The following is a 62,802-nucleotide window of genomic DNA, read 5'->3' on the forward strand; positions in this document are numbered from 1 at the left end:
TTGTTTCTTGAGGTAGCCCTGGAAAAGAAAACAGACAGAGAAACATACAGGGAGCAGGAGCACGCAAATGCACAGGCTAATTCAACTACCATGCAAAGCGAGAGGGAAAATGAAAAAGTTAAGAGAAAAGACAGAGGAAGGAGGGCGAATAATATGGAGTATAAAATACATAAAAGGGTCAAAAAGGGGAAAAGAAAAGGAATAAAGGAGAAAACCGATGGACAAAGAACGGTTTAAAGCATATACCTGGATTTCCCAGCTACAGTTAAATAGCCGTGTGTATGCAGTGCTGGTTGAAAAGCATAGAGAAAGAGAGAGAAGGCAAGCCCTTCTTTGTCTGAAAGATGCAGGTGGGAGATAGCAAGCTCCCTACTTCTCCTCTCTCTTGCCACCATCCCCCCAAATAATATATATCTTATGTATCTATTTCTCAAAAGTTAAAATAATAAGCTTTATCCCCATTGTATTTTAATTGGGAAAGTAATCTCAAAAAAAGGAAATGTAAACTATCTTACAGCAAGTGAGTTCAGACTCACAAACCATGAGATCATGACTGGAGCCTAAACCAAGAGTCTGTCACTTAACTGACTGAGCCACCCAGGTTCCCCTTAGTAGCCTTTCTGAAGGAAGTCTTGAGATTTGTTGTTCAGCGAGCTATCATATCATCAAATTATGAGATAGACCATTTTGATGAATTATTTCTCTTTTCAGAAAGACTTAACTTGGGATTTTTGTCCTTTCTACTATTTCTTCAGATGGTTCCAAGTCACCTTTAGTTTTTAGTTCACAGTTTTCTTCTTCAGCATCTGCCAAGGAATAGGTGCTTATAAATCTGTGTAATGAGGGATGGTGTTCACTTTGTTGTGATCCCCAAAATGCCAGCCACTTGAGCATCCCAACCACCATTCCTGAATTTTCAATATTTCTGGCTAAAGAGACACTAGTCATTCTTTGAAGAGAAAATGGCTTGATGTTTAAAAGAATTGAACTTTTTAAAAACTTGCCAGTCATCTTCATTGACAAGAAAGTTAAAAGACCTTTCATTTTGGAAAAGAACCCGTTTCGGTTCTAGTTTAGCATGCTCGTTGGCAGGCATTCTTTTCATATTTTCTCCTGCTGAGTCATCATTTCAACTGCTTTACTAACCTGGCTTGCCTGATTAATAGCTCCCAGTATCTAAGGCCTCCTGGCTGCTCATGCTGTACACTAGTTAAGGAACGTTATATCTTCTCCAGCTTCTTAATGATTTCCTAGGCATGGCTGTCGTCTTCACAGACCAATGTTAAGGACTCTAATAGCTTTACACATTTAGATACGTCTTTCTTCACATTTTCTTCTGTCTAGTCAAACTCCTTCCTTCAAACTCCACTATTTTCTCCAAGGTAAACCAGTTGCATTATTGCTGGAAAACCATAATCTCAGAAATTTGGCCTTCCCCTCCTCATTAGCAGAAGGGTTGTCACTAAGCTTTTTCCTGTTTTTAAAACATGTTTAAAAATAGTCACATAACTTCATGTTAAAGTGAATTATTAGGGCTTAATTTATAATTTAAAATGTATCTCCATAGTATAAGATAACAACATAAAGTTGAATAGTCAATTAAAAGGAAATAACAGAAATTTGGCATTATAATTAAGGAATAGTTAACATGTTTAAGAGGTCAGGGTTTTGTTCTGTATATATCAAATAGTTTAAAATATATGAAGTATGACTTGTAGGACCCCAGGTCTTGGAGGGTTTTTAACCCTCTAATCCATCTGCCTATTTTTTAGATATAGATCTTTTGAAATATCCTTTTAGCAGAGGAGACAGTGTGGGATGAAATAATGCACTAATGGAAATCTCATTATTTCTTGAGAAGCCCACACAATCTTGATACAATGCTAATATAAAAACACTTATTCTTTTCAGATGGAATCTGACTCCTACACATTGTTCTCTGTTCAGCTCCCTAAGACACTATTAACCAGACCATCTCCCTTTGTAGCATTCCAACTATCAGAGGCCTGGTGGCTGAAATGTTCATTCCTCTTTAGACTATGTTCATTCCTTTAGTTGCTCTTCATACATAGCATTATTTCAAATCACCTCAGCATCCAAGATGTGCTTTCTTGCAACAATTCTAGTTTCTCTATATTCCTCTCAAATGTGTGTATCCACAGGCATTTTGATATTCAACAACATATATACTTCTCATTATATGGTGTCATAGTGATGTAGTCTAATGTAATAGAAGGACTCCTCATTAGTCTAGGTAGGATAATTAAAATTTTTTTTAATGTTTATTTATTTTTGAGAGAGAGATAGAGAGACAGAGTGTGAGCTAGTGGAGGGGCAGAGAGAGAAGAAGACAGAATCCAAAGCAGGTTCCAGGCTCTGAGCTGTCAGCACAGAGCCCAAAGCAGGACTTGAAACCATGAACCATGAGATCATGACCTGAGCTGAAGTCAGATGCTTAACCAACTGAGCCACCCAGGTGCCTCTAAATAGGACAATTTATTATTATTTTTGCTTTGATGTCTCTTCCCCTGTTGGACTTTTAGCTCTTTGAGGTAAGGGAACAGATCCATCTTGGCTCTCATTCTGTTTTTCATGCTTAGCATAATGCCTGTCGAATACACAATGTTCTATAAGTGTCCATTAATTGAATGAATGGATGGATGAATGGATGTTAAGGTCTGTGGCATCATTTTTATTTTAATTCAGTAATAAATTATTTACCTATTGTTTCAGTAGGGCTCTGATATAAACTAGTTTATGATAGTATCTCATAAGTATTTCCTTCAAGAGCTAAGAAATCTTTCTAGCGTGACTTTTTCCAAAGGAGAAACATTATACATCAAGCGGCTATATCATAGAGGATAAGGTGATTCTGAGAGTCTGACCTGTGGAGTATCCAAGTTATTGATGGCTATTTTTCCTTGTGAATTCTTTTATTGAAGTAGGTGAAGGGTTAGGCAATTATCGATCTGAAATAGGCTTGATAATAACATGTCCTCATCATTTTAATCAAGATTATAGATTAAGAGATTTATGAGAGGCTGATCAATATGCAAATAGAATGGATTTGGAATATACTGTGAACACTGGAACCTTGATCCAATTTGATCTCAGAAGATGGAATCGTGAGGTAGTTTCTTCCTTTTTCATCAAAGGCATGGAGAAGATATAAGAATAAGCCATAAATTACATAGCCTGACTTGGAAACAAGGGCTTGTGGCAGACCAGAAGCTATGAGGCGTGTAAAATAAGGCGGGTAGCTAGGATGCTGCATTAGGCAGCTTGGTTCTTTAGCAATATATTTTAAGGGTTATTGAGGAAAGTATTGCAGGATGTCTATTAAAGAACCACATCTCATACAGCAGTGCGGGATCAAACAAGTGAGAGAAATATGTAAAAGCCTAGAAGTTTTTGCTAATGCCGAGAGGAGAAGAAATGCTGTCTTAGGCTGCAGTAATAGAATAGGGAGGTGGTAGTTCAGTTTGGGGTTTTATATTCTTTACTAGGTATCATTATTTTAAAAGCAAGATTGAGAGCCAGTATATCCCAAAGAGTGGCTCAGATGGAGAGGATATTTTGGATTTTACCAGTTGAGGAAAGAACAGTGGTTCTTAACTTGGCATGTGGTTCAGAGTCATTTGAATTTTTTATTTTTAATACATATAAAGATACCCCTCTTCCTAAGGAGTCTTATTCATTAGATCTGGAATACGGAGAGGATATGCATTTTCCCCCCAAAGTTTTGCAGTTCAGATGCGTACCTCTGGCTGAGAATGATCAAATTAGAAATAGCTTAGAGAAGAAAGTTAAGAGGCATAGGAGTGTCTACAGTTGTTTTACTCCCTGAATCCCCTAGGAAACCAGTTGGTGAATTCCCACCTGGGGTCTTTTGCTAGTTCCAGAACTGACAGCTAAGCAGTTGTGGCTGAGGGAAATGCTCTTTAGGTAACTGTGTCCGTGGAGTGAGCTGGCTGTGATGGATATTGGTGGCATAGGATCGCTGTGCTGTTTTCTCCTATGTTCCACAACCACATGCTGAGGATGGATTTCCTTCTTTCCTTTCTCTCCCTCCTTCAACATTCATCTTGCTTGAGGGGAGCCCCGGCCTTGGGGTGTAGGGGTGGGATGAATCTGAACTAGCATTGCGGCTTGGATAGGGCCTGACCTTAGATTGTATGTGGTTCCTACTTCAGCAAAGATATATGAAATTCAGTGATTCTTATTAAAAGTCTTTAGTGACTGTTTTTTCTGTCTCTTTCTCCCCCTGTGCCCCCCTCCTCTTTTCTCATTATTGCCTCAGTGTCAGTTTTCCAAACAGGCTTTACTCATTCCAAAAATTTGCCACTCCTCTGTCCTGCCATCTTGGCCTTGTGCTTGAAAAGTAAGATAATAATCTGCTCCTAAAACTCTGCAAGACTCCCGATTTATTATTATAAAGTATGTAAAGTTACTCACCCGTGCCCATGACTTCACTCTTCTCCCTCACTATGCTCACTATGCTCTACTCTCCTAATTTGGTAATTCCTGCCTGAATAGATTTTTCTAGTTGTGTTTGTGGTTATCTGACTTTGAAAAAGAAGAAAGATAAAGCACGCTCAACTGTATTGATAATTTCCTCTTAAATTTCCTCTCCTTAGAAAAAGAATAACAGAGGTTATATCAAGTTTAGTTTAGAACATGAGTATGTTTTGGCTCATAAAACATAGCATAGTCCAAACCTAATTATACTCATATTTGAGACCTCTCTAGAAAATATTTTGTTTGCTTGAATATTGCCAAGGGTTGTCTTCCTGGGTAAGCGACAGATCTGCTTACTCCAGGGGTCAGAGGAAGTTTGGAGGTGGAATGGACTCCTCACATTTTGTGTCTTTGGAGGAGGCTCTGAAACCCTACTATAACCTGTCACTTCCCCTAAAAGGACAAAACACACCTGAAAATAAAGGCTCAGTGAAGTCAAGTAGTTGGTCAGAGACTATTTCATGTTCCCTGTGTCATCTAGACCATCCATCCTGAGGAAGAAGGAATGCCCAGCCACCCACTCTGGGACCAGTGAGATGACAATAGGGAAGCAGGTATCTGTTCCATGTTTTTCTGTGGCAGAGAAATAAATAGGCCCTTCCTCACCCCTCCCCTCCTTATTTTAGGATACAAAGGATTTTTTTTTAATAACCCAGTACTTAATCCCTCAAGCTGTAAACTAGCCTCCTGTACTTTCCTTTAAGAAAACTGCTAATAGCAGTGTTTCCCATTTCAGGATGAATTTAAGACCCACCCGACCCTTTACTCAGGCATGTTTACATCTCACTTAAGAAAATACAAGCTCAGTCTTTTATTAAAGAATTTCAGACATGGTAGACTCAGGTGTGGCTAGTGCGGGTGTGGGGTTTGCTTTGGACACGGTGGTTGTCTCAGGGCTTCTACATTCATATCAGGAGATAGAAGCAATACCAAGCCCTAAGGACGACATGCACAGCAGATTTCTACATCAAATATCTCTGTCACTCCTGAGTTTTTCCCAGCTGAGATCTTTGACACACATAGCAGTTTCCCTTAAAAGCAGGTTAATGAGTTTGATCATTCACCACTCGCTTCATTTCTCTATTGGAAATGTCACCCTGACAAATCTATCTCATCATTTCCAAATGATTGATCAAGACCTTTCATATCAGTGAGGTCAGAGTGCATAGTGATTTGGGTTTGGGTCTCAAAGTCCGAGGAACCTAGGCTTGACTCCTAACCTCTATGCTGATTAGAATGACCTAGGACAAGATACTTACTCTCCCTGATTCCCAGATTCCTTACCTATAAAAGGGAGATAATGATGCTCAACCCACAAAGGAAAAGACACTACCTGTCTTAGAGTAAGCAGCAGATAAATGATGGCTAATATTTTGATGGTTGCCTTACTTACTAATCTGAAGGTCTGTGTGCTCCAGACTCTTTTCTCATTAGTTAAGTCAAAGCATTAAAAGCCATAGTAATTATGATTATAACAGTTACTGATAATAATTATAATTTCATTCACATTTACTAAGTGATAAATTTATGGGCATCATCAGGCATATAATAAATATTCTTACCCCTATGTTTCATAGCAAAGCTGAAAATGAAGTTTAAGTATTCTAAATATAATTCACACTCACCCCCGCCGCACCCTACCCAAAAGAAATTTCTACTAGTTTTGAATTTCAATCCTTTCTTTCTCTTTTCTTGTTTAAACTTCTCTCCCGCCCCCCATGAATGCCATTAAAAAAAAAAACCCAAAACTAACTCTGTGACATAGAAGTGGAAAAGGTAATTTTAGGGGATGATTTAAGCTGGAAACACATTTGTTTATAGCACTCACATTATCCCAGGGCATCCTGGACAGAATGAGTGCGGCCTCAGGCCACTAGCTTCTCAGGTATTCATTAATCCTGAAGAAAGCTTCAGGTTGAGGCCATTACCGCTTAATTACAGTTTGTGATTACTGGCACATTCTTTCGTGACCTTATTCTACATGCTGGCCTGTTCATTCACTAGAGAATCCATGCAGCTGGAAATTTTGGCTGACTAGAAAGTATAAATGGGGATTTTCTGGGGGCTTGAATTGAAACCATTCTCGCTGAAATGTCAACACATTTTTCTCCCATCTGGATATGGTTAATCACGGTGCTTGCTTTGATATACTTTTTCCATAAGCTGCGCTTTTGAGCTGTGCCTGAACTTATCAAAATGCTATTTTAAATTCGAGCTTTGAGCTGAAGCGCTTGTCTATCATTATTTACCCTTTGTGGCCATAACAAGGGACGTTGCTGACCAACACTTCAGCATTTCAGAGCTTGCGGTCTAGGGACCATTCAAGACTATGTAGAAACAGGTTGGAATTTTAATTCTCTGATTACTCGAAGAATAATGTTTTTCTAAAATCATAGGGAAGGAGGCCTAATCTGGGAGCAAAGAGTGCTTGGCTAGGAACTGAAAAATCTGACTGGAATCTATGCTTAACTGCAACTGATTTTGGGGCAAAATAGTTTCACTTATAAATAATTAGTGTTTTTTATGGGCCACACACTGAGGAAGGTATTAGGGATATTGAAGTCTGTGGGGCATGGGATAGTATTTTCCCTTTGTTCCTATAACACCTTCCCCAGTGTATGATAATTATGTAAGCAAATGAGCGTGGCTGGACTCCAATAAAATTTTATTTATGAACCATAAAATTTGATTTTCTATAATTTTTATATGTCATGAAATATCACTTTTTTAAAGTTTATTTATTTATTTTTTTTGAGAGCACAAGCAAGGGAGGAGCATAGAGAGGGAGAGACTGAATCCGGAACTATGAGATCATGACCTGAGCCAAAATCAAGAGACAGATGCTTAACCAACTGAGCCACCCAGGCACCCTGAAATATCACTTTTCTTTTTGACTTAAGACAATTTAAAAATGTAAAAACTGGGGCGCCTGGGTGGCTCAGTCGGTTAAGCATCCGACTTTGGCTCAGGTCGTGATCTCATGGTTCGTGGGTTCGAACACCGTGTCAGGCACTGTGCTGACAGCCAGCTCAGAGCCTGCAGCCTGTTTCGGATTCTGTATCTCTCTCTCTCTCTCTCTCTCTCTCTCTCTCTCAGAAATAAATAAAACATTAAAAAATTTCTTTTAAAAATGTAAAAAATATTTTTAGGTCATAGACCATTCAAACGGCAGTATCAATTTGGCTTATGGGTTATAGTTTACCAACCATTGATATGTACCACAAACAAAATAAGCATTAGCATGATCATTGTTGGCAGTAAATTTTCTGGGTATTATGGGAGCACGCGAGGCTAAAAGGATGAGAAAGGATGAGTCAGTTGGGACCAAAAAGAAGAGTATGTGTGAAGGCTCAGAATAAATACAGTAAATGAATGACTGTAATACAGAATATAAGAAATAAATACAAAATCTAAAACAAATAGTGATAAATGTACAGTCTGTTTAATTGAGCAGGGGCCATATTTTGAATCGCTTTATATGCCATATAAAGATTTTGGAGCAACAGAAAGCTTCTGGAAGGATTTTAAATAAGCAAGGACAAGATTAAATTTGAGGTTTAAAATATCTCTGTGGATACACGTGGAGGATAGAATAGACATGGCTGTGCCTCAATATGACTTTATTTACAAAAATAGCAGCAGATCAGATTTAGCCTGTGGCTATCTTTTGCTAAACCCTGCTGTAGAGTCAGACAGCTTGACTGAAATCTTGTCCCATAACTATTTTTTGGCAAATCACTATTTTTTTAAATTCTTGTTTCTGTTCAACACTTCTTTTCCTTCAAAAAATCCATCAGAAATCCATAAATATGTTCAATGAAGAGTGGACAAATGTTCATTTGTCATGTTGGAAAGAAAGCACTAACTCTGGGAAGACGTTGAGACAACAGCTACTTTATTTTGTTGCAGAGAATGTTAACCCGCAGGGATTTGTCCTTTTATAGAGGAATTCGTCCCACCATTATTTCTAATGCCCCCTTTCCCGCACATCTGTACCCTGATTTCCAGCTTATGCTATTGAGCTTCCTCTGTGACACTGGTTATATTTACTTGGGTTATAAGATACCCAGCTAACTAGCTTAAAAACCAACTTTGTCTTCTAACTTCAGTGACTTCCAATTCAAGTAGAGAGTAGCAAAGACTATCTTCCAGACTATTTAAAGCAATAATCATTACTCATTTTGATACAAGAAAGAACGATTTTTCTAGTGGTGGGATCTCAAAGACAATCTAGAATACAAACATGTATAAGAAAAAAATGACAAAGAATAATAGATCCAGTGAAAATGCTGATAAAGGTGAATATGAATAAATTCTATAGAAGTTAAGACCTCCTTTTCAGCAAAGGATTCAACACAAATATCCAAGTTTGAAAGCTCAGCTATAGGAAGAGAAATTATAAATTTGAAAAATCATGAATTCATTGACATGCTTTACATTCTGAAAAAAAATTACATGATTATATTTCTTTAAAAATAAAAAGTGAGGGGTACCGGGGTGACTTAGTTGATGAGGCATCTGACTTTGGCTCAGGTCATGATTTTCTGGTCTGTGGTCTGTGAGTTTGAGCCCCTCATTGAGCTTTGTGCTGACTGCTAACAGCCTGGAGTGTACTTCAGATTCTCTCTCTCTCTCTCTCTCTCTCTCTCTCTCTCTTCCTCTCCCTCTCCCTCTCCCCTCCCCTTACTCGTGCTCTGTCTCTCTCAAAAATAAACAAAATTTAAATAAACATTAAAAAGTTTTAAAATAAGAGTTGGGTTAGACATCCAACTTTTGATTTTGGCTCAGGTCATGACCTTAAAGTTCATGAGTTCAAGCCCCCTGCTGGGCTCTGTGCCGGACAGGATGGAGCCTGCTTGGAATTCTCTCTCTCTCTCTCTCTCCCTCCCTCCCTCCCTTACTCGTGCTCTGTCTTTCTCAAAAATAAACAAAATTAAAATAAATAAACATTAAAAAGTTTTAAAATAAGAGTTGGGTTAACCATCCAACTTTTGATTTTGGCTCAGGTCATGACCTTAAGGTTCATGAGTTCAAGCCCCATGCTGGGCTCTGACAGGATGGAGGGATGGAGCCTGCTTGGGATTCTTTCTCTTTCTCTCTCTCTCTCTGTCTCTGTCCCTCCCCTGCTCATGTGTACTCCCTCTTTTTCTCTCAAATAAATAAACTGTTAAAAAATAAGAGAGAGGGGTACCTGAGTGGCTCAGTCAGTTAAATGTGTAACTGATTGATTTCAGCGTAGGTCATGATCTCATGGTTTGTGAGATCTGCATGGGGCTCTGTGTTGACAGCATGGAGCCTGCTTGGAGCACTCCTACTAGTGCTTTTCCTCTCTCTCAAAATAAATTAATAAACATTAAGAAAAGAAAACCCAAGGGATCTTTTCAAATTAAATCAATATATGTAATGTGTAGTAGAAAGACCCCAATGGTGAGAGGGAGGGGTTTGGTCAGCACAACCTTTGTTATAGTCCAATGTCTGAAGTTAACCAGCAGCTATTTGACTTTGAACAGGTGTTATCATATCATATGAAATGAGAAAAAAGAGGGTGTCATTGTTTTCTTCCCCCACATTTGCTCCCTACTTCTGCCACCTTATCGCTGCAAAGGAAATCTAGACTTAATTAAGGCACTTTTATCCAACATTAGTCAATCTGTATACTTACAATATTATAACAACTATAAAAACAGTAATCATTCTTAAACTTATCACTCCAAAAATTGATAATAAATTACACATGGATTTAAAGACTCACATAGATGAAAAATCTTCCAAAACTGATCTTTATATTTTAATTCCAATCAAAATTCTAGCAGGTAAGTTCTGTTTCTGAAAGCTGTAAAAGGATGTTACTCCCATTCTAGCAATAATAGAAAGCCAATGGTTTACAAATTTATCATTTATCTCAAAGCCATCCTTAGTGTGCTGAGGTCACAAGACAACCAAGAAAACTGATCTCTGACAAGTGACAGATGCCTTGTCATGAGGAGGACAGACACAGACCTTTCAACCTTGACCAAAGCACAGGAAGATATGTGGCTGCTATAGAAGTACATAAGAAAATAAGTCCATTAATACAGTAAACGCTTCTTTTTTAAGTTTATTTGTTTTGAGAGAGAGAGAGCAAGTGAGCAGGGGAAGGACATAGAAAGGAGCAAGGGAGGGAATCCCAAGCAGGCTGCTCACTGCCAGTACAGAACCCAACTGGGGGCTTGAACTCACAAACCGGGAGATCATGACCTGAGCTGATATCAAGAGTCGGATGCTTAACCAATGAGCCACCCAGGTACTCCACATCGTAAATACAAAAAGGCCAAGAGTGGGCAAAGATTTCAGATTAGAAAAACTGAAAGCCCCAGGCACAGGGGAGTTTGGCGTCACTCACAAACTCTTCTCCATGAGTGTCATCAAGTGCTCACACGGAGAGTGGGTGCCGGGCAAGAGAGCCCCTCCCTACCTCCTGACCTGTGCTGGGGCAGATGTGCAGGAGCTGATTGGATGCCACTGGCTGACAGGCAAAACACAGTATTCACTTCACAAGATCCTTCATTTGAAACAAAAGAACTCTGAAGCCGTGAGGAGGGTCAGTTCATCAAGAAGATATAGCCATCTTAAGTGTTTATGTACTCAATTACAGAGCTTCAAATATATCTTTAAAACTTGATAGAACTCTCAGAATAAAACAGACAAATCTGTAAAGATAGTCAAAGATGTCAACAGTCCTCTGTCAATAATTAACAGAAAAATAGAAAATCAGAAAAAATATAGTAAGTATCGAAATCTGTAAGAAAGACTGTAGAGATCTGAGAAGTACCAATAGCTGCCCAATTTAATGGATTCTTAGCAACCCATTTAATAACATCACAGTACACATTCCTTTCAAGTGTTCGCAAAACATTACTGAGATCGAACATTTTCTTGGCTTCCAAAGTATGATACATTTCAATAATAGGCTTAAACTAGAGATAAATGGCAACAAATAAATAAAAATGCTCACATATTTGAAAAGTAAACCATATATTTTGAAAAAACAGCTGTATCAAAGAGGGAATCCTCAGAGTCATCTGAAAATAGTTTTAATTTAATGAAAAAGCACAACATACTAAACTTTAGGGTATACAGCTAATGCAGTACCTGTAGAGAAATCTCTAGTAGCAAATACTTAGAAAATAAATATTAGAAAAGCAAAAAGATTTGAACTGAAAAATCTAATGTTTCACCTTAAGATAATAGCAAAACCAAAGCAAACTAAATCCAAAGCAAGCAAAAGAAAACATGTAATAAACTTAAGAGTTGAAGTCAAAGCAATTGAAAACAAGAAAATAGAGTAAATCAATGAAACCAAATGCTGGCTCTTTGAAAAGATCAAATTGATAAACTTCTACATATAGATGACAAATGCTAGAGAAAAAAAGACATCAGTATAGATCACAGACCTTGAGGTTATTAAAAACCAAATATTAGTAACACATTTGTGTCAATAAATATGATGGCATAGATTAAAAGGATACATTTCTAAAATGTCACAATCTACCAAAGTTAATTCAAGAATTAGATAACTTAAGGTGTGCCTGGGTGGCTCAGTCAGCTGAGTGTCTGACTCTTGGTTTAGGCTCAGGTCATGATCCCATGGTTGTGGGATGGAGCCTGGCATCTGGCTTTGCACTGGGTGTGAAGCCTGCTTGAGATTCTCACTCTCTTCCTCTCTTCCTCTCTCCTGCTCATACTTTCTCTCTCTCTAAAAGAAATGAAATGAAAAAAAAATTAAAACAAGAATTAGATAACTTAAATGGTCTTCTATTTAAGATAACCTGTGCACAAAGAAAATTCTAAGTGAGATGGCTTCACTGATAGATTCTACCAAATGTTTATATGCTACAAAAAATTCTCTAGATAACTTAAGGAGGAATACTTCCAAATTTATGAGGCCAGTGGTACCTAAAGACATTACAAGAAAAGAAAACTAAAATATTCAATATTCCTCATGAGCATAGGTGCAAAAAAGCCTTGAAAATAAATAGCGTATTTTGTGGGCAGAAAATATTCTCAAAGGAGATCGTGGTCACTGGAGCAATTTTCCAACCTCAATCAGCTCGAAACTCCTAGAAGTCAAGAGAGGAGTTCAGACTTCAACTTCAAATTCTATTTGCTAATTTTGTCTCTAATTTTATTTCCCCAAACAGATTGTAAATACCATGAAATTGGAGATCATATCTTCTACTTAAGATTTTCCCACTAGCATAACAATTAGGTATTTAATTTCAGTAGTTTGAGAGACACAAATGTGTAGCTGTCCAATAGATAAATGGACTGCACACTGAGATTTTGATACTGATCTTAGTCTGACAGTTATCTTGGGCTCGCTAATGGCAGCCTCTCTCTCTCAATACGTAAACCTTTCAAAGCAAACTTTTAATACATCTTCAGAAGGCATAGAAATAAAATGTAGCAGAATAAATTTTCGATGTACAAGCTGAATACCACCCAGATCCCCAAAATTCTCCTCTGTCCCCTTACAATTTAGCGCTAGGCCTTTAAGAGTAACCAGTTTCCTGACTTTTAACACCTTAGGCTAATTTTGTCTGCTTTTGGAACTTCTATCAATAAAATCATAACATATGCACTCTTTTGGGTCTAGCTTCTTTTTCTCTCCATCAGATTTATCCACATTGTTATATATAATTATAGTTTGTTCACTCTTACTGCTGAATAGTCTTTATTTATTACATAAATACTATTTAGTCTACTATTGTTAGATAGTTGGGTAGCTTCCAATTTGGGGATATTATGAACAGTGTCATTAAAACACTCTTGTACGTGTCTTATGGGGTATATATTAATATACTTCTGTACAGTTTAATTTTTTAAAATTTTTGTTTAATATAATTTACTGTCAAGTTAGTTAACATACAGTGTATACGGTGTGCTCTTAGTTTTGGGGTTAGATTCCTGTGATTCCTTGCTTACATACAACACCAAGTACTGCTCCCAGCAGGTGCCCTCCTCAATGCCCGTCACGCATTTTCAAAAGTTTATCTATTTTGAGGCAGGGGGAGCAGAGAGAGAGAAAAATCCCATACAGGCTCGTCACTGTCAGCACAGAACCTGATGCAGGGCTTTCTCACAATACTGAGATCATGACCCAAGCTGAGATCAAGAGTGAGACACCTAACTGACTGAGTCACCCAAGTGCCCCAGAGTTTTTACTGAGGAATAAAATAGCTGGATCGATACATGCATATACTTAGCTTTAGTAGATGTAGCCAGGAATTTTGCCAGTTTATCATTCTATGAGCAGTGTATTAGAGTCCGGGTTGCTCTACATTGTCCTCAGTGCTTAAAATTGTTACATTTTTAAATTTTAGCCTTTTTTAGTATGTGTAGTGGTAATTGCCTTGTGATTCAAATTCTTTCCTGGTGATTAATGAAGTTGAGCACCTTTCTTTATGATTATTAGCCAAATGATATGTTCTTTTGTGAAGCACTTGTTCATGTCTTTTACTAATTCATTTTCAATTGAATTATGTCATGTATTCTTGATTTGTAGACATTCTTTGTATATTCTAGTTATAAATCTTTGTTGGATACATTGCAAATGTGGTCTCTCACTTTGTGTTGCCTTTTCTTAATGGTATCTATAAGACAAAGCTTTCCTCAATCTTTTAAATGTTCTGTTTAGGTTTCAGTTTTCTGCCTGTTGATTTCTGTTCCAGAAATTAGTAACTGTTTTGAGATAAAACCGGCAGTATGCCTGAGGCTCCCCATATACCTATCAGAAGCTTAGTTTTTTTCTTTCTCTGTCCTCCAGTAGCATCCCTTTCTGGGATCAAAATTTAGATTTTCATCCTTATGCCCATTCACAAAATTAACAATTAACCTTGGGTAAAAGTGACTGCCGAAGTCTGTTTACATCTGTTACATTCTTTCTCTCTGGAGTATGGCCCTTCCAATCCTCTTTGTCACTGCCACAGTCTGTTGACTTCAAACAGATGATTAACATATTGTATCTTGGTTTTCCTTTTTGTTCTCAGTGGCAGTACTGGTCTGCCAAAATCCATTCCTTCTCATTTATTTTTAAGCAGAAATTACCACAGTGTAATTTGGATTGATACATACTGATAATTTATCAGCTACCAATCAATCAAGAAATGCAGCTCAGTGGCTCAGTCAGTTAAGCATCTGACTCTTGATTTGGGCTTAGGTCATGGTCTCATGGTTTGTGAGTTTGAGCTCCGCATCAGGCTCTGTGCTGTCAGTCTGCTTGGGATTCTCTCTCTCTCTCTCTCTCTCTCTCTCTCTCTCTGTCCCTCCCCTGCTTATTTTCTCTCTCTTTATCTCTAAATAGATGGATGGATGGATAGGTAGATAGATAGATAAAACTTAAAATTAAAAACAGAAATGTCATCTAAGAAATGTTTTATGTAAAACGGACTTTCAAGTATTACTCTTCTTGATGCTGACACATTTGGGGGTAAGTGGGCATCAGGAGACATAAAGAGGAAGATCTCTTGATAATTAAAGACCTCATTTTTATTTCCTTTTGGGAACTGAACTCTTCTTAGAAGCACTGGGAAACTAGAGTGGAACTGATTGCCCTAATCACATGGGAGAAGTGAAATAGAAACAGATTTAAGGGTGTTTAAACACATTAGTAATGATTTTTCTTGTGCATGATTAGATTTGTTGCCAATTCAAGTAATGTAACTAAATCACGGCTTTGGGATTTTCTCAGAAAATCATGAAAAGAAACTGAAAAATTACTTGGCAAATTGCACATAGAAAATTGTGATTTTTTTTTTTCTGAAATGAATTTCTGACATATATTGCCAGCCTGATTCTTGTGTTTTTGCCAAGGGTGGAGCCTGAACTATGATGTCATAGCTGCCTATGGCTGAGGCAGACTCATACTGACAAACCCCATGGCTGATGACTGTAGATAACAACATGAGCAGTCTCAGTTCTTTTCACTACATTGTCACTCTTACTGGTATTTTAACTTCTTATTTAGGCTTCAGCAGTATTTAAAGTTGCTCTTTGTCTAAATCCACACAAAGCTGAAGGATTAATAGCATTTTAATAATAGGTAAGCCCTCCAAGAGCGTAGTTTTGGATTTTTTTCTAGAGCCAAGGGATTTCCTGAAGATGATCTGAAATAATGTTTTGAAAACATACACATTTTTAAAGAAAATTCATATCCAAGTATCACTCACTAAGATCTGGTACAAATAATGTGGCTCAAATAATAATAGTTAAATATCGAAGTGTGAGATGTTTTCCCTGATTCTAATTTTAAAAATAATATTTATTCACCTTTTCTGATTATAAAGATAATACTTTTCTGTGTGAAACTTTAAAGAAATCATTATCATCTCACCCAGAAAAGTGTTAGTTTGTGTAAAACCTTATATTTTTATATCCTATAAATATATATGCACACATACATGTTTTTATATGTGTGTGTGTATATATATATATATTTAAACTGGATTTATATTATATATTTTATAAACTCACTTTTTTCATTTATATATTTTGAGAAATCTCCCTTTCCATTACATTTTGTGTAAAATGTGATTTTAACAGGTCTATAGTGTAGCAAATGTATAGGCTAATACACTATTGATGAACATATAAGTTGTTTGAAACTTTTGACTATGGTCTAAGAACATTTTTGTATGTGAATCTTTTTGTGCATATCGAATCATTTTATTAGAGTGATTTCTTACAAAAAGAAATACAAGGCAACAAATTCACAACTTTAAGGCTCTTGAATCATGGCATGAAATTACTTTTCAGAATGGAAGTAAGTATATGAAAGTATCTATTTCACTGGGCATTTGCTAGTACTGAAAATTGTACATTTAATTATCTTTCTCAGCTTCACAGTTGGAAAATAAAGTTATTTCTTTGTTCTTTTAGCATTACTTACCATTAGGCAATAGTGACAATTTAGAGATCTGTTAATGTTCACTGGCCATTTGTGTAAGCTATTTCTTTACTGAATTGTCATCTTACATACTTTGCTTACAGTTATATTTAGTGGTTTTATTTTTCTTAGGATTAATGAGACCTCTTTTAATGTAAAGACTGTTAGCCATTTATCTGCCATGTATGTTCCAAAATATTTCTGTTTGTGATTTGCCTATTAGTTTTTCTGATGTAGTAACATTTTTTACTATTCACATCATCAAACCTATCATTGAATCAGAAACCATAGAAAGCTTTTATATTTCCTTATGGTATCTTAATTTTGATTCTGCTATAGTTTCTTTGCTCTAGTTGATTTTGCTATGGCTTCCTCTTTTGTTTAAAATGGTCTTATTAACTGCAAGATCAAATAGATGTTTATCTACACTTTCTTTTACTTCTTTTACTATATTTACTTTTTTAAATATTTAGTCCTTTAGTCCACTTAAAATGTGTATGGGGTGTAACAGTGATCTAATTTAACTTTTTCTAAATATACAGTTTATTGCACAGTTTTTATTACCAAACTGTTATGTATAGTAGGTTATTAAAAGATTTCTGCACTGTTGTACTGTTTCACTTACTGTTTTAGAATGTATTTAGACAGATAGCTGGGTATGCCAATTCTGTCCTCACTGGTTTTTCTCTTTTCAAAATGTCTTGAATGTTTTCACAAAGAATGCTTGTTCTCCATATTAATTTAAAGGTAATGTTTTAGGGGCACCTGGGTGGCTCAATTGGTTGGGTGTCTAACTTCAGCTCAGGTCATGATCTCACTGCATGTGAGTTTGAGCCCTGTGTCAGGCTCCATGCTGACAGATCGAAGCTTGGAGCCTACTTCAAATTCTTTCTCCATCTCTCTGCCCCTCTCCTGTTCGCTCTCTCTCCCACTCCCTCTCCCTCAAATATAAAAAATGAATTTAAAAAATAAAAATAAAGATAATGTTTTAAAGTATAGAAATAATCCCATACAGCTTTTCGAAAGGATGAGTAAGCGTCTGCTGAGCTCTTCTATGTGGAAAAGAAAAAGTAATAGGTAAAAAAACAAAAACAAACAAAACCCCCAAGATAAATAACCGTATATAGTAAACGATATTTGGTGTTAAAAATGAATAAAAATTGCATTTGCTTGAATACACAAATGCTTTCTCTGGAAGGATACATAAAGAGTTCTTAGTTTCAGTATTGGAAGACAGGGATGTGTGGGAGATTTACTGTTCACTAAACATTCTGTATTTTCAAATTTCATAGAATGTTGAATAAAACAAATTTAAAAACTTCAGAGATCAAATAACAGCCTTGTAGATGGTTTTAAAGTTAGTTTGAGGTTTACACATTGAAAGAATTAAAGCTGCAAGGATAAAGCACTTGCCCCAAAGCATGTGAATAGCGAATGGTGTAGCTAGGACTCCCTCAATGGATGCCAGAGTGTTCCATCCATAGTTCACTCAAGGATAGAGGCAAACAGAGCACCCACAGCAAACCGAGTCCAGGAAACACACTTTTTTTTTTAATGCTTCCTAGTTTTTGCTTGAGTCATCTTAAACAGAGAATTTTTGTTTGAATATCATTCAGCTTCTGAATGCAGCCTGTATCTTTAAAAAGTGACTGAGAATAGGAAGCTAGTTTGAAGAGGAGCAGGAGAGTCGTAGAAACCTAATGTAAAGAAGGTAAATGGCTGAGAACAGGGAAGGATGTAATCCGTGAAAAGTTCTGTAGTTCCCTGGGCTATTGCTGCAAAGTGGTATGTAATGGTGATATATAGGAAGTGTCGCCTTACACATATAAGCAACTATTTTTCTGTTGGGTACGAAGTAAGAAGAGTGTCCTAACAAAGGGCTTTAATTCTTCCTCTCTTAATAGCACAGGAAAAAATGGAGTCCCCTATATAGAACACCAAGAAATCAAGCATCCCACTCAGATAAGAAGGACAGGGCTGACAATTCAGATTGCATTTGGAAAAAAAGCAATGCTTTTCATAGTGGTAGACTTGATTACTCTGTATTTAAGGGCTTCTTATTGTTTGCCTCCCTCTCTGTTTTTATCTTATTTTTCCTTCCCTTCTCCCATGTTCATCTGTTTTATTTCTTTTTAAAAGTATTTATTTGTTTGCTTGTTTATTTATTTATTTATAGCATGTGTGAGGGGCAGAGAGAGAGGGAGACAGAGAATCCCAAGCAGCCCCACACTGTCAGTGCAGAGCCCAATATGGGGATCCATCTCAGGAACCATGAGATCATGACCTGAACTGAAATCAAGAGTTGGACATTTAACAGACTCAGCCACCCAGGCACCCCTCATCTACTGTGTTTCTTAAATTCCACATATGAGTGAAATAATATGGTATTTGTCTTTCTATGACTTCCTTCACTTAGCATAATACATTCTAGTTCCATCCACATTGTTGCAAATGGCAAGTTTTCATTCTTTTTGATCACCAAGTAACATTCCTGTGTGTGTGTGTGTGTGTGTGCATGTGCATGTGTGTGTGTGTGTGTGTGTGTGTGTGTGTATCACATCTTCCTTATCCATTCATCAGAGAACACACTAAGGGTTGCTGGCAAAAAGGTGGGTGGGGGAATGCACTAAGTGGGTGATAGGTACTAAGGAGGGCACTTGTTGGAAGGAGCACTGGATGTTATATGTAAATGATGAATCACTAGATTATACTCCTTAAGCCGTTTAAAAAATAAAGAACAAATGAAATTGAGGCTGAAAGTGAAACTAGGCTTGGCCAAAGTCATATAGCTAGAATGTAGTAAAAAACACAGCCATCTGCATCCTGACTACACACTCTGTGCTCTTTCCATGAGACACAACTTAGGTATCAAATACAGCTGCACATGGCAATGTGTTCAGTTTGTGGCTCATCCTCTGGGAGGGAAGTAAACTAGGGTCCATGATAGTTGGCATAATTCAAGATAGACCCAAGTGATTTTCAATATGAGTTCTCTAAAAATGGAAGCATTTAGTGCTCATAACGTATATTCACATACATTATCTGAATAACAGCCATCTTGTGACATACATAGGGCAGTACTGAAGCCACTAGCCACAGGTGGCTACTGAGTACTTGACATGTGGTAAGCCCAAATTGAGTTGTGCTGTGAATATAAAATATGGAGCTTCAAGGACATAAAATAAAAAGAAAATGTAAAATATTACCTTAATAAATTTTTATATTAACTGCAAAAAAATTACTCTGAAATATATCATTTGACTTTGGAAATCAGATAAAACTGGCTTTTACTTCAGCCCCAAATCTCAACTGTTTGACCTTGGATAAAGGACCTTTTCTTTAATAACTTTGGGGGCAAGGCAAGATCACCAAGCCTTCATTTTTTCGCATGTCAAGTATTTATTATAATACTTCCAACATTCACCCATCCATTCAATAAATTACATATCAGGCACTGTGTAGTCACTGGGGATACTGCAGTAAATAAGAAAAAAATAAAAATAGCCCTGCCTCTGTGGATTTTATGTTTCAGTGAGGGAAAATGAAAGAAAATAAAAATGATGCCACATTTGCTAGGACGCTTTGCACAGTAAACCCAGAATGAATGATATTGTTTATATACATTTATTATAAAATTATATATGTATCCTGTAGCATTAGAGATGACTTTGATTATTTTAGCAAGTACCTAAGCAAGATTCAAGTCTCAACTTTAAAGTACTTGGCACAAGCCCTAATGGAGCAGAGGCCACGAGGCACCCACAGCGTTCAAGTAAGACAGAAGCAGAACTCAGTCCCTCAGTCTCATGGGTCATGAAACTTCCTTGGTCCTTAGCAAAGAGCCCTACAATCTCAGAACCAACCTAATATTATTTATTGGTCAAGTTTTATGTGTTATAATCTATGTCTAGTTCTCATATTGCAAGATTTAGTTCTTGGCAATGGATTCTACCATTTTTACAAAGTACTAAGTCAAAGAATCCCTTTAATATGGTTCTGTAGAGATGTCTATATTGGGAGAACACCATTCTGTACTCAGAGTAGAAAAATAAAAGCAGTATTCCTTCCTCAGAGTGCTACATGTTTCCCTGGTAGATAGACAATTCTAGTTTGACAAGCTTAAGAAAATGTACCTCTTTCAAAAGGAATTATGACCTTTCTCTCACTTTTATTTAACATTTATTGAGTAAGTCTTTCACATAGCTCAGAAGTGAATAAGGAAAAGGTGAGGCAGCATATGGAATTTGTTCTGATTTTGTGAAAGGTTTCGATTTGATCCCTTAAGGGTTTTTGAGGTGAAATTCATTACCAGGGGTGAAGTATGAAGCACAGACCTTCATCACTGAATATCACAAGTCACTTAAAACTATTCTGGGAATCCACTGAGTTCTCTTCTTAAATGAGAAAATTGTGTTTTTGAAGACAGGGTAGAGAAAGGTAAATTTTCCTAGATTAATTATAGACTTAGAACGTCAGCATCAAATAGTCCAAGTATACTTAAGATAATTGTAGAGATAATGGAAATGCGATGATGATATTTTAGAACCACAGACTACTAGGATACAAACACAAATAATTGTTTTCTTTTGTAGCAAAAAGCTTTTGGCTGCTCATTTCCATTTAAGAGGCTCAGACATATGGCATTACGCATTGCTCGGCAGGCATTTTCTTAATTGGAAAACATGTATGCCTCTTTGAGAGTCACCAGGATACTCTGGAGAAAACATTTGAGCATCCATAGATGTTCATGTCTGTTCCTTTTTACCTGCATCAGAAGCTGTATGTTAACAAACTCCGTTGCATTTGGGTGACAGCAATCACTATTTCTAGCTTGCTTAAGTGTGTGGGCTGAGGTTAAGGAAAGGAAAAATCTCTAGAAGAGGAGATAATGCTTTTAAAGTCTTCACTGCATCCATTTAGAGGGAAAGATGCATGGCAAGGTCAAAGAACTAGAATGCCCGTATTTATAGAGGATGCATTGGAAATCAGCAGACGTTTTCAAAGGTCTCCACTCTTTTTCCAACTAGAAATGGATTCCAAAAGATATTGCTGTCTCACAGCCATGGCTTTAGGTTTTGGGGAAAGGGTCCTCTGAGAAAGGCTTACTGTTGTCCAACAGCCTCTTCCCCCTCATCTCCCAGCAAACTCTGGGAGGGATATAGGGAGAGGGGTCCAGTGCTGGACTCAGGGACATCTTTGGGAGGTGGTGGTGTTACCAACACTTCATGCGTCACGTTTCCTAACCCTATACCATTGTTCTCTAAGAAAAATTGCATGCCAGGGAACAGATGTTATAGCTTTTCTCTCCTAGTATAACCATAGGAGAGTTAATCCAAGCAGCTTGCATTGGTTCATGAAGTATGAGGTATGCAGATAAAAGATTAAAGGTCTTTTAGAACGAAGAAGATCTGTCACATCTCTTGCCCCACAGAACTGACATTTGCTCAAGTTCATTGCTAATGTACTAGTCTTTTGTACTCCCAAAGGCTATAAGCCCAATACTATAGGACATGAAGGTCCTGGGAATTCAGACTTGTATTAAAGCTCCCATTCAAAGGCTCCAAAGCATGTTGCCTTAGTTTTACACCTGTCTCCTTTCCCAATTAGGTAGTGCCCATTTATCTGTTGTGATACAATTCTGGATAACTGAGGCATAGACGACAACTAGTCTGAAGAGATTGCTTAGGGTGATTGGCCACGCTGAGAGCAATGTGTAAGGGTTCTATCTGCCAATCAAGCCATCTGTGCAGTATTTCTTCTGAGAGGCACCAGGCAGTTATAACAGAGTGTGGACTTTCTGTTCAGCCTACCTGAGTTTTGATCTCAAGTCCACCTGCTAGTGCCTTTGGGCAAATATTTTCATCTCTCTGTGTTTCAGCTTCATTTTCTGTGAAATGGGTTAATAATAATGTCTACATAGAAAAGTTAGGATACTTAAATGAGTTGCTACCTGAACAGTATTTGAACAGCATCTGGCACATAGTAAGTGCTGTAAGTTTTCTGTCATTATCAATAGGCAGAAGTTCTTTATCATCTCAAGCTTCACTGGTTCTGTGAACTCCCTTGAAATTGTATACAGAATCTAATGTGGCTGCTCATATATAAAATTTTTTGGCAGAGTGCTCCCTAACACTGTTCATCAAAGTCGTCCCTGAAATAAAAATGCTTAAGAACCACTGTACCAGACTATGTAAGTCTCCCAACATGAAGACTTAGTTTCTATCATTACTAAATGATCTGGGATCCTATAAATAACAAATCTTCAAGTAACATAATCATTAAGAATCTATAGGGTATGTGAAAGCTATTGGTTAGGTATGCTAAGTTTGTTTTCTACAACTTCCTTTTCCATATGAGAGATGATTCTTTCTTATCCACAATTACAAGGAGAGGTTAGTTAGAAAGATCAATGAGCTACATTAATCAAAGAGAACATTACCGTATTGAATAGCCCCCAAATTTGAGCATTTTATCCAGCCTTTGAGCTGCCCTGCATTAATGTAGTGACCCACTAGATGTCAATGTTTCCATGAGAATGAGGAAAAGCATTGTGTTGTCATCCTTAAAGCAAAGGATTAATTGATAGCTATGAAAAGTTAGATGAAATAAAATGTTCTCCTTGCTCTTCACACGAAGATAAGCTAATAACTTTGAACACAATTTCACTCCTCTGCATTCACCAAATGTCCAATTACATATCCTCTCTGCCTGGACCTTCAAAACAATATAAAATTGAATGAAGGGAATGCAAGAAGTCACAGGAGGATTTCGGCAGAGCACCATCCAGTTCAGAAACAAAGCAATTCAATACATGTCTCCAAGACTTCTAAATGCAATGACTTAGTAAGTAATGTTCTTCCTGTATCTCTTCCTATGTCCTTTTTCTTTTAGCTTTGGGACATTAAAAAAAAAAGTCTCTTGATGAAAACAGTATTTCAGCCATGTTTCTTCAAGTAGGCTTGCTTAATTGGACAAAGATGACCCTATTTGAATCGTAAGTCTGTGTGGAATAGTTCTGTGTTTTCAGATGCTCTGTTTTCCCCATTTATCTGAGCACATTTTAGATGCTGTGCCTCCACCATCAGACCCAGCTAATTAGCAGAGCCACAAAGAGCTATCTAAAGAGGCAAGGAAACATAATAGATGGGATATAGGAAAATTATATAAGCAGAAGTATCTAAATGACTAAGGAGGATGCTGAAAGCATTAATTCAAGGAAAACACCAGCACAAGGGCTTCCTGGTATCCTGTGCTTGTGGTTTTATTCAGTACGTGTTCTTTTCTCCAGGAGCAGGGAGCAAAGCCAATGTGACTTTACAGTGTTCTGTTGCTTGTGCATGGAAACTTCCCCAATGTCAAATATCACCTGGGAATTTAAGATCTACCATGTTTACTAAAACATCAAACCCAGGAAGTTTCTCAAATACCTGCTTGAGTTAAACAGAAAGACTGATTAGGGTGGAAATGCTTTTCTAATCAAAACAGTAGGAAAAATGTGTTCCAGGGATCCAGCCTCCTAGGTTATTTTCAGAGCTGACAACCACAGAAAGCAGATGGCCTCAGAGGCTGTGCTGGACACTGGTTCGGAAACATAACACAAGGTTAACAGTGACATATGCTGTCATCTGTGAGGTACCAGAGTTCCAAGAAATATGCTAATTTCAGGGTCTTCTCTGAAATAGTGTTTCCTCTGTGCATTTTCTAAAAGTTAATGTAATCAAGGCTTAAAATGGCTCAGGGAAGGGAGCCATTTTATTTTCCTTTGAAGGTCCCCGGGGAGCTTCCTCAGAATCCAATCCCTTTACTCCATCTTTTGCAGTTTCCTCTTCCAACATGTTGAAAGTAAAAGTGATTGTGAAAAACGGTTTATTATTTTTCAGTAAGACAATACTTCAGTATAATGGTCTAAACATCCTAGAAATGTAATTCTTTACTTTTAAAGCAGTGTAGATGGATTATTTATGTAAACCAAGGGTTTTAGACTTGAAAATATCCAGATTAATATACATGGTGAGGTTTAGGGCTAGCAGGTGCTAGCAAGACTGTTCTCAAAGAAGTCCTCCTTTTCCTCTCGCAAGTTGTCACTAATGTCTGAAATGGCCCCATTAGAGATTCACAAGAGAAATGCCTTCATCAGATTACCATCATTAATGTCTACTGTGAACTCATTTCTTTGCCTCTTTCTAATGTCATGGGAAAGATGGCAGAAAACAAGTGTGTAGGGTTCTTCCCAGAGAGAGTAGGTCAGGTGGATTCCCCCGGGTAGTGGGAGCATAAGGGAGCCCCGGAAGTGTGGGGGTATGAGGTAGACAGAAGTATCCAAAAATTAAGTAGGATACCTCAAGTGCTAATAATAAAATCTCAGGAGAACATTATTTTTTTAAGTTGACTCTATTATTTTGGGGGGAGGGAGAGAGAGAGGGAGAATGAATGAATGATGTGCATGAATGTGCACAAGTGGGGGGGGGAATAGAGACAAGGAAAGAGAGAACCTCAAGCAGGGACCTCTAAAATCAAGATGCTTAATGGACTGAGCCAGCCAGGTGCCCCAGGAGAACATGTTTTATCTCCTCTTTAATTTTTTATCAGAAGACACTGAGAACAGGACGTTGGTTCTTGAAAATTATGTAACCATTTTTACCTGAGAAGTGCCATTATCTAATGAGAAAAAGTAGAATTACACGGAAGAGGTAATGAATGGGGTTCTTGGTATGATGGTATGCTGAGTTTAGTAAATCATTTGCTCTCCACTCCAGGGCTGTTAGGAAAGACACCTACCCTTCTCCCTTTTTCCCAGCTGTGGATCCCTTATGTAAGTACAGGGCTATCATGGTTTCAGAGGCAGCCACATGGTTTTCAAGAATTGCTTTACTACTTATGTGCTGTTCACCTTGAGAATTTCCCTTACCCTTTCTAAACTTCAATTTTCTCCTCCTTAAAACAGAAAAAAACCCAACAACAACCTACCATATTCTGTCTAAACAAGTCATAGGGGAGTTTTAAGTTTAAAATGACAACTAAGTGTAAATGGGTTTTGTGAACAGTGAGATGCTTTACATGATCTCTTGAGTGTAATTATTTGTATACATAGTGTAATCATGTCCTTTTAAAGTCTTTCTGGTCACAAAAACTAAAGTAATTGTAGGTAAAAATACATCTAGTATGTTCTTTGTTAGGAAGCATGGAAATGTGTATAAGAAGATTAGAAGAAAGTTATACCTCTGAGAAAGGAAAACAAGAAAGAAATACTGTGGGATTTTATTGGACCTCTGACAGCGGCACAAACTTTACAATGTGATGTTAGTAGATGAGGGGGTTGGAGTGAGATTGTTGGGCTTGTCACAATATCCTTCTGATGTTTTCTTTGGAGATGAAAAAGATAAGGTAATTTTTAAAAAGCATATCCTAAATGCTGACTTGGCTTGTGACCCTTTCCAAACATTTGTGATCACTCATTTTGATGGCCTTTCTGATGTGACTAAACCTTATGAGTTATTTTTATGAAGATCTTGCAAGGTTGCCAGATAACTAATTGCGGTGGAAAACAGCCAAGGAGTGGGGCCCAGAGTAGTGCACAGTATGGCTTGTCTCCCTAGCCTGTTAGTTATCAGCTTCCCTAATCATTCTAACAACCTCCTTTCAAAACTGAACACACCTATTTTTATATAATCTATTTTTATTTTGTCTGTGTCGTGTATGTGTTTGTAAATTGCTTGTGTCTTATCATCTCCTCCTCAACACAGCCTGCACTTTTTATTATCTTTTAGACTATCTTCAGGGACCAAGGTATTTAGACACATGGGTCTTGCTCTGATGTATGTCCTTTCACCTTTATGGAAAGGAAGATGGGATCTAGATTCAACTGTGCTCCTTACTTGTACAAATTTTATAATTATCTTTACAAAATTGGACCTTTATCTTCTCATGAAGACTCAAAAGAGGAAGCTTAGCTTATTCCTTCACATTATTTCACTCATGAAATGCTGTTGAGTGCATGTTGCATGCCAAGGCTTTGTAGGGACTGGACTTGTCTGACAGAGGTGACAAGAATTCTGTCTTTGAAGAGTAGAATAAAGATTTCAGAGAAAGAAAAACTCAGAGAAGGAGAATATCAACTGGGTGAGGTCACAGAAAGGTAGGCCCTAGGTGCTGAGCTTTCAGATTCAGATATATTTGTACTTCACTCGTTTCCTTTATCCCAACCCTCTTTGAAAGAGGATATCTCCAAGGCATTCCATTTTGTCCTCACACTTTGTCTTCCCATTGTGGAACTCCTTATCAGTGATAGGACAGTTCAGATTATTATGTATCTTAGGTGTCTCCTTGACCTTAAACTGGGCTTTACCAAAGTTTCTTCATAATGGTAGGATATAGAAGAAGTGTTCTTGGGACAGCTAGTAAGACCGCACTAAGAAACAGGACTCCATCATCAAAGAATACACAGAATGATTAAGGGTTCTGGGGATTTGACAGAGGTGATAAGAGAGAAGATTAATGAGGAGGGGAGAAGGCACTGAATGTATAAAAGTGCTCAATACCAGTGTACAAGTAAACTCAGGTGAAGTAAAGCAGAGGTTACAAGTGAAGGAAGGGGGTCAGTCATTAACCCAAATCCTACGCATCGAGATCTTTTGTGGATACTGTGGGAAGGTGAATAAACTTGTCACCGTTCTCCACTAGACCTTCCTTCAATCCTCCAAGTTCCCCCTCTAGCGATAGCTGAAAACAATTCTTGGCTAAGAATTGTATCTGAATGTAAAGCATCAAGGGACTGATTATAAAATCTTAAGAAATGATGCCTTAAAATAAGGAACTGTAAAAGTCATCTGGATGGCTCTACTTGCTGATTATTTAGATGGGGGAGTGGATCTGTGTTCTTAACATGCCCTTTAAATGGTCCAGAGTGATGGCAGACATAACGGTAGAGGCAGTCCTCCTCTATCTACAAATGTGGTTGAACTAGTTTGTTGGTCCAGATGCTAATACCATTCTGCTGGCTCTTCATCTGATGGTTGTGGCTCAGGGTGGACACTGATTAGCATACTAATTATACCATTAATTCCAAATTAAGATAGATAGATAGGTATATAGATAGAAGGAAAGGAAGGAAGGAAGAAAGGAAGAAAAGAAAAAGAAAAGTTCTCAGTGACAGATCAAGGGAAGAATATCTGGATTTGAGGCCAAGGAGATATCTATATGAAGAGAAGGTAAGGGCAAAAAAGGACTTATCTTACCTAAGGATGAAACTCCATCTTTGTGCATAAATATACCAGTATATATAGAAGCAGAAATATACCAATTTACATAGAAGCAGATTTATTACAGTATCTTTTAAAACAGGAAATTGTTGGAAAGTACATAAATATCTTCCATGAAAATAATGTACACCTACATTATAATCCTTGATGGATCCTATTTCATTTTATCCTTTTATGCATGTCTATTTTGTTTTCCTTAGGATAAACTTCTTGAAAGAGAATTACTGTGTCAAAGGATATACATGTATTAATTGATTCAATATATTTTGTAATCTGCATTATTTTGAAAGATTTTGAAACATTTAAACTGATGGTTTGAGTGATGATTGAGTAATTTATACCCCCAACAGCAAAGTATGAAAGTTCATATTTCTTCATCTTTTAGACATTAGGTATTTTTCCCCTCCAACCTAATAAATAACTGTTGAATTTTCTTGGCTTTATAGTTTTTATTTCTTTGATTATTAATGGCTTTGATCATTAATAATGGCTCATTGGCCATTTTTATTTCTCTTTACTGGTTACTTCTTCATGTCCCCAGACCATTTTAGGGGATGCTTTTTTGTCTTTTTCATATTCTTTTAAAGAACTGTTTATGTATTCACATCATATGTGTTGCAAATACCTTTTTAACATTTTTTTTGTCTTCAAATTAGTGTTTTTATTTCCTGTGGGCATCTTTTCACTTTCTTTTTTTTAAAAATAGTTTATTGTCAAGTTGGTTTCCATATAACACCCAGTGCTCATCCCCACAAGTGCCCTCCTCCATGCCCATCACCCCCTTCCCCTTTCCCTCACCCCCATCAGCCCTCAGTTTGTTCTCACCATTTAAGAGTCTCTCATGGTATGCCTCCCTTCCTCTCCCCCGCTATTTTTCCCCTTCTTCTCCCCCATGGTCCTCTGTTAAGTTCCTCCTAATCCACCTATACGTGCAAACATATGGTATCTGTCCTTCTCTGCCTGACTTATTTCGCTCAGCATAACACCCTCAAGTTCCATCCATGTTGCTACACGTGGCCAGATTTCATTCTTAAATGCTTTTTATTCATTTTTTTAGAGAGAGAGAGAGAGATACAGTGACAGATACAGTGACAGAGACAGAGACAACGCAAGCAGGGGAGGGGCAGAGAGAGGAGACACAGAATCTGAAGCAGGCTTCAGGTTCTCAGCAGCACAGAGCCTGATGTGGGGCTTGAACTCAAGAGCTGCTAGATCATGACCTGAGCTGAAGTTAGACACTTAACTGACTGAGCCACCCAGGCGCCCCTGCATTTATTAGTCTTTTATTTTCATTTCTGCTATTGGTGTCATGCCTAGAAAGATTTTTCCACCATGATTTAATTTAAAGTAAACACATATTTTCTCCTACTATCAGTATGGCTTACTCACTTTATAGAAGTTTCTTTCAACCTGATGAAATTTATAATGGTAGAAAGTAGGAATCTAACTTCTTCTCTCCAAATGTTAGCCAGTTTTCCCAATACCACTCACTGGGGTATCTTCTATATTACATTTTAAATTTTCCTGTGTTCTTCTGTTTCAGACTTGTCTATTCTTATGCTTATTACCACATTGTTCAGATATTATAATTCTAAACTACACTAATATATGATAGATTTTATCCCCACCATATCACTCACTTTTATGTGCTTTACAGTAATTTTTATCCAATTACAGGAAGAAGCTAAATGTCAGAAAATAAAAATCTAAAGGTCCTAGTGTTAAAGAACTATCTCTTGTCAGTAGGAGAAGACGAAGTATCAGGGATTGTTTTTGATGATTTCAAAAAGGATAAAGCTTATCTAGCAGAGGAATCCAATTCTGATTCAACTTCAGATTCTCTAGACTCTGTTGATCCAGTTAATCCTGTAACAACTGCCACTTCAACAGATTTGGAAGGCAATTTGATGGCCTCCATAAAGCTGCCTTGTAATACCCAGGACCAGAATAACTCCTGGCTGGCAAGACATTCAATTAAAAGAGGTAGCATTCATATGAGTGATGCAGAGTCAGACATGAGGCACTCAAACCTTACATTTCATAATCAACCAGTGGTAATGAACTATTTCTGTCTTAAAAAGCAACGTACCTCTAGTGACCATATGGTACTTGATATCGAAGGAGGCTCAGGCTTCTACTTGAGCGTCCGCCATCGTTGTCCTTGCTATTGGTTCAGAGTAAAATCTTTGGCACAGGTAGGAGAAATGGACTTTCCAAAAAATGTCTGAGATGAAGACTCTACCAGGAGCTTAAGGAACTAAAGGGACTATCACTGTAATCCCAAAGGTGGGCATATTTTATTGCTTACTATGGATTCACCTTTTCATAACCTTATTATTAAAAACAGTTCCCAGTATAGGTAACGTAGCCTAATTTTAAGGTTATAAAATGCTAACTTTATGAGTTTTCAATATAAAAGCAATCAATAAGATTGATTCTTCTGAAAGCACTGTCTTCACCACCTCAGATTAAGAGATTTAATCTAACTTTGTACAAGAGCTGAAGACCTCATTAGGAGAACTCTAACCAACTCTCATCGGTTATTCAGTCTCTATTTGAATATTTCCAGTCAGGAAGCTCATACTTTTTTAAGGCAGCCCATTCTCTGTTCGTTATTTTTATTAGGTCAAAATAGTTCTTCTTATAACTTCTGCGATTCTATTTTCTGGAGACCCCATAGCACACACGTACCCTCTCTTTGACAAGTCAGCTCTTTAAATATTTGAAAAGAGTAAATGTCTGCAGGATCTTCAGGTTGCCCCTGCTCATCTGTAGTGCGAGTCTCAGAACTTGCATGTTTCCTCTCTGGTTTATCAGAATCTGGAGCTCCAAACCAAATGCAAATTCTGAGTCAGATTCAATCAACAGAGAGTATAGTAAAATGAATCATTTTAAAAATCAGATCTATTTCTCTTTGTATCCCCAGCGTGTAGCACAGAGCTCAACAAGTATGTAGTATGTGCTTATTAAATATGTGAAGTCCTAAATGTATCATTGAGACACTTTAGATCCTCTTCATGATCATTTTAACAAAAATAGGTTGTGTTTTCTGAACAGAATGCAATTCTTGCACACATATGCCCAAATTCCTTGAAATGTGTGGGAGAACTCATACTAGCACAGATTGAATAAATTTAACCTGCTTCAATTTGGCTTAGGTAGCTTCAAGTGTTATACAGATTTGATCTGATTTCTGTTCTGTTTATAGTTCTAGGACCCAGAGGAGAGGTTTGGTTCCTGGCAGATCCACGTATCTCACAAAGGAACATTTCATGTGGAAAGTTCCTGTCATTTCCCAGTGCACAGACATTGGTCTTTTTAAATGTGCTGGTGTTAAGAGGATGCTCACCTCTTTGTTTCATGACCTGGCAGTTTGTTTCTCAGCTGCAGTGTTTCTGCCATTGCCAGAGGCGTTTCTGTTGAACCTGGCAACTGTTCGTGCACTTTCTCCAAAACGGAAAGCTAATTTAGGCTTTGTAGTGTATGAAGGCCTGCTAGCTCTTACCATTTCTGATTTTATGTGGGCCCCAAATTGTCACTGTAATGAGGCCATTTTTAACTTTTTTCCTCAAATGATTTATTTTTCTTCATGGGTTTTTTCCTCCTGGCATCTGACCTTGTACATTTGTGCTTGAGTTTTATTAGGAGTGCTTTCTATTAATACTCCATGACTTCTTCCATTCTCCTCTGCCTTTCTCGCACCTCAACTTCTTGCTCTAGTTTTTGTATAAGTTTTCCTTTGTCCACAACTGAGACTTGGATCTCTACCTTTCACTGTCTCATAACTACCCAAGTAGTGTATTGTGGACGGTTCCAGGGTAGGATGAGACTCTTCCTCAGGAAGTGAAGAAGAATTAACTGCAATAGAAAGGAACAGTTACAGTCTCAAAATGTCTATAGGGAGAAGTTTGGGGGTGACAATCTGGTTGAAAGAATTGGAGGAAGCGTATGTCTTGGAGGTTGTGTTGAAGCTGTGTTTGCATTAAAGCAACTGATTTATAGAACTGATTTTTATCTTTGCTGAGGAGAGAACATGATCACGATTATTGTGACAACTATTTGCTACCTCTCTGCACCACCCCTGTGCCTTCACTCCAGATATTAAATGGTCTGAGAGAGAACCTCCTGAATGCTTGCCTCCTCTCTTCCAGTTATTCCTTCTCTAAGACCTGCTTTCCTCCAGTTTTATGATAAAGCTGGGAGGGACAAGGCCAGCTATGGAGAATTCAGGAATGTAGTTTCCACTTCAGCTCCATATCTTCAAGATCTAAGCCTGCCTTCCCCAATTTCTTTAGCTTGGCTTCCTACTCTCATGCTTCTTTGGGCAGGTGCTCCCGGGCATATGGTGCGGTAAGAGATAAGTCATGTTGGCCCAGTCGATGCCCGTGTTGGGATTCTGGCTGTGGCATCTATGAATGTGAGGAAACAGGGCAAGTTATTTAGCATCCTTGAGCTTCTGGTACCTTCATTTGAGAAATGGGGGATAAAAAAAAAACCCTACCTTTTAATTTTATTGGTGAATGGGATGATTGAACCAGGTATTGTGTACGTTTTGTATTGGAAAGTGGTGAACAAACACTGTCTCTCCTCTTTCCCCAAAGAAACAATGGAAATTATGTAGCAATCTGGGAAATATAAGGATTCTTTCTTATATATATATATAAGAATATATATAATATATATATATTCTCCCCTTTCTGGTTTCATTTAATTCAGTTCCATTCAATACACTCTTTAACTGGGTTGATATAGCTAATGGGAAAGTGGTGTGTGGAGAGGGATCCAGACTTACAGATGGTGGTTCCTTAGCATTAATTTGACTTAAAGGATTTTACTTGTTCAAAATTCAATAAAAACATATCATAATAATACAATTAACAATTTGCATGTAAACTGCTTGCTAGGAAGCAAATTTTGTGATGGAGTTCTGTGGGTGTATATGCAAGTGTGCATTGTATCCATTAAGGGGCCATCATTTCTTTTCTTCTGCCCAAATGGTACGTGTGTGTGTGTGTGTGTGTGTGTGTGTGTGTGTGTTTCTGTGTTTTTCCCTATATAAAGACCTGATGACTTACTACCTCACAGGTAGCAATACATGAGAACACTCAGTGATACTATAGGCTGTATTCGGGCATATGCTACTGCAAAGAAGGGCCAGGACCTTAGCAAGATCAGCTTTCCTCTAGTTGAATGTCTGGTTTTGAATTCCATCTCCACCACTGATGTTCTGTCTGGCCTGATAAATCATCTTCCTGAGTTCACTTTCTTGACTATGAAGTAAGAGATTTTTAATTTTTCAAGTATCCACCTTGTAGAGTTTGACACAGATTGGAAATAACATTTGTATAAGAGTGCTATACATGTGCTAGTTTTATTAATTAAGGTTGGGGTAGGGGCTTCTTGTGTGATAAGCCAGCACTGTGTTCCCAAAGGCAGAGACCATGATGACCCTATTGGGGAATCAAAAGTTGATGCCCTGTGGGTACTTGTCCTAGAAGCCAGAGGGAGAACAGCTTCTCCCTGCTGAGGATTTCCCCTTCCATTCACTTCCATACTTACTTAGTGAATGCAATAGTGATAGCAGAAAACCTATCAGAAACAGGAAGCTTCCTTAAAAAGCCCTCAAGGTTACTCATTAGACTCTTATCACATGGAATACGATTTTTGAAATGTGTTAATTTTAACACGTCTTAATTGAAGCATGCTACACTTCTTTTGTGTGTGAGTCATCTGAAATCTTGCACTGACCTCTAGAAGGAGACAGTCACATACAAGGATATGAAAAGTGATGCTTCAAGTAGAAGGAAAAATGTCATTCTGATGTGTTCTTTTTCTTTATGTAAATATGGTTATTCTGTAAAAGAAGTACTTCCCACCTTGTCAGAATGGGGTTCTGTGGGATTTCATGTAAAAGAGTAGATTAATAAACTGGAACTCAAAATGACATTGATAATATTAATACAGATGACATTTATTAGAATATGTGTGGGGGAAAAGTAGCTTTACATATGCATTAAGTTGATTTATTTTTTTTATTTTTAATGTTTATTTATTTTTGAGAGACAGACAAAGACAGAACAGGAGCAGGGTGAGGGGCGGAGAGAGAGGGAGACACTATATCCAAAGCATGCTCCAGGCTCTGAGCTGTTAGCCTAGAGCCTGACATGGGTCTCAAACCCACAAACCATAAGATCATGACCTGAGCCGAAGCAGATGCTCATCTAACTGAGCCACCCAGGTACCCCGTGCATTAAATGATTTTAAAATAAACTTCCATTTGGATGAATTTTATTTCTCTCAAATATAGGCATGTTATATTGAAAAATAATTGCATTTATTAGAGTTGAAGATTTGCTATTTTTACTATGTACAAGTTGAGTGTTTTGCTCAAAATGTGTAGAAGGAGAGTTCCCATCATGACTGAGTGCTGGTGGCCAAGGAACTTGGATGTGATCAGGGATGCAAGATGGGTTCACTGCTCTGTAGGGTCCAGGTCTGGGAAGCACTGAATGAACAGATGGTCATGAGGAACATTCTCTCATGAGGTGATGGACAAAACTCTAGTTGCATTCAAGAAGGGATGTCACATGCTAGAGAGATCTGTCTCTGGGTTTGGAGGGAAGATACTAAACATGTTGCTGAGGTTAACTTTAACAGTTCTGTCAAATGGTCCCTAGTCAGCTGTTTTCATAGAACTGGGTACACATCAGTGATGTTTACTCAGGGGCTTCTTATATTTCAGCTAAATGAGGATGAGGCCTAGGAGAGGAGCTGCAATGCCACCAGGTGAAGTCCTCTGTGGGAAGAATACATTCAAAATAAGAAAGAATGCCACAAGAGGAGAAAAGCGGGGACATTAGATAATTTTCCTCTGAGCCAGCAGTTACCTCTTCCTTCTTTCTAGAAGACCAAATTATAATAATGAAGCTCATAGCCAAAGTTGCTTTGGGGCTAGAGTATAAACACCATGATAGGAATGATAGGTCCTCTCTCTGCATAATGTGCAGATGTAAGATTTGTACAACATCACACTGTCCTCACTCTTACACAGTAAATGGATAGATCCGTACATTTGGCTTTTAAGAGAACATGAATATCCTCTGAGAGAAAGTCCAAGTCTCCTAAATGATGCAGCTTTGGGGTGAGTGCTGTTTGTGGTATACTAACTATGGAGTCAGAAAAGTTACACCAACCTTTCTAAAGTGACAAGATTTAGAATATATAAGATGATGGTAGGTAAATAATAGCTTACTTAACCAACAGAATTTTTTTTTAGGATCTAGTTAGCTATGTATAAAAATCTGCACACATAGAAAATATGGTTGTGGTATAGTATTATCTAGCTGAATTTGAATTGCCATGCCACTGTGCCCCACTAAATTAGAATCTGAAAGTGTATCTTCCCTAAGCTTCTAATTAATTTCCATAATGTGGTCCACCTAAAACACACTCTAAAACAGGTAGGATCTGTCTCATCCAATTTCCACAAAGACTTAAATATTCTCTGTAAAAATATAAAAAATACTATTCTAGGTTCCCCTGGGCTTACCTTTCAATCTTCATACTATTTGTGTTTTCAGGCAGTTTGATTAAGTCACCTGTGAGACTGACACAAAGGGTCCTTAAATCCAGTGTCTCTCTGCTATGCACAAATGGGCAGATGCTGCAGCACCTAGCCAAGCATGTAGGAATTTCAGGTGGTGGTCCTTTCCTTAAGCAGTCAGGGCTCACTAGCATGCTTCTTTGTGTATGCTGGGATTAGAAACATATATCGATGTCTTTATCTAAATTAGATCAGGATGCCCGGTAGAATGCACTGCAGTGCTATGTGCTGCAACCCTGAGTGTCCAACATGTGACCTGCTGGCAGAACATGCAGAGCCAGTGGACATGCAAGAAAGTATAGGGAGCAAACTTGGCCAACTTGGGTGGAATATTTACTGTGTATAATAAGGCACCATCCATCCTTCCCACAGCAGAACTTATCACCAGCCACAAGAAGCTCAGGTGGTGGGTATTACTAGCATTTCTATTCTACAAGTGAGAAATAGGAGGCTAATTGATTTTTCCATGACCAAGTTGAGAGGTGGGTACAGAACACCAATCATCTGGCTACAGATCCAAGTACTGAACCATCACCTGTTTCAACTTTCTGTCCCTGGCCTTTAGACATTTGAATGTTTGATCCATTTTTTAGATAGCATCTCTTCTTAATATGCCTGTGTCATCTAATCCCTTAGAGAAAAGAAATCCATCCATTAAGACACTGGCTATCTACCATTTCCTGGTGTAAATAGCCCACTAGAGCATTAACCAAAAGCAAAGTAAAACAAAGCTAAACAAAAAATCAGGCCAAACATTTTTAGCCTTGAACTACTGATCAAAGAAGATNTTCATGAAGAGAGGTAAAGATAAGCTATTTTAAACAAACAGAACAGTAAGACGTAAAGTTTTCTCGGCAGAAAGCATATTTTTAGGAAAACCTTCTCTGTTTAATACACTAACTTCAGTTCGGATCCTGATGAATTATATACAACATAATTTGCAATTAAGATGCTTGAAAGTAATTAGCTGTAATAATCCTTGACTATGAAGCAGTATAACCTAATATTGAATATCATAGACTCTGGAGTCAGGAAATGTGGATTCAAATCCCAGATTTGCCACTGTTTTGTGGCCTTGGACAATTCACTTCACCTGTCTAAGCCCTTGTTTATTCCTCAGTATAATGAGAATAATTATATATCTACTTCAAAAGTTTGTAAATTTCCAAGCTCAGTTCCTATATTATATAGTAAGCAACCAGTAAGTAACTCATTAGTATATAAGTCTGTGATGTTTGGGGGATATATAGAATAATGATCAGACAGGAGTATCAAAGTTATGTAGCTATTAGTTATTGCCATGAGTTTAGGTTTATTTCTTCAGGTGTTATTCATAAAGTAAAAAGAACAACAGGGTGAGTATGAACCATTTAGGGTGGAAGAATGAGGTGAAAATAGTTCGTGAGGAAGATTGAGGGATGGCTGGAGAAATAGAAATAAAATTATGCAAGAGGGAATGTATTAGGGTATTGAAAGAACTAAGTATATATGAGGGTATTTACTATAGGAATTGGCTCATGTGATTCTGGAGGCCAGAAAGTCTCACAGTCTGCCCTCCCCAAGCTGCAGAACCAGGAAACCTGGTGGTGTCATTCAGTCTGAGCTCATATCGCTCAGAACCAGGGAGGCCAATATCGTACTTCGGATTCTAATGGCCTGAGAGTCTTGGGGTGGATGGTATAAATACAGGTTTGAGTCTGAAGGCTTGGGAATTAAGAATGCTGATGTCCAAGACCAAGATGAGGCAAACAAAAAAGAACAAATTAGCTCTTCCTCCACCTTTTTGTTCTATTCAGGCGCTCAAGTCTTCAGTGGATTGGATGATTTCTGTCCAGGTGGATGAGGATGATCTTCTTTACTTAACCTGATTCAAAAGCTAATGTTTTCTGGAAATACCCTGATAGACATGCCCAGAAATCATGTTTCACCAGATCCCTTAGCCCAGTCAAGTTGTCATACAAAATTAACCTTCATGAATCCACCCCTTGTCAACTTGGCACCCACATACGTCACCTTAAACCATATTTAATCTCCAAATAAAGATAATTAACAAGGTCATAATTCTGCCTAACATGAGACAACTATTCTACATTCAACTAAAATACCACTAATCCTTTCTTCAGAAAGGAGGTAAAGTCCATTAGTGGTGTTTATTCTTCTCCTGATGTCCCATAACTTAAATACTTTGATGTGAAATTAATAATACACAAATACTGGGGCGCCTGGGTGGCTTAGTCGGTTAAGCGTCCGACTTTCGCTTAGGTCATGATCTCGCAGTTTGTGGGTTCGAGCCCCGCGTCGGGCTCTGTGCTGACTGCCAGCTCGGAGCCTGGAGCCTGTTTCAGTCTGTGACTCCCTCTCTCTCTCTGACCCTCCCCTGCTCACGCTGTCTCTCTCTCTCCTAGAAATAAATAAAACATTTAAAAAAAAATACACAAATACTGATATACCATGAGCACATCTTATGTTACATCATAAAGAAAACAAAGACTGCTTTAGTGTGTGTGTGTGTGTGTGTGTGTGTGTGTGTGTGTACATACAAACGTATTCAGAACAAAAACGAGGAAGAAATGGCAATTAGGGTCCTCAATTCTGTAACTGGTCTTGTGGTCTTAGCTGATCTTTTAACTACCTTTTTCTACTACCCGTTCTGTCTGTAGTCTTTAGCAAGCACCTTAACTCATCACAGTTTTTAACCCAACAGGGTGATTCAAATTTTAATTCATGAGGCGTCTGAACCATTAGGAGTCTTTTCTGGACTGAGTTATTATAGTTTCTATTGACCTTCATCACAGGGCATGGTAATACCAAGAGATGGCCTCCATTCCAGACATACTCTTTTCTATTTCCATTGTGGAGTAGTAGTCCAATTTCTCCTTGGTAGTCAGGATCAGTCTCCCCAGCCAACACTACAATTGCCTTCCTCGCCATTGATTCAAACACATTAGAAGCCCAGAGTGGCTAGGTGGCAGTCGAGTAGAATCATTGTGTCTCTTGGTAGAACTATTACTTCCTCTGGAACGAAGATTTCTAGACCAGGAGAACATAAAGTGACAAACATGGGAAATGAAAATTTCACTGCTTGGTTACCAGAGGTAATAGTAAATGGTGCCATTTCCATTTCCACTTCTTAGTTCCTGGACCCCTGAATCCCGGCTATTGCAGAATCCACACTATACTGGATGCTGGGTCAAAGCATAAAGAACCTTCTGGAGAACCTTTCTCCAGCCCTGTAAGGAATTGTCATCTAGCCAGCCCTACAACCGAGTCTTCAAAAGGTCATTTCACCATCCTATCAAGCCAACTGCTTCAGGATGGTGGAGAGCAGAGTAAGACCAGTGAGTTCCATGAGCATGGTTCCGTTTGCCTCTCTTCATTTACTGCAAAATGAATCTCTTGATCAAAAGCAGCATGTGAAATACTGAAAAGAAAATGAGATACACAGCACCAAAGAAATTCCAGTTAACTAGTTAGATGAGGAAAAATATGCCCACTGACTCTGACAATTGTATATGTTGTGGGCAATTTACAAATTTAGTTTATAGTAGGTAGAAATGACCTTCCAAGTGTGGATTACAAGTGTGCCACTTTAGAGTGAAAAGGTTGGTAGGTAAAGGAATCAATGAAAGGGTTTTCCGTTGTTACCATAAGTTGTTTTTGTTCTTCAGGTAGGAAAAGGCATGTACTGAATGCCAAAGGGCCAGTTGTGGTAAGAGAATGGTTTAAAATATAAAGGAGAAGGTGAATCACAATCCCTTGAAAGGAAGGGAGGACTGGGATATAGAGCCCAGGTTCTTTCATGAATTCTCTTGTCGTTATTCTACCTATACAGCAGTTACTTCTTGTCAGGCACCAAAACAAGCACAGGAGACATTGTGGCAAACCAGACTTATAAATCGTGATTCTCCTCTTCGTGAAGCTTTCACTTTACAGTTTGGATTTTATTCCAAGTCCAAGGAGATGAAGTCATGGAAGGAATTTAAGCAGATATATTGTCTTATTTGTTACATAGCATTGTTGTGGTAGTGGCTCATCAGTATGTAAGGAACAGAGTAACATGTTACAGTCATCCACAGGAAAGTAATAGGAAACACTTTAAAATGGTTCTGGGTAGCTCATGGTCTAGTGAGGTGAGGACGTGGATTCTTTGCCCTAGCTCTTCCATCTGCCTGGGACCTCCTTTCCCACAGTGTTTGCAAGGCTGGCTCCATCTTGTGATTCATTAGCAGCTTAAACTTCACTCTGGCAGAGAAGCCTTTCTTAATTCCTCAGTCTAAAATAGCTACCAAGTTGCTCTCTATCACCCAATCTTAGCTCTTTGTACAGATTTATCTAACTCTACGTAACAATATGAAGCTATTTATATATAGATACTTATTTTGTTTATATTTTATTGACTCTCTTTCTCTATTGGAATCTAAATTTCATGAGAGAGAGTTAAAAAAAAAAGGGGGGGGGGCGCCTGGGTGGCTTAGTCGGTTAAGCGTCCGACTTTCGCTTAGGTCATGATCTCGCAGTTCGTGGGTTCGAGCCCCGCGTCGGGCTGTGTGCTGACTGCCAGCTCAGAGCCTGGAGCCTGTTTCAGTCTGTGACTCCCTCTCTCTCTGACCCTCCCCTGTTCACGCTGTCTCTCTCTCTCCTAGAAATAAATAAAAACATTAAAAAAAATTTCATGAGAGAGCAAGGGTATTGTGTGAATTTCACAACTGTGTCCCTGCATCTGGAATAGAGCCTGGTACATCAAGCAGGTGACTAATGAATGGATATTATGAATAAATACATAAAAGCATAATATTAATATAATGTAACTGCTGAAACAGAAACATGCACTGAACACTATGTAATATAGAATAAGAAAATCTGCAGGCTAAGTATCATTTGTATATCAATAGACAAGGATCCCAGGGGACTTTCTTTTTTTTCTTTAAACATAAATAATTTGTAATTTATTCTAGTTCTTTTTTTTTTTANATTTTTTAACTGCATCTCTAATTGCCTGATTGGCCCATTCTTTGTTTAGAAGGGTGTTCTTTAACCTCCATGTTTTTGGAGGTTTTCCAGACTTCTTCCTGTAATTGATTTNATCCCCCTCCTCGGGACTTTCTATTTTAAAGTAGAGATGTAAGCAATTAATAACTCACCATACTTCTAGTAAAAAATGCAGGTGGGCTTTGAACTCGAGTTGAAGTGGGTTCAAGTTCTACACACTTTACACTCCTTCATACTGCCTCTCCTTTCTCCCATGGTGAAAACAGGGTGGTTTTTATTAATTCCTTATAGGCTAAAGGGATGTATTTCTCTAGTTATTAACATAGAAGACAGTTTAATGTGATCAGCTGAGGAATGAGACAGACCTGTGTTTGAAGCCTGACTCAGCTGCCTATGAGCTGTGCGACTTAATCTTTCTGGCCTTTCATTAAATGAGATGATACATATCAAGTGCTTTACACAGATGCTGGCCCATAGTAAACAGTTCATAAATGTTGCTATTTTCATTCTAATAGTCTCATTAACATGGGCACTATTATTATGACTCACTTGAAAGAAAAGCTGCCACTTCAAAAAAGAAACTAGGCTGTTTCTAGATTCTTCTGTCATTGTTACCGAAAGCTTGGAACTTGGAGGCAGCAGCATCTGAAAATTTCTTGATCTTAAAGACCTAGGTTTGCATCGTGTCACAACCCTTGTCACTTGCACCAAGGATGTCACTGATGAAGTCTGAGTGAGATGCTCTAAATATGACAGGGATCAAGAAGAGGGAAAGAACTCCGTGGACCAGAGCGGAGTCCTTCTAGGCTGGGCACAGCAGAAGCAGAGGCCTGGGAAAGGTAGAAATACAGAAGTTCTGTTCACAGCATGGTGAGTAGGGAGGCTTGGCTAGAGTGGTGGGTCCTTCTGGGGGCTCTTAGAGAGGACATTGTCTTGTCAGAAACCAAACCTATCTGTTGTTACTTTAACTGCTTTGAAGAGTTTTCTTTCAAGGAAAGTACCGTCATTCTGCAGTCAGAAATTAAATCTGATATTTTCCTTAGCTTTATTTACATGGATTTTGGAAAAATGCCACTTAAAACAAATTAGCTTCCTCCTCCTTAACAAAGTGTTCTGTTAACACCCCAAAGTGATCCCATTGTACCTTTCCCATGCGTGTTTTAATGAGCTCTTTTTATCTTTAAAACCCTGTAGACCTTCCCTAACACCATCTGAAAGCCTTCAATTTGTTGCATTCCTACCCAAGAATCTTGCCTCTGATACCTGTGTGTCAGGAGACATGCATAACTATGTTCAGTCTTCTATCATTTGTAATCACAAAAGATAGCAAATAACCTAATGTCCATAAGTAAGGACATTAAGATGAATAAATTGTATACTACTTGGCAATGAGAAAAAATGAAATCCTGCCATTTGCAGCAACGTGGATGGAACTGGAGGGTATTATGCTAAGTGAAATAAGTCAGTCAAAGAAAGACAGATACCATATGTTTTCACTCATATGTGGATCTTGAGAAACTTAACAGAAGACCATGGGGGAAGGGATGGGGGAAAAAAGTTACAGACAGAGAGGGAGGGAGGCAAACCATAAGAGACTCTCAAATACAGAGAGCAAACTGAGGGTTGATAGGGGGTGGAGGAGAGGGAAAAATGGGTGATGGGCATTGAGGAGGGCACTTGTTGGGATGAGCACTGGGTATTGTAAGGAAGCCAATTTAACAATAAATCATATTTTAAAAAGAAAAAATAAAATAGGCTTAATTCCAAAAAGAAGATAAATAAATTATGGTATAGTTACAGAAAAGGAGGCTACATGATAGTAAAATAAAGCTAAATCTAAATGATTTTAAAAAACAGTGTTAAAGTTGAGAAAGCAGGTACCAAGTCATATCTAGAGTGTGACAGAATGTGTATATATTTGAAAATTCCCACAAAACAATAATCTATGCTATTTTTGGAGATATTAACAAAAGCATTAAAGCATGAGTTAGGAAAATAGAGATCAAATTCATGGGAATGATTGTGTCTGAGAAGGGATAAGACCTCTAGGAGAGCTCAGTGTTAACCTAAACACTGTTTCTCTTATAAAATAAATTAAGCAAAAAAAAAAAAAAAAAAGACAAAATATGCTCATTTACATGGCGCTGGATGACTCAGTCAGTTAAATATCTGACTTCCGCTCAGGTCATGATCTCACACTCCATGGGTTCAAGCTCTGCATTGGGCTCTGTGCTGACAGCTCAGAGCCTGGAGCCTGCTTGAGATTCTGTATCTCCCTCTCTCTCTGCCCCTCCCCTGCTCATTCTCTGTTGCTCTCTCTCAAAATAAATAAACATAAAAAAATGAGCATTTGCTCATTCAGTGAGGGTTTATGTGTACATTTTTATCTTTTTCTCTGTAGTTTTCTGTATTTTTTCCCATCCTATCAAGAATAAAAATTACAGATAAAAATGATCAGTAAGGAATAGATTACCATTAAAATCTCACACTCTCTACCTTCTAAGACCCCTTTTTTTATTCTCAGTCTCTCATCAATGAACTTTATAGCCTGAAAGATTTTGTTTGACAAGTTGTATTTTTTAGCATTATTCATATCCTCACTTAAAAAAAGTGTAAAACCCGGGGCACCTGGGTGGTTCAGTCAGTTAAGCGTCTGACTTCAGCTCAGGTCATGATCTCATGGTTTGTGAGTTTGAGCTCTACACTGGCTCACTCTTGTCAGTGCAGAATCCTCTTCAGATCCTCTGTCCCCCTCTCTCTCTGCCTCTCCCCTCTTGCAAAAAATGTAAATGCCAATAAGAGCTTATCGTCAGTCTGAAATAAACATTCACAGAGGCACATGACATGGTGATGGTCATTTTGCCCATATTTGTACTTGTATGAATGTTATGAGGTTGTTGATGAAGGGGCTGATAGGGGAGCGTGGGTGACTGCCCAGCTCCTCCTCTCCAGGCTGCACTGCTGATCCCTGCTCTTCAGTTGATGAATCTTGTAAAGGGATTACACACTATTTTTGGTCACAAAACCTTCTATATTCAAGGTTAATGCTATAATCCTGACTGTGCTATGCAATGAAGTTTAGAATTTATTGGGGGATGTGTGGGAATTTATGCTGATAGCTATAATCAAGTGTTCAAAAATTAAGGATATCTAAGGCTGTGTCTTATAATATACATGATATGAGGAGATATTATATAATGTAATATATGCACAGATTGGAAGAATCACCTTGGGAATGCCAAAGATATAACTCCAGCCAAGGCAAAGAAACCTGACATTTTAGTTAGCCTATGTAATCCCATTTAGGGGAGATGCCTGATTACTATTTTTATTTTTGAAATATTTAAAGCAACTTGGAGATTTTCATTGATATCTTTGTGTGCCCCTGAATAGTGAGGGATTTCACACTGTGGACAACTACTCTCATAGGGATCCAATTAATCTTTTTTGAATCAGTGAAACAATTTCCTTTTATCTCTAAATAAGCTCAATCGCTTCACGAGTGTGACTATTTATTTAGTCTGGATTTAGGAGTTCTATGGAAAAGCATGAAATCACAAAAAGACAGATTTTGGCATGAGAAAATGGAGTATAGGGCACATGAAGATGTGCCATTTATGGGAAAGAGAGGCTGATTCTGGGGTTGAAAATCCATTAGTATGATAAGGTCTGAATTTGGGGTAAGTATTGAAATCACCATAGTAAAACTAAAAAGGTAGACCAAAAAAATCTGAGGCCGCAGTTTTCCACAGAAATTCTAAACAGAATATAGGAAACCATTACTATTTGCAAGTCACCCTAACCTATCCATTATCCCTGTCTCTGGTGAATACTTGGCAACACATGCGATGCCTACCAGTAATGCTGGCTGAGAGGAGAGAACATTCATGCGAGAGTTGAGACACTGTGCCAGATTTCAGAGGTAATTTTAGGTCACCAGATCCAAGCCAAATATCCCCACTTGAGAAAAACCATTTAATGTACTCGGAGAGAGAATGGGGGAAGAGGACCCCTAAGCCTCCAAACTCTATCAGAGCTCCTCTAACGGTTATTACTTTAGTTAGATTTCTTTGTGTGGCTCCAGAAGGCTAGAGTGAGAGTCTGCTTGCTAATGACAACTCATTTAGTTGAATGACAGCTGTTTGATGCTCACAGGGAATAAAGTGAGCATTGCCTGGTGCATGCTATACCCTCTTTGAACAGCATTGCTACCAGAGGATCTTTACTACTATGGCACTAGAATTAAATGGGAGCTATTAATGAAGGGAAATCTCGCACTACCGAATAGTAGCCTAAAAGTATGTATGAGAAATAATACAACATTTTACTCTGGTCTACTAGGTGAATCGATTGCTACGACATTCAAATCTATGGGGTTCCGATGCAATAGGGTTTGGGACCACAGATATATTAACATAAATCCTTGTTTGCATTCACTTAAGAATTCATCATACTACTTGTCATAGGAAATATGGGTCTTTTAGTCTGCCCATCTGTATGCAGGCATGCTCTTACATACAATAGCATTTGTACAATTTAGAATTTAGATAGCAGCAAGTCTGGATTCTGAACAGCTTTATGTAAACTTGAAGAAAATTGCAAAAATGGATCTATAATACCATCTTGGCTACCATATTCGATTGATTCTCTTTGATGAGATTTTGTATGATATACTTGATATACTGTTTCTTGAACCCATCAAAACAGGACTGGCAATGAAGTACTGTGACTAGAGACATTGCTTCTGTCTGCTCAGCTCATCAAAGTGATTTGATCTGTACACAGAGCTCTGTTTTGTTTGGCTGCTTGAGAGGTAACTATTACAAGACTTTTACAAAACGTTAAAAATTGTTATTCAAATTCTATATTTCAGGGAAGAGTGATTTCTTCAGGAATTTACATTTTGGTGAAGAAATGTTGCTTCTCTTTTAGACCTCAGATTCCTTTTTGTAGCAATGCACAGTTGGCTACATGAGCATAAACAAATGTGAAACCACATACTGAGAAGATGCTACATTAAGAAAGTGAAATAAATTCAGTAGAACGTCAAGAAATATCATTCTCTGTCACTCTCTGAAGGAAAGGGTAATGTGTTTCTTTGTGCCAGAGTCCTCTTGGCATTAAAAGACCTAGAATACATCTTTGTGCTATTCATTATTTCTCTTCCTCTGAGCCCTCATTCATAAACCTGAGAAAGTTAGGTGTATTTACTGCCTTACATTGCCTCGTTCTTACAGAATGTTTTGAAATGCTTAAAACCAGTGATTTGATATGGTCCCTTACAAACAATGTAGCAGTTTCCTTTTTGGGAAATATCAAAGAAGCCTTCCTGCTTTCCATGCCCTGGTTGGAAAACTTTACTGTATTAATTCCTTTAATTAGAATGAAGACGGGGCACCTGGGTGGCTCAGTCGGTTAAGTGTCCGACTTCTGCTCAGGTCATGATCTCACGGTTTGTGGGTTCGAGCCCCGTGTCAGGTTCTGTGCTGACAGCCAGCTCAGAGCCTGGAGCCTGTTTCAGGTTCTGTGTCTCCCTCTCTCTGACCCTCCTCTGCTTGCTCTCTCTCTCTCTTTCTCTCTCTCTCTCTCAGAAATAAATAAAACATTAAAAATTAAAAAAAAAAAAAAAAAGAATGAAGACCTCAGGGGCACCTGGCTGGCTTGTTCTTGCAGGCAACTCTTGTTCTCAGGGTCATGAGTTTGAGTCCCATGTTGGGTGTGAAGATTACTTAAATAAATAAAACGTAAAAAAACAAAAAACAAAAAACAAGAAGACCTCAAGGGAACCAAGTAGGTAGTATATCAGTCATTATGGTATTCCTTAAAGAAAGATAACTCACCCTTGATCTCTTGTCAGGAAGTGATCTGACTCTTCATTCAAAGTGGAAACTATTTATCTTGTTACCTCTGTTTTATAACGCTTCTTAGAAGATGGGTGGGGGACACTCTAGCACATCCTTCTGCATTCTAATTACGTGGGCATATAATGAAGATAGGCATGTAAAGATATCTCTGCTGGCTCCCTGTTGCCACAGGGTTTTCCCACTTCTTTTTTCCCCCCCACAGACATTGCGTGTGTATAAACAGGTTTGAACTGTGTGGGTCCACTTATACCCTGCCTTTTTACAGTTACAGTACTGTAAATGTATTTTCTCTTCCTTAGATTTTCTTAACATGTTCTTTTCTCTGTCTTTATTGTCAGGAGACAGTATATAATACATTTAGCATACTAAATATGTGTTAATTGACTATGTTATCAGTAAGGCTTCTGGTCAACAGTAGGTTGTTAGTAGTTACATTCTGGGGAACTTAAAAGTTATACATGGATTTTCAACTTTGCAGATGATAGTACCCCTAATCCCTGTGTTGCTCAAGAGTCAACTGTATATATAAAGTATACAATGTGATGTTTGATATACACATTCACAGTGAAATGATTACCACCATCATGCTAATTAATATATCATTTTCTCAAATAGTTACCATTATTTAAATTGAGGTATAATTGACATTGCAAAATATATTAGTTTCAAGTGTACAACATAATAGTCTGATATTTGTGTACATTGCAAAATGATTGCTGCAATAAGTCTAGTTAACATCTGTCACTTCACAAAATTGCAAAAAATATTGTTTTCTTGTGATGATAACTTTTAAGATTTACTCTACAAAATACAATATTAATTAGTACAGTCAGCATGCTCTCTGTTATATCTCTGTGACTTCCTTGTTTTGTAACTAGAAGTGTATACCTTTTGACCCATTATATCCATTTTGCACCCCTTGCTCTTGCAATCCCCACTCTGTTTTCTGTATCTGTGAGCTTGTTTGTTTTGCTTCTTTTAGATTCTACATAGAAGTGAGACCACGTTGTTTATTTGTCTTTCTCTGACGTATTTCACTTAATGCAATGCCCTCAAATTCCACCCATTTTGTCACAAATCACAAGATTTCATTTTGTTATTGCTGAATGATATTTCTTTTAATAATATCTTCTTTAACCATTTATCTATGAAAGAACACCAAAGTTGTTTTCATATCTTGGCTGTTGTAAATAATGCTGCAATGTACACGGGGATGCATATATCTTTTCATATTGGTGGTTTTGTTTTCTTCAGATAAATTCCCAGAAATAGAACTGCTTGATCATATGATAATTCTATTTTTAATTTTTTGAGAAACCTCCATACTATTTTCCATATGGGCTGTACCAATTTATATTCCCAACAATGTACAAGGGTTCCCTTTTCCCTTCATATTCCCTAAACTTTATATGTCTTACCTTTTTGAAAATAGCCATTTTATCAGGTGTGAGGTGATGTTTCATTGGGATTGGGATTTATATTTCCCTGATTAGTGTTGGTGAACAACTTTTCTTCTATCATTAGCCACCAATATGTCTTCTTTAGGAAAAAAAATTACTCTGATCTTGTGCTCATTTTTAAAACATATCGGTTACTTTTTAAATTTATTTTCATTTTTTAATGTTTTACTTTTGAGAGAGCGAGAGAGACAGCGAGCAAGTGAGTGAGCGGAGGAGGGGCAGAGAGCAAAGGAGACACAGAATTCGAAGCAGGCTCCAGGCTCTGGGCTGTCAGCACAGAGGCTGATGTGGGGCTAGAACTCACAAACCATGAGATCATGACTGGAGCTGAAGTCAGACACATAATTGACTGAGCCACCCAGGCACCTCAAGATTGGTTATTTTTTGTTTTTGTTTTGTTTTTGCTGACCTGTATGAATCTCTAAATATATTTGGATATTAACCGCTTATCAGATATAGGATTTGTAAATATTTTCTCCCATTTGATAGGTTGCCTTTTTATTTTGTTGATGGTGTACAGAAGCTTTTTAGTTTGATTTAGTCCCAATTATTTATTTTAGCTTTTGTTTTTTTGCTTTTGGTGTCAGATCCAAAAATCATCACCAAGACTGATGTTAAGAGGCTTACTGCCTATATTTTCTTCTAGGAGTTTTATGGTTTCAGGTTTGCCATTCAAGTCTTTAATTCATTCTAAGTACTTTTGTGTGATGTAAGAAAGAGGTTCAGGTTCACTCTTCTGCATGTGACTGTCCAGTTTCCCCAACACTATGTATTGAAGAGACTCCTTTTGCCCATTGTATATTCTTGGTTTCTTTCTTATAAATTAGCTGTCTGCGTATGCATAAGCTTATCTCTGGGCTTTCTATTCTAGTCCATTGATCTTTGTATCTTTTTTTTTTCTGTCCCAATGCCATGCTATTTTGATTACTCTAGCTTTGTAATATAGTTTGAAATCAGTGAGTTATAGTTACCATATTTGTGTGTGTGGTTAGAGTACCTGAAATCTACTCTCTTAATGTATTCCCCATATTCCTTGATTAAAGAGTCATCTTATTTATTTTTCTAGTTAAATCCCTACTCAATATTTAGATTTTAATTTGTGTTACTTTTTCAGAAAAGCCTTCACCAGTCTCCAGTTTAGGTTAACTTTCTGAGTATTATACTTTTATAGACCCATACTATTTTTCTTTCCTATGTAACACTTACTTCAGCTTTTAGCAACTTTATTTATGTTACATGACTATAAACTTAATGAGACTAGAAATTGTGTCTGTTTTCAGTTAACTCAGGTATATAGTATGTCTCCTGGTACTTAAAATAGTACATAGTAAAATGTACGTAATAAAATATTGTTGAATAAATATATACCTGAATCGACAAAAGACTTGGTGAAATAAAAATTTCCACCAACTATCAATAATATGTATTCACAGAAAATAAAATGACCTAACCTTTAATATCTTATAGCTAGAAGCAGTAATTTTGCCTGTAAAAGAAGACTCTTTGGTGGTTTATATTTAAAAGGAAGGTGTAAGGGAGAACATTCCTCAAAGCCATTATAAAATAGCCATCTCAGTTTTAAAATAAAATTTTCAAAAAAGACAGAAATGCATGGGTTGACTTTTCCTACTCACCACATAAGTGCTTAACTAGCTCTTCAATTTACATTGGATAGGCAAACACTGGCATAATGGGAGAAGTTTGCATAATGGAAAGTTCTTGGATACCCAACCACCTGTGCCAAGATTCAATTTTACTTAATTACTGTGAGCACACGCATCAAGTGCATGCAGTAGACAGCAAGGGGGTGCCTGGTGAGGAATGTGGCACTATGTCTTGGGGCATATGAGGTGACTTAGCTCTCGAGAATCTGTTAATTAGAATGAGTGACAAAAGTGACTCCCTTAATTCCCTGGAATCTTTTTTTTTTTTTTTTTAATGTTCATTTATTTTAGAGAGAGAGAGAGGTAGGGGGTGGAGGGAGAGGGAGGGGCTGAGAGAGAGAATCCCAAGTAGGCTCTGTGCTGACTGAGCAGAACCTTATGAGGGGCTTGAACTCACAAATTGTGACATCATTACATACGTTGATATCAAGAGTTGGATGCTTGACTGAGACTGAGACACTCAGGTGTCCCCTAGCCTAGAATCTTTTTTAAGTATGATGTCTTTTGCTTCTTCCCTACATACATCATTTTCTGACACACACCTAAGGCTTTAGCCACACTGAATTTCTTATTTCACTCTAGACACAGGCCCTGTCACACTTTATGCCTTTGTACATACCTGTCTATCCTACTTTTTCTTTCTTTCTTGGTGAGAGAAGACACAGAGTCAATTTAGGGGCACCTGAGTGGCTCAGTCAGTTAAGTGTTTAACTCTTGATTTTGGCTCAGGTCAAGATCCCATAGTTTGGGAGTTCAAGCCACACATCAGGCTCTGCACTGACAGCAAGGAACCTGCTTAGGATTCTCTCCCTCTCTGTCTCTTTCCCTGCCCCTCCCCTGCTTGCACACACACACTCTCTCTCAAAATAAATAAATCATGTTGGATAACTGCTCCTGACTTAAAAAAATATATAGTCCTTTCCCAAGCTCCCTTATATGTCGTCATGTCTGTGTTCTAGGCCCTTAGCCTCTGCAGCTAACTATGTTGTTCATGCTCTTTCTCCCGCCCTCATCTGCCTGTCTCTCTCTCAAGGACATTATGCTCATACTGATCTTCCTCTCTTTATAACCATCATTCTTTGTTGTTTCCTGCCCTCAATGCTTATATATTAAAAACCCAACTCCCCCATGAAATAAAAAACAAAGACTACTTGGGATGTGCATTGTAGCCACTGATTTACCTTATAGCATTCTCTTGGCAGGCCCCAACCCAGGGTCTGACCACCTGGCCCTCTGCTTCTGCATCTACCATTGAATTAGACCCAGTTTCTTCAGTAGCACTAAGATGCCCTTCTTGATCAGATTTAAAAGCTTCCTAGTCCTCTTATTCCTTGATGCCTCAGTGATATTCATTCTATTGATAAATTCAGTCTCTTCTCAGACTTCCCTTTGTCCTTCCTCCCCTTCTATTATGTGTGTCTTTTCCCTTCAATCACCAGCTCCTCTTTTGCCTATAGTCTCCTAGAGTCTCTCAAAAAGTCCCCAAACTTTTTTTCCCTAGTCCTTTGTTCTCAAACTTTGTTTATTTTGTGGAGGCTACAATCCTCTTTTTCTGTTTAAATCTTCACCTGTAAGTTAATTTTTCCTATATTCTAGTCTTTTACCCAATTTCTCCTTCAAGGTGCAGCCCTTTAGTTCAAACATCCTACAGGAAAACTCCTTCAGAAGTTTCTTCAAAACTGAAAACTTAAAACAACTGAGAAATTTAGTGTGACCATAAAAAAAATTTATTTTTGTCCTTAAGAAGGCTCCATTTCTCATCATCTGCATTTCAAGTCATGTCACCAGTACTTCTAACGACAAAGCCCAGTGTCATTAATTGCCCTGTCATTACCCTATGAGAGGACTTTACACTCATGTGTGAACTTAATGTCTTCCTAGCTTTACTTTCTATATCTCATATCTTCCATTCTCCCCAGACTGTATCTTATTCTCTTACTTTTGTTTTGCACTGAGTAACTGTGTTATACAATTGGGTCCTCCTATTTTAAGTAGGTAGTAGTCTGAAAGACTGTATTCAGAACTCCATTCATGAAATCATAACAGTCTTAGTAATTTTCTGCTTCCTCCAATTTACAAGATTTTTACCACCTTTAAAAAACCAACTTACTATATGTAAGAAACTTAATCATGTTTGTAACATGTTGTCCAAAATGAGCTCAAACACAGCAAGCATGTGGGCCACTAGGAAAATGAATAGGTGGGGGGCCTGGGTGGCTCAGTCGGTTAAATGCTGATTTCGGCTCAGGTCATGATCTCACAGTTCATGGGTTCGAGCTCCGCATTGGGCTCTGTGCTGACAGCTAGCTCAGAGCCTGGAGCCTGCTTCAGATTCTGTATCTCCCTCTCTCTCTGACCCTCCCCTGTTCACGCTGTCTCTCTCTCTCAGAAATAAAAAAAAACATTAAAAAAATTTTAAAAAAAGGAAAATGAATAGGGAGATGACAACGATCAGACACCCAGGGACAGGAATCTGTTGGTGATGGACATGTTTGCCCAGGCACTCAGATCTCTGCTGTCTGTGGAAGTTTATAGGCAGAAAGTCTGAGAAAGAAGCATTGCTACCATCTTATCCTCTGTTTGTACTATAAGAGTTGGCATACTGCTTACTATTATTTGATGAACTATATTCTCCCTAATATCTGGAGAGATAGAAATTGCATTTACCAGTTTGTCTAGCATATATAGCTTCATAGAGAAAAACCAAAAACCAAACAAAACAGCTATAACTCTATTGACTACATTGTATTATAGATAACATGAACCAAAGTTAGAAATGAAAGGTTCCACCATTAAATAATTGGAAACACGTACATGTTAGTTTTGTCTGTCTTTAAATGTGAAGCCTTTTAGGAGGATTCAAATTGTGCACTGGTGTGTGTGTGTGTGTGTGTGTGTGTGTGTGTGTATTTAATGAACCATAGTCTCCTTCAATTTAAATGATCATAGGCTAAGACTTCTTTTACAGGTAACTTAAAAAATTAATAATTATATTATACCATCAAAAAAGTTTGTTAAGTCCTGAAAAGAAAATATTAACATGGTCTCATTAATCATACCTATCTGTTAACAATTGTCTGTATTTCCTTCTTGTCTTTTTTTTTTTTTTTTAAATATTTACATGCTCTGCACTTCTGTAATCATAGTGTGGGGGGTTGCATGCTATTTTCTTCCTATGAAAATTTAAAAACAGCATTGTATCATGAATATTCTCCCTGCATACACTACATGGCTTCTATGCTTCTGTGATGTTTTTAAAAACAGGATCTCAGGAGTGAGCTAGATGAAGTCTAAGGACTTGGAGCCACATGCTTTCCTCTTTCATTGGTAACATGCCAGCAGCCCTTCTATTCTAAGCTTCTAGCTCACTGTGCCACACACTATTACATGATACTTTAAAAAATAGTTAATTTACAGGAAATAATTAAGTCTCATTGCCTCGAGATTTAAAAAAAAAACAGAATTGGCTCTACATGAAAGATTCTCTCTAGTGTAATGCTGACTGAGAAAACAGGGTAATGTTTCTATCTGTGAAATAAATTATCAGACAGTCTAAACATGTTCATGCTGAGAAGGAAACATCCAGCCATTTCACTGTTTAGAGATACAAGAAATTTGATCTCTTCCTCTCTGACATCTGCCACCATCTTAGCTGTCACCCCTGCCCTATTACTTATATATCTTGTTTGCTCTGTGTTTATCAGTCATTGCATTAGAAGCCCTAACTCTCCATTAGTTCAAATAAATCTAAATCAAGATGAAATAGACCTGGGTTCACTACAGATTAGGCTCTCTTTATTTTATATAATACCTGTAACTTTCCCTTATATTAAGATCAGTTCTTTCCTTCGCCCTAATTATTTGCTTGCTCCTCAGTACCCTCTGCCACCTCTGTGTTTCAAATTATATTTTGGTTCTTATCTGAGGATTATTTTAGAGAAGCAGTTTTGTTTTTATTACTCATTTTTATTTTAAAGAATTTCATTATTTTTAGTGACTGCAGCTATATTTCTGATTGAACCTGAAGATATATCAGCCTCTATCCACCCATCCACCCATCCATCCCTCCCTGCATTCTTTCATTTATTTATGCATTTACTGAGCATCCTCTTTTGCAGTAGGCAAAACCTGACTGGACTACTTTTATGAGTTGAATCACTTAGTTCAATTAAATAAAGGGCTAATTTAGTTAAGTAACCATTTGTGACCTATCAATTTTTCCAAAGCATCTGTGCATGAAATCAAAGTCTGTTTCCTAGAAATGGAGTTTTTATATAGGGTCTCCTGTTGGAAATATCAAATACATTTTTCCAACAATTAAGATTTTCTTTTTCATATCTTTATTTTAAAAGCTCACAAGTTTTGTTTCCTAAACCTATAAATTGGAGTTATACACTGACATTGTTTCTATTTAGAAAATAATGTTTCTTTTTCACGCTAGCTAGTTGTCATTATGGGTTATTGTCCTTATTAACACTGATAATTGGTCTGTGAATGTACTTTGAATGGCTTTTGCTTATACTAATATACTAAAACTTATTTTCTTTTTCTTCTGGAGTTTTCATTAATGTTTTTTCTTGCTCTGCATATAGAAAAATAATTATTTCATCTTCTCACATTCTTCAAAGAAAAACATCTTTGATGTTTTCTTCAAGATTATTCTCTAGATAGTCCTCAAACACAGATATAAGCAATTATAAGTAATTATTTTGGTATAATAATACAAATTGCCTAGTTCTTTGCTGTTGGTTATTACTTTTTAAATTAGACAATACTGAATTGAAGCCAAGTAAATACTGTAAATGATATTACAAATTTCTCTTTTCTGGATCATTCTTCATAGCAGGACCCCTGAAGATTTTTTTTTTCATTTTTAATGTTTTATTTATTTTTGAGAGAGAGAGAGAGAGAGAGAGAGTGAGGAGGGAAGGGTCAGAGAGAGAGGGAGATCCAGAATCTGAAGCAGGATCCAGGCTCTGAGCTGGCTGTCAGCACAGAGCCGACACGGGGCTCAAACCCACAAACCGTGAGATCATGATCTGAGCTGAAGTCAGATGCTTAACCAACTGAGCCACCCAGGCGCCCCCTAAGATTGTTTTCACGTTGAATATTAGAGGCAAAAGTGTACTTCTTTACGAGGTTATTTTGAATCTAATACCAACTGTCCTATGCCACTTGTAGGAGAGCCATTTCTCCTTGGCCTACGAAATATTCGTTGAAGATTCTACCATTAATAGTCTTTTCTTATATTAATTGTTTAAACTCTTTCAAAATCATTTATGTATATTCAATCAACTGAGAGTAAAACCCTGTGTTTTTAGAATTGTTCATCTTCAGAGCAATGAGTAATTCCTGCTAAAGAAGATTTATTGGGAAGACAGCAGAATCAGTCCAAATTTCAGCATATTTATGTATTACAATATCTGAGGCATTCCATTTCTCAGGAAAACCCTTTCCTACTCGACACCCTCAAAACGTGTTTATGATATAACTCATATATGCTTAACAATTAATGGTACAAACTCTGTGTCACTAACATCAATTTTGTTCTTTTCTGAATTCATTTTTGCTTTTGTGTGTATAACAAATGAGTTTGATTTAATACAGCTTGACATGCAACATTGACCAGAAAACGTTTAGATCATAAGTCAGTCATCATCAGTACGAACACATTCTTTTCTATTACATCGGTGCATTTCCACAGTTGATGAAAACCACTTTCTCCGCACTCTCACCAGTATAGAGCTTCCTGTCTGTCTCTGCTGAGGCAANGTATCTCTATTATATAAGTAATATTTAAATACCTTCTTGTCTTACAAAAATTTCAAGCAGTATATATGCATGTAAGTAAAGTGTAAATATTTTTCTTTATTTTTTCTCAAGGTAACTACTCCCAGTAGTTTAGTGAGCACACCCTTTATAAATCAATTTTTTAAACACATTTCATTGATATATATATATTATGATATGATATATAATATATTATGATATATGATATTATATATGGATTTTTTGCATATACATATTAAGCTATATGTATTGTCCTATCTTCATTTTTTCTTAAGATATGGTAGCAATATAAATCTGTTTTTAAATTTTTTGTGTTCTTTATCTATTTTTGAGAGTCACAGAGGGACAGCGTGATCATGGAAGGGTCAGAGAGAGAGAGAGACAGAATGCGAAGACAGGCTCAAGGCTCTGAGCTAGCTGTCAGCACAGAGCCTGACGCAAGGCTCCAACCCACGAACTGTGAGATCATGACCTGAGCTGAAGTCGGATGCTTAACCGACTGAGCCACCCAGGCGCCCCAATATAAATCTATTTTTAATAGTTGCCTGTATGCTTTTTTGTGGTTCTTTTTAGGTTGTTTCTATTTTTTCTTTCTTTTTAGCAAGCGAGGGAGAGAGATGGTGAAAGTGAGCAAGGGAGAGAGAGAGAAAGAGAGAAGCAGGGATCACCTGAAGCAGGGCTAGTGTTCACCCTAAGTGGGGCTCAAGTGCACCCAGTGGGGAACTTGAACTCACAAACCAGGAGATCATGACCTGAGTGAAGTCAGTTGCTTAACCTACTGAGCCATCCAGGTGCTCCTCTATTTTCTTGATTATATTTAAAAGAATACCTATAGTTGAGAATGCTGAGTAGAAAAATATGAATATGTCTAATTTTATTAGATACTACCAAATTTATTAACACTTAGGCATTAATAGAAATGATCACTTTCCCCATGCCTTAATTATTTTTAGCTCATTTTATATATCAGTTTCAAAAAAAGGTATGGAAAAATTATCACTTTGTGGATTTGTCTGTTTCTCTGTAGTATTAATTTTGTTTCATCCATTTAAGGATTAAATTTTCAGTGAGACACAGTTATGATTATTATAGCTTCTTGGTGGGTTGCTCTTTTATCATGGTTTTATTTTCCTCTTTATTTCTACTAATTTCTTTAAATTCTGTCTTGTCTAATATTAGCATTGCAATACTAACCTTTTGGGTTTTCTTAAGTTATTGTTTGTTTGGACTACCCTTCTTTCTTCTTTATGAACCTCATGTGTATAGAATTAGATTAATAATAATCCATAGTTCTTAATGCACTGTCATCATTGGCAGTCGTTCATTTTCATTTCCATAATTTAATTTTTAATAATTAATAACATTGATTAATGCATGTACATACAGGTGTTACGATCTTCAAAATGTCAAATATAATATACATTTTTAGGGTGAGATTCATCATTCATTATCAAGTTGTCTTTTTGATACCTTGGAACATTTTTGACTGATTTCTTGTCACATCTGATTAGTTCACCACTGATTTTAATCGAATAGCATGACTGATGATGAGCTCACTTTGGGAGTAGAAGTGCCAGCTGTGTCATTTAAGGTTTGCTTGTGTTTTCTGTATTATTTTTAGCCTCTTGTTTCTTGGCAGAAATATTTAAAAGTCATTTGACCCTTTTTGTGGGGATTAGCCTCATTAAAACACATCATATAATTGGCCAATCCACTTGATATCCTAAATCAAAATATAAATGAACAGAGGAGCAAGGTCACCACAGTCAAGCCCTTTGGGCTGAAGAAGTCTTTTCCCTCCCTTAGGATATATTGTATGAGGTATGATACATAACCGTTTGACATGCCAAAATGAGGTACTGGTGTTCATTTGTATATTAAACATTTAGTAAAGCTTTATTTCTTTATTTGTTTTAAATACAAAATGCATTTCAGAGAACATATGCTATTTTCCTCATCACAATGAGTCAGATAGTGGAATGATTCTCAAGGTGCAGTAAGTGAACATCTGGGGGTCCAGAGACCCTTTCTAGGGATCCATGTGTTCAAAATTATTTTTCTAACCATACTAAGAAATTACCTACCATTTTTTTTTAAATTGTGTTTGCCTTTGCACAGGTGATGGATATGCCACAGTAGACAAACCACTGGAGTCTTAGCATGAAGCAAAGTAGTGGAAATGAATTGTGCTGGGTTGTTGGTTGCATATACAGGATGCATATACAGGAAAGGGGGAAGAGTTTCACTTACAAGTGCCTTGGATGGAGCAGTAACAATTAAAAAAAATTTTTTTTTGAAGGAGAGAAGGTGTGTACACACGTAAGTGAGAGAGGGACAGAGAGAGAGGGAGAGAGAGAGAATCTCCCAAGCAGGCTCCATGCTGTCAGCAGGGAGTCTGATGTGGGACTTGATCTCACATCCCTGAGATCATGACCTGAGCTGAAATCAAGATTCAGATGCTTAACCAACTGAGTCACCCAGGTGCCACAACAATTTTAATTTTGTTTAATCTTAATTCTTGAGTACGCATTTTTTTTACACATTGTATGTGACAAAGTATGCATAAAGCATTTTTGCTACATACTAAAAGGCAGTGCTATCTCATTGTACAAATGTTGAGAACATCTTTTTTAAATGAAATACTACTTTTTGCTTGAAAGAAATTATGGTTTTTCAGGCTTGAGTCTTCGGCAGACATTTTCTTGAGAAAGAATGAAGTGATCCTGTCACTTCAAGGAAAACAATTGACAGTATTTGTGGCCAATGATAAAATTTGAGCTTTCAAGTAACAAATCAGAATTTTGAAAACCTGTAACTGCCACCACAAACTTGACAGCTTTTCAATATAGGCCCCAGTGTAAAATGAGACTGTGGGGCTCATTGTTCAAAACGTAAAAACAAAACAAAACAAAACAAAAAAACAAAAAAAAAAAAACAAACAAACATAAAATGCCATTAAGGGTACTAAAATAGAAAGCTTTTTTCCTTCTTCCATAGTTTCTCTTTTTTTTTGGCCTGTCGTATTTTGTATTTGCTACTTAATGTTCTAAGTAAAGGATGTGAAATTTTAAGTTATTAACATGAATTTTACCATTTATATTGTGCAAAGGGGCAGTTTTATATACAAATATGAGAACATTTGATTCATATGCAAAATCATAAAAATCACACAGTTTGTATTTCATAGTTGATATGGGCATATTTTTTGTCCTTACCAGCAGAGTAGAGAAACGGTATACAACTCTAAGGCATTTGTATGTTCTGTGAACACCATCTTCAGCTTATTTATGACCAAAACAGGACTGAAAAGAAAAAGGATTGTGGGCTGCTTGATCTTTTGTTTTCTTACTGTCATCATTTTCAGGGAAAATGGTTGGCTATTACAAGAAAGTAACACCAATGACAAAGAATATGATAGAGTTGCTGGGTGCTTCATCTTTCTTAGCAAGCACTGCCTTCTTTCTGCATTCAAAGCCAATTCTGATTTGACTGTAGAGTGTGGTTTCTCAGGGCTCTTAGCACCCCAACTTCATCATAGGCTTAACAAGCTTACTCTGCACTTTGAATCTTGCTGAATCCCCATGAACCTTGTGAATTTTGAGCATGGTATACAATGTATGTATATGAGGCACCAAGAAATGACTGACATATATATTATACATACCTCTTTTGCTTTTATTATCCAATTGGGCTTCATTTCCAAAACACATATTCAAAGATAAAATTATTAAAAATTTCAAGATGGCAATAGCCGGGCACTATTAAACCAAACCCAGGAACTTTCTGAGTGTGGAGTCCTCTACCACTGTGTAGCCCCCACTCCCATAGGGCTGATTGTGCTTAAAGACTTTTATGAGGTTAGTGATTATACTAATGTGAATTATTTATATTGTATAAAGTGTCAACATTTGGGAGTTTGCATAAAGTTGTGAACTGATATCTTCCAAATGACCAGTACCTACTTATGAATGGGTAAAATATCCACTCCAAGTCTAGAATAGGCCAGTATTCTTTAATGTCAATGGAAAACAAAGAGTTCATTGCTATGATTTCAGATTCCACATAGCAACTAATTTTCAATAAACTATCACTCACTGATTTGGGTGCAGGACCAAAGAAAAAATTCACAGTTACCTGAAAAGACTGTTCTAATATTTTTCCTCTTTTTTAACTACATACCTGTGTGAAGCTAGATTTTCTTCATATACTTTAACAAAAGCATCATATCACAGTACATTGATTGCAGGAGCAGATATGAGAATCTAAGTATTTTCTATTATGCCAGACTTCATTAAAAAAACTTGGAAATTACAGAATAATTTCACTGTGTTAATTTTTTTTTGCAAAATATTTATATTTTTAAATTATCCTATGTTTGCTAACATGAACTGAGCTTGGATTGTTCTTTTTAAATCAGATTGAAAGTAAAAAGTTAATCATTTCTGTTGTGATTGGGAATAGAAAATATACAGTATAAATAACTCCTATAAGAAATTACTCTCTGGGACTCTCAATTTTTAACAGTGTCAAGAGGTTCTGAAACCAAAAAGTTTGAGAGCCTCTTACTTAATAGATCAAAGAGCGTGACATGGAATTCTCAAAGCAGAATTGAAACTCATTTTATAAAAAATCAAACAGTTGGCATTTTTTAGAAACTTTTTTTTTTAAGTTTATTTATTTTAAGAGAGATGGAGACAGTGTGAGAGGGGAAGGGAAGAGAGAGAGGGAGACTGAGAATACCAAGCAGGCTCTGTGCTGTCAAGAAGCTGTGAGATCATGACCTGAACCGAAACAAAGAGTCAGACAATTAACTGACTGAGCCACCCAGGTGCCCCAGAGAGTTGATACTTTAAAAAAGCAGTAAATATATTACCTCTTAAAATAAAAATCTTAATAATAGGGTGTTATAATACAGTTTTAAAACTTGGGATTTAGATAGAAAAACACTATCACCAAACATAAATATAAAACTAATGCTTTTATTGACTGTGACAAAATATTTTGTTACAATCCTCAAGATACATGCTAGTTTTTGTTCATCTTTTCTTCTAAATTTGCATGTTTTTATTTCCCGATCATACAATAATACATGTTTACTAAAAGAATGTCAAATGTAAATCCTCTAAATGCTCACACTTTTTAAAAAAAATTTACATCCAAGTTATTTAACATATAATGCTATGATGATTTCAGGAGTAGATTCCAGTGATTCATGTATACTCCTATGTATAACCCCCAGTGTTCATCTCAACAAGTGTCCTCCCTAATGTCCCTTACCCATTTGGTCCATCCCCCCTCCCACCATCCTTCCAGCAACCCTCAGTTTGTTCTCTGTATTTAAGAATCTCTTAGTGTTTTGTCCCCCTCCTTGTTTTTATATTATTTTTGCTTCTTTTCCCTTATTTTCATCTGTTTTGTATCTTAAATTCCTCAAATGAGTGAAGTCCTATGATATTTGTCTTTCTATGACTGGCTAATTTTGCCCAGTGTAATACCCTCTAGTTCTATCCATGTAGTTGTAAATGGCAAGATTTCATTCTTTTTGATTGCTGAGTAATACTCCATTGTGTGTGTGTGTGTGTGTGTGTGTGTGTGTGTGTGTCTTCTTTTTTCATTCATCCATTGATGGACATTTGGGCTCTTTCCAGACCTTGGCTATTGTGAATAGCTCTGCTATAAACATTGGGGTATATGTGCTCCTTTGAAACAACACACCTGTATCCCTTGGATAAATACCTAATAGTGCAATTGCTACTAGGGTAATAGGGTAGTTCTACTTTTAATTTTTGAGGAACCTCCATATTGTTTTCCAGAGTGACTGTACCAGTTTGCATTCCCACCAGCAATGCAAAAGGTATCTTTCTCCACATTCTCCCCAATACCTGTCATTGCCTGAGTTGTTTATTTTAGCCATTCTGACTGGCATGTAGTGGTATCTCATTATGGTTTTGATTTGTATTTCCCAGGTGATGAGTGATGTAGAGCATTTTTTCATTGCCTGTCAGCCATCTGGATGTCTTCTTGGAGAAGTGTCTATTCATGTATTTTGCCCATTTCTTCACTGGATTATTTGGTTTTTGGGTGTGGATTAAGTTCTTTATAGATTTTGGATACTAATCCTTTATCTGATATGTCATTTGCAAATATCTTCTCCCATTCCATCGGTTGCCTTTTAGTTTTGCTGATTGATTCCTTCACTGTGCAGAAGGTTTTTATTTTGATAAGGTCTCAGTAGTTCATTTTTGTTTTTGTTTCCCTTGCCTGCAGAGATGTGTTGAAAGAGAAGTTGCTGCAGCCAAGGTCATAGTCATATTTTGCCTGTTTCTCCTCTAGAGTTTTGAAGGCTTCCTGTCTTACATTTAGGTCTTTCATCCATTTTGAGTTTATTTTTTGTGTATGGTGTAAGAAAGTGGTCCAGGTTCATTTTTTTGCATGTCACTCTCCCATTTCTCTAGCACCATTTGCTGAAGAGACTATCTTTATTCCATCGGATATTCTTTCCTGTTTTGTCAAAGATTAGTTGGCCATACGTTTGTGAGTTCATTTCTGGGTGCTCTGTTCTGTTCCATTGATCTCAGTGTTTGTTTTTGGGGCAGTACCATACTGTTTTGATGATTATAGCTTTGTGATACATCTTGAATCCGGGATTGTGATGCCTCCAGCTTTGTTTTTCTTTTTTAGTATTGCTTTGGTTATTTGGGGTCTTTTCTCATTCCATACAAATTTTAGGATAGTTTTGAACTTTAAAGGAATTATCACTTCATTGAATTTCCTTCATTGTGTCTTTTATCCCCTAATACAAATAAGATTATAATATTATAATTGTTATAATGTATGTCAAAATCTGGTAGTGATATACTTTATCAACATAATAATCTTAAATTACATTTTATGAAAACTTTTTTCTATGTTATTATATGAGTTCTACCTTTAAGTATCATATTTTTAAGAGATATATATGAAATTTGATTGTTTCTAGTGTATTAAAAAAATTGACCTGAAATGAGTGATTTGTGATAGACTCTTATTATTCATCTGATAGGATTTATGGTTATTAAGCACATTCATAAATGGACTTTTCCAATGTGCAATTGGTCATGACCAATTAATAATAATATTTTAATAAATTTTCCATCATGATTTGTGAAAAATTCAACTTCAATTATGGTTAAAAACAAACATTATGGAGTATCTTGTCTAACAAACATTAGAATCATATAGAGGAACTACCATGCACATAAATAACTATACTACTAGTAGTGTGTGACAAGGAAAGTGCCTTGTGCCTTGTGCCCCACATGAGTTAATATTTGATGAATAAAATTAATGCCTAAACAAAAGCATTTGGTATTTTCCAGAAATTTTCCAGATTAAAAAGTTTTTTTTAGCACTTATGTCATAGTTTACCCATGATAATATTAATAATTAAATGAAATACTCTGAATACAGTTCAGCTCTTGCTTATCTTTTTTTTAAGTTTATTTATTTATTTATTTATTTATTTATTTATTTATTTATTTATTTTGAGAGAGTGAGCAGAGGAGGGACAGAAAGAGAGAGGGAGAGAGAAAATCTCAAGCAGGCTCTGCACTGTCAGCACAGAACCTGATGTGGGGCTGGAACTCACAAACCAGAGATCATGACTGAGCTGAAATTAAGTCGAATGCTTAAACCAGCTGAGCCACCCAGGTGGTTCGTTCAGCTCTTGCTTAAATCAGAGTTATGGGAGGCAC

General features: G+C 37.2%; 1 pseudogene; it reads right to left on the reverse strand.

Moving 5' to 3' along the window:
• Nucleotides 1-589: 589 nt before the first annotated feature.
• LOC144221848 (inositol 1,4,5-triphosphate receptor associated 2-like) lies at nucleotides 590-38,233 on the reverse strand (annotated as a pseudogene).
• Between the last annotated feature and the right edge of the window lie 24,569 nt (nucleotides 38,234-62,802).

This window comes from Crocuta crocuta, unplaced genomic scaffold (genome assembly GCF_008692635.1).
Source record: "Crocuta crocuta isolate KB4526 unplaced genomic scaffold, BGI_CrCroc_1.0 scaffold151, whole genome shotgun sequence".
NCBI lineage: Eukaryota > Metazoa > Chordata > Mammalia > Carnivora > Hyaenidae > Crocuta > Crocuta crocuta.